At 40.6% G+C, this 71,208-nt stretch overlaps 3 protein-coding genes across 4 annotated transcripts in view; 1 reads left to right on the top strand and 2 right to left on the bottom strand.

Annotated features, from left to right (window-relative positions):
* Rbm15 (RNA binding motif protein 15) overlaps nt 1-3,828 on the top strand; it is an 8,898-nt gene extending 5,070 nt beyond the window's left edge. Inside the window, exon 2 of the mRNA XM_052732136.1 lies at nt 3,458-3,828. Coding sequence (XP_052588096.1) covers nt 3,458-3,480 — 23 coding nt within the window. The 3' untranslated portion in view covers nt 3,481-3,828. The remainder of the gene's footprint in view (nt 1-3,457) is intronic.
* A 9,411-nt stretch (nt 3,829-13,239) lies between these two features.
* Slc16a4 (solute carrier family 16 member 4) lies at nt 13,240-43,990 on the bottom strand. Of its 2 annotated transcripts, XM_052732138.1 has the most exons (9): nt 37,718-43,990; nt 36,499-36,593; nt 31,509-31,641; nt 30,181-30,324; nt 29,884-30,045; nt 27,689-28,204; nt 25,424-25,635; nt 24,673-24,766; nt 13,240-16,883 (listed from the first exon to the last, which is right to left on the bottom strand). In XM_052732138.1, exons 2-9 carry the CDS (start codon nt 36,583-36,585, stop codon nt 16,732-16,734), a joined length of 1,500 nt encoding a protein of 499 aa, XP_052588098.1. In that variant the 5' UTR covers nt 36,586-36,593; nt 37,718-43,990; the 3' UTR covers nt 13,240-16,731. The 2 variants fall into 2 exon arrangements, with proteins under 2 accessions (XP_052588098.1, XP_052588097.1); XM_052732137.1 differs by having other exon boundaries at nt 36,499-43,990.
* Nucleotides 43,991-44,115: 125 nt separating this feature from the next.
* Nucleotides 44,116-51,274, bottom strand: Lamtor5 (late endosomal/lysosomal adaptor, MAPK and MTOR activator 5). Its single transcript, XM_052732221.1, has 6 exons — nt 51,167-51,274; nt 50,502-50,563; nt 50,075-50,383; nt 49,200-49,261; nt 46,513-46,630; nt 44,116-44,567 (listed from the first exon to the last, which is right to left on the bottom strand). Exons 1-6 carry the CDS (start codon nt 51,272-51,274, stop codon nt 44,507-44,509), a joined length of 720 nt encoding a protein of 239 aa, XP_052588181.1. The 3' UTR covers nt 44,116-44,506.
* Between the last annotated feature and the right edge of the window lie 19,934 nt (nt 51,275-71,208).

Raw genomic sequence — 71,208 nt, 5'->3', positions numbered from 1 at the left:
TTTGAGTTTTGTATCCTGTGTTTGTAGCAGTAATTGGTAAAAATTGAGGCTTGGTTACAAACCATTTATATCTTAAGCTGGTCTGCAAGAAATGAGTAAGTGCTTTTAAAATGAGAATTTTTTGGTAAGGTGCACAGTGGTGTTTTTCTTGACTTTGAGAGGTGTAGCAAATACAGTTCTAATTGTGTATACTTCAAAAGCAAAAATGAAGTTTTTTGTATCCATTTAAGAAATTTCTGGTTTCAGTAATAGAAAGAAGAGTTGTCTGCAGGCTTGTATGTATTCCTTTTTTTTTCCCCTTAGACATTAATCAAACATCTAAATTACAGAATTTTTTTAAAGGCTACTGTAAAATGCCCTTGATATATTTAAAGAAAATTCCTTCAATTTTTATTTTCATATTCAAACAGGAGTAGTGGTATTACATTGTTGACAGTGTTTTGAATATCTTTGAAATTTAGTGTTTAATATTTTGACTGCTGTCTGGCTATAGAGGTTTGAAATGTCAGTGTTAGAAAAATCCTTTTTTATTTTGATTTCCCAGGTACCTGTAATTAAAATAATTTAACTTACCTGCACAGAACCTGCACCCCCTCACCCAAAATAAAAAGCTAAGGATGATATGACATCTGATCCTTAATAAGGGCTTTGGTTACTTTTATAGTGGTATTTTTTGTTTGCTTTATGTGCTCTTTTGCCACTACTTGTGATTTCTAAGGCCATTATTAAGTATGATTTTCTTCCTCAATATAAGTACTGAGGATTTCAAGTAGGGCCCAGTATTTAGTTATGATTAAGAACTTGAGTTTTTGGATCATGGTTGTTTTTCTATTCTGTGAAAGTGACTTATTCAAAGCCTTGCAGAGCTCAACTGTTTTCTTTCTGTTATCAAAGCTGGTAGATTTGAAATAGCATCAATAATAACCCAGAGAAATGTTACATAATTTTAATTTTTCATTGTGACAGGTGTGTAATTCATGTCAGTCCGAGAGCCACATCATCTACTACATCATACTTTTGTTTTTTCACTATGTATTTATAATTTTTATTTTAATCCGGAGGCTTTTGAGAAAAAGAATGTACTAGGCTTATGAGCACAAAGGTTCTTGGTATGCCTATAGGAAAAATACCTGAAATCTACAACTAAGACTTTGGGTGTCTTTTGTTTCCAAAAACAGTAGTTGGCATGAACTAGACATCTAGTCAGAAGCTGATGCAAGTGTAGTTTGTGTACATGGGGTTTAAGTAAAGTTTTTAGTTAGGTAGATAGATTTTTCCAGTTTAAATAATTTTATAGCCATTAATCTTTTAGGTTTTTTTGTAAGATAGTTGGGCAAGTGATTTTGCTGTTAGAGAGTGAAGTCTGTGACATCTAATTTTACTATTAATCAAATGTGGTGTGATGGTTTTCCTTTTTTAAGAACATTGTTGTTAACATCTTATTGAAGAGTACTGATTTTTGCTCCATGTTTGAACCCTTAACTGACACTGCTACCTTTTGTTAGATCTGATCATTTAGTACTTCAGTGTTTTTTAAACAATGGCTTGATGCCATTTCCAAATCTGTGTATTATGTAAATTAGTTTGGTGCTTACCTACAAAGTGCCATCATATTTGTGTTGCCCACTCTTACGCAGGTTCATATTATCTGTCAATTAACCACTTAAACCTTCAGAATTTGATTGAAAGCAGTCTAAAACTGTTTCTAAATATCATTAGCTGTATCAGAATCCCATACTGGATATTCTTTAAAAATTTTTAAAACATTTTATACATATGGGTGTTTTGCCTGCATGTATGTCTGTGTACCACATGCAGGCTGCTCTTCCAGAGGACTCAGGTTAGGTTCCCAGCACCTAGTCCCAGGGGGACCCAACACCCTCTTTTGGCCTCTCTGGATACTCATTTTAACAGCCCATTTCCCCTCCCCTTTTTTTTTCTTTAATAACTTTAGTACTTTAACTTTTTTTCTTCCAGAAACTAAAATGAATGGAAAGAAAATTTCTTAAGTATGCTATTTATGTATTAAATATACTGGTAAAAATAAGATTAAGACTTTATGATCACAGCTTCAAAGTTTATGGAAAGTTAAGCAATCACTCAGCTTCTAGCAAATGGTTCTACTTAATTGTGGAGTAGTATTTTGCTGGTTGTAATAGGGATTCCTCCTGTAAAGAATTTTTCATACAGAAACCTAAATTTTTTTTTTTTTTTTTTGAAACCTAAATTTTTAATGTGTACTTATACACTATCAAACTGAAGATAATTTTCCTTTTAGAATTAACCTCTTAAAATGTACATCCTCTGGCTTACATAAGCTTTTGTTATATTTTGAAGGTTATATTCTTTCTTTGTGACTGACTCACTTAGATCATTTGCTACAAAGCAGTAAAAGGTTTTTCAGAGTCAGACATTTCCAGATTTATTTAAAAACTATGTTCACTGACTACTTTTTCCTTTTTTTTTCAATTAAGGGTTTTTTGTTTTGTTTTTTTTTTTTTGGCTGGTAAAATTGCTCATTTTGCAGGCACAGCTTGAACTGTAGTTTGTGTTCATATAAGAACCATTTACTAAAACTTCAGTAGTAACAGAATTATGAGATCTATGGAAGAGGGCCTTAATGACTTATGTCAGGGGAAAAAAATGGAGACAATTTCTGGACTTTTTTTTTTCCCCCGTGTTTGTCACAAAGTCTGATTTTTGAAATAAGAGAAAGGTATGAGAACAAAAACCAGATTAAGCCCTGTTAACTTTCTAGTTAGAATGATATCCTTAACGGTGGGAAATGATTTCAGGTAACTACAGTAAAATGTTAAGTTTGATGAAGAGTTCTTATGTGTATAATTTGAATAGAAATGAAAAGTATGAGTACTGAAGTTTTCTGACTGTTTAGCACATTGGATGTGTGTGTTCTTAACAGAAAGTAACACCTGTCTTTGGTGACATAGATAAAGGTGGTTTGTAAATGGCTTTGTAGCTTTGACCCCTTTCTACAGCCATGGAGTCTTTGTCTCCATATAAATTGCAAAATAAGCATAGAGGGATTGAAAGTTTGTCTAAATTCCATCTTTCTATTGTTACACTTTTTTAGTTATATTTAGGAGATGTTGGTTAATTATAAGTTGGTCATAAATTTGCTTTTTCCTGAACATTTGGCCATGCATTTAGTCAGTTTTTTGAGGATAAAGGATATTTTCAGTCCTATAATCCTTGATGACAGTCTTAAAAAAATACAAATCAGATTCTATTGTTCTACTTGTTGTTTGTGTATTCATGTAGTGAATTCATTTCAAGGATTGTGCCAGTGGATATTATTGGTGCTTTTTGAAGTTAAAGTGGACTATCCAGGAAGGTCTTGTTAATACTATGTTCATCTATAATGGCATAGGGGAAATATATATATTTTTAATACTGTAAACGTTTGTACTGAATAACCTTTTTTTCCCCCTCCCGCAAGCAAAACTGGTGAACAGCGGATGAAGATACGGAATTCAAAGCTCTAATGGACCTTTTTGAAGAGAAGTTGTGGCTTATGTGGAGTTTACATGGGCCTCTGATGGAAGAAAGCTAATCTGTTTAGTATTTTGTGCATTTTACTAAAATGGCAGCTTAACATTGTGTATCTGCTATTGTGATGCCAATGCCGGTGTTTTAAGTGGAAAAATGACCTCTTTGCTTTGTGCTGTGTACACAAGATTTCTGGAAAAGTAAAGGAAAACCCTTTTTATGGCTCACACAGCTTAAAAGTAGCTGTCACTCAAACATGGGCTCACAGTTGAGCTGCTTTTGTTTTATTCTAAATAAATTGTTTCTTTTGAGGAAAATGTTTTTCTGCCTGGAAGTGAATTGACGGCAAACCTTGACCCCTTTGTTTGCAGCGGAGGGGGTACTTGCTGCTGCTCAGATCTTGTATGTTTTGAGCAAGAAGCAGGGAGACCATCAATTTCATTTTGACTATCACGGTGTGTCAATTCTGAAGGATCATAGTGTTACAGTGACCCCCTTTGTTTGCAGTGAAGGGGATCCTTTGCTTCTCGGTCCTCAACACGATGAGGGTGCTGTTTGCTGGCGTGCAAGAAGCCGGGGCAAGCACCCTAAGTCTCACCACAGTGCACGAGTCGGGGGCTTTGCTGGTTTGAAGAGCCGGAGTTCCTGAAATTTAAGTTTTGATTTATTTTGTTCACCCATCACGTTTGGCTTTAGTTTCATTTTTTAATTTGAAGAAAAGTTTGAAATTGCATTATCTTGCACTTTTAACATTTGCACCAAATTGCCAAAAGAAGGAGAAATGCTCCGGTTGCTTTTTAAATATTAATGATGATGTTAATAAAGCCTTTCCTGACACATTTGAGGAGCTCCTCCGTCTCCAGGGGCTTCTTACCAAAGTTATGCAGTGATGGGTTTAGTTCTGAATGGATGAAGAGTTCCTGAGAGCTAGCGTTTGTAATTAGAACCGTTACTTGGTATCTGTGCCTTATTTGACCTGTGGTTCCACATGCCTTGGATGTGCATGCATCGTGACGGTTTCATAGGTACGAACGCACACTCAGGCCCAGTCACTTCGGTTGGTAGTACAGATTGTGAGGAAAAAAAATGGAGGCATCCTTAAGGAGGAGAAAGTGTTTGCCTTTAGTTCCTGCATTATCCTGTACAGGGGCTCTTGAGCTTTGGAAGCCTGTTCCCAGTACAGGAGAAAAACTCCAGTTTGCAGCAGAATACTTCAGTGCACAGTGACAACGCTGGAGTTCAAGAGGAAGCCAGCAATTCTGCACCTTTGGCTTCAGATACCATGGTTGTTTGCCAGTTTTAAACTTAACTAGTTGCAGACGAAGACCACCTTGACATGCAGGCTTGTTTGGGCTTGTTTTGAATTTTAACCTCGGATGGAAGAGCCCTAGTGCTGTCTTGTCTCCATGCGGGATGATGATTGCTAGGCAACAGGTGATTATCAACCAAGGATGCCACGGTTATACTCTGCAAGGTGGTGTTCCAGTGGTAAACAGCTGTATAAACTTGTAAACAGGTAAGAGGGTTTTTAGAAGTCAAAAATACAATTCTTAGGGTGAGGGCATTTAATGCTTTGGTTATGTTTCTCTGCTTGGAAGTCTCTAGATACTGTTGCTGTTAACAAGCATCTTCCCCTCACTTAGGTGTTTGCAAAATACTGCAACTTTGTTCTTGATAATTATTTTGTATTTTATTTTTGAGTCTGTTTTATCATCTGAAAAATATTTTAATGTGGGAGCCAAAGTGTTAACATTTTGAATATGCACTTGAGCCTTGGTGTCTTTTAAATTTTTGGCATTTGCCATTAACCTTGGTGTTCACCTTTTATTGTGATTAATGGTGCAAGAGGACTTATGGCTATCAAAACACTCAAGGATTTTTTTTTAAATTGGGAATTACAGATACTTTATCCAAATGGTTTTGTATTTTTTTTTTTCTTGTCCCTCAAAGAGATTATGAAATTGAGGCAACCGTACCTTGAGGGAAATGAATAGGCAGTGTTAAAAAGTCTTAGCCATTTTCATTGTCCAGTTATCCTAGTAGCCTGAGGGTCCTCTGTGCACATTAATCAAATGTGGGCAAGCACAGCTTTCTTTGTATGTCATACAACTTCCTCACTTTGCTTTAAATGAGATCAGAAATTTTGAATAGAATTGTTCATAACTTTTCCCATAAGATTTAGGGACTGGTAACTATAGTAGCTTGTCTGTACTGGCTTATTTTCCCCAATAGGTTGGTTTGGGCTCCATGGATGGTTTAGCTGCACAGCTTAAATACTGGATTTAAAAAAACAAAAACAAAAAACTGCTTAAAACACTGAAACAGTGAGAAGGACAAAAATGAAGAAAACCAGGCCTTTTCAGGTTCTTGGTGTATTATTTAGAAGTGTTTTTAACCCAAGTTTGCTTGTGAGGTGCTTTACTTTAGGCTTTGCTAATTGAGCTCGCCTTGCATATCTAAACAGTTTATACTTGTTGGAATGCCATTTTTCGTTGTATTTTCTTTTGCTAGTCTTTTAAGTAGTTTATCAATCAGTAGTCAAATATTTTAAATAACTGTGGCTATTTAGGAAGATTATATTGCATTGCTTATGCATTTATACGTTTAACTTTCTGAAGTCTCAGACTTCATCTCAAGAATGAGGGAAAAGTGTTTCAAGTCAGCATTTAATGTATTATATAAAACCATATGCAAAATGGGAACATAACACTGTTTTGAAACTATGGTATTCATGAAATTATTCTTATCTACACTGAAGGACAATTAACTGATGGAATGTTCTGATTTTAAAATGTAGAAACTGCTCTTTGAATTTATTTGTGTGGTTTCCCAGTATCTTTAGAATAATTTAGATGTAGCATATTGTTCTGAGAAATCTCTGAATTAGTTTGAGTTCATTATTAAAAGCTCAGCAATGATGATTAAAATTGAAAATAAGTATTGCCTTAAGTAAAACAACCTAGATTTTATAAATTGCTATTTCCATAGCTTAAATCGGTTGGTTACAAGCTTTGTGTTTACTTGGGCCTTTTTGAGATAGTCTTCTTGCTTGTGAAGCCCAGACTGGTCTAAACTCAAGGTCTTCCTGCCTCTGCTCCTCTAGTGTTAAGATTACAGGCACATGACACCATATCTGGCTTCACAGCATCTAATTAATAACTTGGATCTAGTTTAAATTCTTTTTTTAATTCCTTTTTATTTTATGTCCCTTGGTGTTTTTGCCTGCATGTATGTCTGTGTTAGGGTGTTGGGTCCCCTAGAACTAAAGTTATGGACAGTTGTGAGCTGCCGTGGGGGCACTGGGAATTGAAACGCAGTCCTCTGGAAGAGGTCAGTGCTCTTAACAGCCTCCTACTTTTAAATTCTTAACAGAAATGTATTGAATGACAGTATCTTCAAACCTCAGACAAGCTCAATCTTGGCAGGAGAAAAAGGTTCTGAACTTAAAGTACTTACTATGCTTCAGCTCAAGTGACTATAATCATTTTCCAGCTGAAGTTTTTTAATAGTTTGAATATTGGCTATATATTAGGAACCAAGATTCTGAGAGTAGGGAATGAGAAAGTATCAGGTAGTTTCTACCACTGTAACAGTTTATTCACTAATTAAGGAATGAGGTATAAAGAGATAAATAGTCAACCATCAGGGAAAAGTTTAGTAGTGTTTAAGATAACAGGAAAGATGTAACAGATCAGTTGCTAAGGATTTTTTTTTTTTTGCAGGTGGTAATGGATATGACAGTATGAATAGGTTTCTGAAGTTGGGGTGGTTAAGAAAAGCTTAACAAAGAGTTAAAAGAGGATGTAGAATGGTAGAGGGAGTTTGTGATGGACAGGTCAGGCAGACACACATGAATAAGAATACAGGAAAAGTAGTATGATGATTGGGTCAACAGAAATAGGAAATCCCAGAGAGCAAACAAATTTGAGGAGGTGGGAGTGGAGATGGATCTTCAGTTGTAGCTTATTGACAGCAGCCAATTACTAAATATAAATACTTCACACCAAGCATTCTGCAGAGTGCTGTGTACACATTGCCTCATTTAAGTTTTCTATCTACATTCTATCTAATTTGATACTGTGGACCCAGGGTTCTAACCAGGTCTTTGTCCTTATAGGGTTCTCAAGATAATTAATTTTGCCTTGCTACTTTTTTTCCCCTAGAGGCCATGGATAGGATTAAAGCTGAAATTTGAGAAAATGTGTGGGCAATTAATTACAAATGATACTCTACTAATATTTGCATTGTCTGTGAAATAGACTCTTTGCGTCTCCTCTATTCTTTCTACTTTGAGATTTGTTGGGACCAGCATGGTCTGGAAGTTTGTTCCTTTACATGTTTCTCAGATAATTCTGCTATGTTTTGTTCTCTGGTCAATGGGCTGTGTGTCGAATAACACTGTACTGAGAGTGTAGAGTGCTGAGGTATAAACCAAGGGTTATATGTTTGATGAATGAGAAAAGAAGATGGTACTTGAAAAGAAGTATAGGTAGGAGATTAAAAAAATGTTCTGTTTCAGAGTGGAGAAGAGGAGCTTCCAGAAGATAAGCAATTGTTGGAATAAACAAAACAGAACTAAATACTCCAACTTAAAGTTACTACCTAAGTCCTAAATACTATGGCACATGCCTCTAATCTCAGCTCTTGGGAGGCAGGATAGAGTTCAAGGCCTTTCTGCAATATTGCATGGCAGAACCCTGTTTCAAAATGAAACAGCAGGAGAAAATTATCATAAAGTAGCAGTTTATAATCTCTTATTTCTTCAAGGTACTCATTCTTGCTTAGTATTTAATTTTGCCTCATCAACAAGGATTGGGGATGTAGTCCAGTGGCTGAGCACTTGCCATAGAGTGCATAAGGCCCTGGGTTTGGTCCCCAGACACTAAACCCAACACACACACACGCACACGCACACGCACGGGAAGAAATGCTAAAGTGACACCAGAAAAGTTATATGTCTTGGCTAAGTGAAACATAACAAACTTATTGAGGGATCCTTGAGTTACAGGTATTAATATGAAAGTAATACGACTGAAGTCTAAGAATTGAAAGCAGTTCTGTGTGTGTGGGCCTGCGCGCATGTGCCCGCATGAAAAGGGAAATTAGCATTTCAGATTCTCTATAAAGATTATGATTACATTCTTTTTGGGTTTGTTTACTTTTTTTTTTTTTTTTGGTTGTTTGTTTGTTTTTTGTTTTTAAAATTGGGAAAGCTCAATGGTTAAGAGCACTGGTTGATCTTCTAGAGGACACAGCTTCCATTCCCAGCACCCACGTAGCTCACAGCTATCTGTAACTCCAGTTCCAGGGGATCTGCTGCCCTCTTCTGGCCTCTTGTACAAGGCACAGACATAAGCACAGAACATCCATCACATAAAAATGTGTGTGTGTGTGTGTATAGTATGTGTGTGTAGACATACATGTGAAGGTGAGAGGACAATTTTGTGGAGTTGTTTTTCTTTGTCTACCTTCATGTGGAATCTTATGACTGAACTCAGGTTGCTGGACTTTCATAGCAAGTGCCTTTATTTTGTGGAAATCGGACCAAGGCTTCTCCCATGCTTAAGTATGTGCTACCATTGAAGTTTCACTTAATTTTCTTTATAGTCATACAGGTTTTCTTCCTTTTTTTTTTTTTTTTTTTTTTTTTTTTTTTTTTTTTTTTTAAGGTTTTATTTCTTATGGCTTTTAACTGCCGACCACCCTGTGCTTTTAGAATGGTTTTCCCCCTGGTGCAACATCATCATTTGCTGCTTGATAGTGTTTCTGTTTTATTAAATTGTCATCGCAATTTTCATTGTATTTATACATAGTTTCTGAAATATGCTTTCTGTATTTCATAACTTGCAATTTTTTAATGGTATCAAACTAAATTTTCATCCTAAAATTTAAAGGGTCTAGTTGGAATGGTAGTACACACCTTTAGTCCTTGCACTCCAGAGGCAGAGGCAGGTGGATCTCTAAGTTTGGTGCCAGCCTGGTCTACGTAGCAAGTTCCAGGCCTTCCAGGAATATGTAATGAGACTATCTCTAAAACAAAAAAGAAAAAAAAACCTCAGAGTCTTTCTATTAAATGGGTGTCATCTATGCAAAACAGATTTTTTAATTGTATAAATTGTGTAAATCTATTGTATGATTTCTCAGGTAACCAGTGAATTTTCTTTTTACCCAGGAAAAGGACTTAATGATTTTTTTTTTTATAGATGAGCCTGTTAGTGCACCTATGTTAAATTTTGCTTATGATAGTTCTATTGTTAACAATGAGGTGCTATGTATTTTTATTACATATTTTAGTGCATATTGAAAAATCAGTATCCCATATAATTGCATTTTAATATGTAGAAATTGAATACTAATAGTTTTACTTGTCTCCCAAAATGAGTATCTTATAGTTCAGTGTAAAATTATTTGTTTGTTTTAGGCAATGTCCCTTGTAGCCCAGGCTGGCCTGGAACTCTCCATGTAGCCAAGGGTGACTTGGAACTTCTCTCTTCATGTCTTTACCTCCCAAGTGCTGGGATATGCCATCATATCTTTGTTTATAGAAACACACCAGTAAGCTGTACCCCTTAATTTTTTTAAATTTTTTTTTTTTCTGTATCCTGTAGCAGAGTTCTTTACCCTGATTATATGTAAGAACCCCTCAGGAACTTTGGGAATTTTAATTCCAACAGCTAAGGTTCTTTCTCAGATTGATTTGAATTGGGGTAGATAGAATGACTCTGCAAAGCCTCCTTTTAAGTGTGTGGGTGATTTTACTGTGCTGCCAGCATTGAGAGCCACTGCTCTAGAGACAAAGTTTATACATACTCAGAAATACAAACTTTTTAAGAATTGTTAGAAAACAAAAATAAAAAAATTCAGTATAACTATGGTTCAGTACAGTATGTATATTGTTTAACTTTTAGGCTCTCTAACTGCCAAAAGTGTGGTCACAGCCCAATAGCATTACATTAGTGTCCCTTGGAAGAGTGTTAGAAATATAGAATTGTAACGCCTCACCTCAGACCTGGTAGATGGGGTGGAGATCTGCAGGTAACTCATGAGTACATTAAAATTTGGCTGATGCTTGCCTAGCATGTGGGAGGCACTGGGTTTGAGCCCTGACACCATGTACAAACACGTAAAAGTTTAAGAAACTACTTTTGATCTAGATAGATTTATGGTATTATAGGTTGATTTAGTCTTAGAGATTGGTTTTTAGTGGAGAATTAAATGGATCAGGGATTTTGTTGTAGGTTGTTTGTTGTTTTGAGATACCCTTGTTTTGTTTGTTTTTCTTTAGGGATGACTGAAGTGCATACATACATAAACTTTTTTAAACAATGTTGAATCCCTCTCCTTACTTTTTTAGTTGCCAAGTTTAAAGGTAGCCTTAAAAGTACAGTAATTGGTTAAACATCTTTTTTTTTTCCTCCTGGGTTTCTTTTTAGGAACTACTGACAAAACCTATAGCTGACTTTTGGATATGGCTTTATTACTCAGCAACTAAAAGATGAGTTCTAATTGCCAGACTTCTGGCACTGGCATTGTCCTCCTGTTTCTATAGAAACTGGGTTGAAAGTCAGAGCTGCACAGAGGGAAAGGGTAAGTTTCTTTTAATTCCATATTATAAACCCATATCTTACCAACTATGGCCTGGTATCAGTTTCCACATAAGAGTGAATGGTAAAGTATTCTCAAATAGGAACTACTAATTTTCACTTGAAAGGAAACTGACATCAAGTCATTAAACATAATGAGGGTTTAAATATGGATTTATTTTTCTAGTGACTCTGACTTCACATTTCTTAAAGGAATGAACTCAGTAGAATTATCACTGTCAGTTTTTACTCAAGGGGAGTCACAATATTGATTTTTTTTTTAATCCTATTCTGTTAACACCTTTCTGGTAAGTGAAAAGTGAAATATAGAATATGTATGGGGGCATTGTAAAAATGTGCATGGATTATGTCTCTTTGTAGAGGTCCAGTTCTTTTTTTTTTTTTTTTTTTTTTTTTTTTTTTTTTTTTTTTTTGGTTTTTCGAGACAGGGTTTCTCTGTGTAGCTTTGCGCCTTTCCTGGAACTCACTTGGTAGTCCAGGCTGGCCTCGAACTCACAGAGATCCGCCTGGCTCTGCCTCCCGAGTGCTGGGATTAAAGGCGTGCGCCACCACCGCCCGGCCTCTTTTTTCCATTGTAAAACAAGTTCTGTTCTCCTGACCAGTTCTTAGCCTCTTTTTCTCTTTTAGCTAAAGGATGAGTTCCTCTCTTGGGACATACGCATATGTTCTCATCCAGGCTCGGACGTATTGTTTGTAGATTTTAAGACACCTGCCAATTGGTGAGTCATCATCCTATTGCTGTAGCTTCGGAGGACTTTACTAGACAGCTGTAGAATTTAGTCATGAAGTTGGTATACTTGATAATGCAGACTCCTATGATTTACAGCTTGGTGTGTTTAAATAACATTAACATCTGACTAGCTTTGAGATGGAAAGAAAGACATTGTGAGCTTTCACTTTTAAAAATGATATTAAAGGATATATTATTACACACCATTAGAGGAAAAGACTGACCTTTCCCCACTAAAGAACATGTGTTAGTTGTGCAGAACCAAGAGGAGCACGCTTTGGCTTTGTTTCTGTCTAGATTGTAGATTTGTCAGCTGTAAAAATAGTATGCTGTAAAAGTTGGTCAAGTATGGTGGCATGTGACTATAATTCCAACTCTTGGAGGATAAGGTTGGAGGATTATGAGATTCAAGCCAGCTTGGACTACATAGTGAGATTCTGTCTGGAAAAAGAAGTTTGTCAGTGGGAAAAATAAACTCTTATTAAATGTGTCCTTAGTTCATGCCTGAAATTGGGTTATTTTTAAAAATATTATATGACTCATTAGTTTTTATTATGCTAGCTGGGGCTTGTATAAGGTAGAAACAACTGAAGCTGTGATTTTTTTTTTTTTAGGGAGAAGCTAGAGCAGGAAGATGGCTAGAAAGTTTGTTGTACTGCTTGCTGTCAAGCATCCAGGTGCATCTATTCCTTAAGAATAGTCAGTTTGTCCTGGTTTTAAAATGAAAAATCCAAGATCTCATCAGGCTGGAGAGATGGTTCAGTAGTTAAGAATATTTGCTGTTCTTTCAAAGGATCCAAGTTCCATTCTCAACACCCACATGGCAGCTCACAACCCAGTCCCAAGGGATCCGTTGCCCTCTTCTGGCCTCCATGGGCACTGCGTACACATGGTGAACAGACATATGTAGGTAGGACACTCATAGACATGAAAATAAATAAATCTTTAAAAATCTAGGGAACCCCCTTCTGAGCAGCCCAGACAGTCACTCTGATCCTAGTTCACTCTCGACATCCATCCCTAAAGAGTTCTCACTAAAGTTTAGGGTTTTGTAGTGTAGTCTTGGGCCTTTGTTTTGTTTTCTAGACAAGGTCTTGCTATAAAATCAAGGCTAGTCTCAAGCGATTAACAGTCCCGCCTCGTCCTTCTGAATGCGGAGGTTGTAGGCACTGTATCACCACACCCTGCTACTAAGTTCTCACTTCTGACTGTTTTGTACCGAAAGATTTTATAGGACAATGTAGATGTAACCAATGGTCTTATTAAATAAGAAACACAGAGCCGATTCAGAGAAAAAAGCCAAGAGGTCAGAGCTAAGAGCCTCACCCTTCCTGCTTCAGGGATCCTCTCCAGCCAAGAGAGCTCTCCGAAAAAAGGGGCCTACTTCCTGTGTGTATGTCTTTATGTAGTCTAGCTGTTCTGCCTTCTCATTGGTTGTAAACCCAAACATGTGACTGCCTCGTCACTGCCTGAATGTACCGCCCTCCAGGTCCTTAAAAGGCGTGCGCCACCGCCGTCACGCACTTGCTATGGCTCTAATAGCTCTGACCCCCAGACAACTTTATTTATTAACATACAATTAAAATCACATTTCAGTACAAATAAAATACCACCACAGGACAATAACTTCTGCTGGAGTGGATCAGTGTACGGGAGTCTCAGGCTGGCCTGGAACTCAGGATGATCCTCCTAGGTCAGCGTATAGGAATTTCAGGTACTACCATAGGTTTGTCCTTCTGTTTTGTTTTTAATATGTTTTCTAGGGATTCGTGTCTGGCTTTGTTTGTTTGTTTGTTTGTTTGTTTTTGCTGTTGTTGTTTTTTGTCTTCATTTATTTCTGTTTACCACATGTGTGTCTGATGCCTAAGGAAGCCAGAAAGATGAATCAGATTTCCTGCGACTGGAGTTACAAATAGATGGTTATAAACTTCCATGTGGGTGCTGGGAATTGAACTTCAGTCCTCTGAAAGAGCAGCCAGAGGTCTTAACCTCCAGCCCTGAGAGGTTCATCTTTTAAAAAAATGACTTGTCCTGTATTCCTTAGTGATTCTAGGCAATGCTAGTTTTTCCCCTAGTAATAAAACATTAAACATTCTAAAAGCTGAGTCCATGTAACTTGGTAATTTTTCGTTGTTGTTTTTAAGAACACAAGTGTTAAATGTGAGTCAACATGAGTGAATATTTGTGACAAAATGGATTTAGCCTATGGCTCAAGGGAATTTGCCACTGGGAGACTAGAAAATTATTAAAGCTATTCATTTATTCACTTGTCATCTTCTGGAAGCTGCATTGTTGTTACACTGTAGCAGGTAATCTCTGATAATGGTTGTGGTTTTAATTTTAGGAAGTGGGTTTACTCTTAGTATAGTTTTAGGTCATCGTTGAGCTAAAACAAATTTATAGCTATTTCAGTGAAGTTGGTTTTTATATTTTGTTGGTACTTGTCAAGAAGTAAAGGTAATATAAAGGAAGAATGGGGAGGTTTTGTGTTGATTGTTTGAGCTGTGACTTCACTGTTTACTGAATATTGGGTTTCTTTGATTTTTAATACTCATTTGGAAAATGGGCACTACAGATAAAGCTCCAAAAGGTTGTATGAAGATTAAGATTAGATTAGGCTAGGCAGCTGGGCCTTTAATCCCAGCAGGTGGATCTCTGAGTTCAAGGTCAGCCTGGTCTATAGAGTAAGTTCCAGGATAGCCAGGGCTGTGCAGAGAAACCCTGTCCTCTCCCCCATCCTAGCCCACCTCCCTAAAAAATATTAGGCCAGGCATGGTGGCACATGCCTGTAGTCCCAGCACCAGGGAGATAGAAGTAGGAGGTTCAGAAGTTCAGGATCATCCTTAGCTACTAGTGTTTCAGGCTAGCCTGAGCTATACATGAGATCCTGTCACAAAAGACCATATAAATAAATATATGAAATTAGATACTTTATACAAAAAGTGCCAGCTAGCTGAAAACTGGTGTGTGTGTCTGTAATTCAAGCTACTCAGGAGGCTGAGGCAAAATTGAGGGCTGCATGGGCTACGTACAGAATTAAAATTCCGTAAATTCATGATATTGACCAAGATGGGCAATTTCCTGAGAACCTGTCTGAAAATTTAAAAGAAAAAATTAAGTACACATTGTGTTGACAGTTACATTATTAGATGTTGACATACTGAGTTTTTCCTGTACCCATACACACAATTATTTATGTATTTTTTGTCCCATAGGACTCTATTGAGGAAAAGGGGAAATATTCAATGAATATTGTGCTTTTCTTAAACTTCGTATGTATTTGGGGTGGTAGTCCTATGTTATAGATTCCTGGAAAGTAGTTATGTAACATATTGTCAGTTGATCTTTCAAACTAGAGAAAATTGAAATGTGAGTTCCTAGAGTGCTCAGTTTAAAACTAGACAGGGAGTTGGAGAAGTAGCTTAGTGGTAGTGTGATTGCCTATGCTGCCAAGGGCTCAGTCTCCAGCACTGTAAAGGAAGTTAGATGAAATTCCTTCCACAAGTTGGGAAAGTTGTTCCATTGAATATTGATTTAGTCAGATTGTAAATGGTAAGTAGACCTGGTCACAGAAGGCACACTGCTGGAATTATAGCAGATAGCAAAATTTGCACAAAGGCTTATTTGGAAAGTATCAAGGTGTGCATCTTGGAACCAAATTTAAGCTTTCAGTTTAGGGTTTTTCTTTATTAAGGAGTCAGTAGATGTTTGAAAGTAGAGAAGAGTAAAGGGTAGAATAATAATAGTTGGAACATTCTGAAGGATTTTAAGGGAGGTTATATTGGAGAAAATGGTTTTTATTTTGGACACAGTTCATACTGTGTAGCCCACACTAAACTCCAAACTAAAGATGTTCTTGCTTTATAGTCTTCTGACTGCTGGGACTTCTGGTATATGCCGCCATTCCCTACTTAGAAAACCCTTTTTATCCTCTTAAAGATCACCCAAACAGCCAAGAAAAGTTCATTATTCACAGGCAAATGCTTAGTGCAAGAACCATTATTTATTAACCATAAATGGCACCCACCTTTTGATTTAAACATATTTCCTCCTAAAACCACTTCAACTTCCATATGGAACTTACAGCTCTGAAGAGTCATCTTGATGCTTAATAAAAATATTTTAGATAATTAAATGTAGTGAAAAGATAATATTGTTTAAGTGGACAGTAATACCATTCAAATGATCATCAAATAAAGATTTTATCAGCTGGGCGGTGGTGGCGGCGGCGGCGCACGCCTTTAATCCCAGCACTTGGGAGGCAGAGCCAGGTGTATCTTTGTGAGTTCGAGGCCAGCCTGGTCTACAGAGGGAGATCTAGGAAAGGCGCAAAGCTACACAGAGAAACCCTGTCTCGAAAAACCAAAAAAAAAAAAAGAAAGAAAAAAAAGTTATAACGATTTTATCAAGTTTTATTTTTGTTAGCAGTTCACTAGAAATTTAAGAGACCAAATAATTGAAGATTACTTATAGTCCATAAACAACAATAAACTTGTTTTGGAGGGGATATACCATTCTTGTCACTAAGTAAGGCTTTATTCAGATTTTAGAGCTCTAGTCAACCAATTACTATATTTAAATAAAAAATAGTTTACAGTTGTCATATATTACCATAGCACAAATGAAAGTTTGGATTTATTTATTATAGTACATTCTGATTTTCATTCAATAGGTAAGGTAGCTGCTTCAACTGATTCAATTTTTAGCTTGTTTGATTAAGTACCAACAATTTAAGTTGCTATTGCTCTTTCCACCAATTGGACATTCCTGACAGTGCTTATAAAGCAAGAAGGAATCTTAATTATGTGGTTTACTTTCTCATTTTTACAAAGACTTTTCTTCTAAGCTTTTGTTTCTAGCAGCTTGTTTAGATTTTCTTTTGTTAAGCTCTTACTTGATTGTAGTCCGTTGATGGTCAGACTGTTTGCTTTTCCATCTTTCAGCCAGTGGCACAAAGAACAGGGAGACTGAAGAGAGGAGATAGCAGGTGCCAGAGAAGTAGAAAGAGCCTGTGTATGTCTGTGTATAGTCATATATCCAGCCTAGGAGGAAGGAATGATTTCTGTGAATGAAGTGAACCTTTCTGTTTGTAATTCTCAGGCAAGTCTTCAACTTTAAAGGAAGGTGTCTGTATTGTGAGCCACTAGAACTAATAACAGCTTCTCACCTGTCTTACCTGAAACTGAATCATTTTCATCTGAGTAGAAACTCGCATCATTAAAAAAGTTATTGTGGACTCAGAAACATGTCTTAGAGTGGAGATTGGAGAAAATTAGCACTTCATTTCATGATATCTTACAAGAAGACTACTGTTTCCTTACGAGGAAAGTAATCATAACTTTTTTTCAAAGAAAAAGGAGACTGAACCTTCTTGCATTTACTGAGCTAACATTTGAGCATTTACCATGTTTCTGAAAATAATGCTATGTGTCCAGAATAGTGCTGAGACAAATAAACATGGTCCCTGCCCTCATAAAGTTTACAGTTTAGTGGAAAATAGATATTAACCATTTAAATTACGTATTTGGTAAATTCTATGAAGGGAAAGCTTGGGGCTATGAGATTACATGAGAAGGAACTGTTTCATAAATGGTTTAAAAGAATTCTTCTGAAATCTAAATAGTGGGTGTGTGAGCACACACACGTGCAGACTTGGATCAAGGACCTGATGCAGTGGTAGTCAAGCCCTCTGCCATTGAGCTGCATTCCTAACTGAAAGATCTTTAAAATAAGAATGGAGGGGCTTTGCAGTCTTCTAATAATCAATGGCATATACTAGAGCTTGAGTAAACATCTACTTAAAAATGTTTGTTTCATTGTGTGATAGCAAGAAGTCAATGTTTTATAATGTCCATATAAAAGTCTATACTATAATGGCAGTGGTGGCACACACCTTTTTAATCCCAGCACTCAGAAGGTGGAGGTAGGCAGATCTTTGTAAGTTGGAGGCCAGCCTGCCCTACAGAGTTGAGTTCCAGGACAGCCAGGGCTACAGAGAAACCCTGTTTTAAAATACAAAAAAAAAAAAAAAAGTCTGTACTCTGGAAACATCTTTGTGTTATATGCCTATATGGTTATGGGTTTGGAGATGATAAATTGATGAAGAGAGAGGTAGGAATACTCTGTGCTTAGTTTTTTTGGTTTTTCTACCTACCCCCAGCTCATTTGGTATAATGTTTATTGCTTTTTCTTCATTCTCTTATTTTAGCTCTGACTTCCAGGGTTTGGGGTTTTTGTTATTTGGTTCTGGGGATTGAACCCAAGGCTTCATGTACATACATACTAAACATGTGCTCTACTGCTGAGCTACACTCTCAGCCCCTTTTGTTTTGATAATTTTATGTTTCCTATTTTTAATGTAATGCATGAATGGAATGTTTTATATTCTTTTAAGTTCAGCTGACTTTAAGGAATTTGTTTGTTGATTCCTTGCTTGATTAGTGACTCTCAGTCAAATGTTTCTTGGGGGTAAGTTGAGGGAGTGGAGTGAGGTCAGCTAGGATGAGTCTTTGTATTCTGTGGATGTGACTGACCTAACACTTTCTAAAAAATAAGTGAGTATTCTGAGCTATGAAATTTTCTAGAAAGGAGGAAAAATGGAACAGCAACCCCTCTTATGTGTATATGTATATGTACTGTGAATCTGAATGGGTATCAAATGTTAGTATTATAGGAAAAGACGGGGTTCTTGATAGTGATGTAGATTGTACTAGGAAATATCAGGAGGGTACAGGTGAAAATGAGTTCAAGAGAAAATTGTTTATAACCTTTTTGTTTTACACACACACACCTTTTAAAGAGAATGTTATATCTATAACATTAAGGATTAAAATATTTAACATTTTTAACAAAGAAGGGGGGATCATTTGGCATATTTCAAGTTGGATGAAATAATTTGTTTTGAATGTTCTACCTATTTATACTTGGTAATTGAGATACCAGTATCTTTAAAATTCTAATTGAGATCCAGAGCTAAATTATATAATCTTTAATTTTTTAATGGTGGACAAAGGTTTACTACTCCAAGTAGATGTTTTAATACCAATCAAGCTTGAATTTTTAACTTAACATAGAAGCCATTTAAATCTGAGCTTGTTTATTATGGCTAAAGGGTTGATCTTATCCAGGATACCTAGTATTAGAAGTATTTTAACATATGCATAATAAGGTATCTTAGGCCTGGGACCCAAGTGTAAACAGAAAATTCATTTGTTTTATGTATACTTTATATGTATAGCCTGAAGATAATTTTTAAAAATTTACTAGTTTTATTGATGTGTATTTTGTCTGCATGTATATATGTATGTATTTTGTACTGTGTATGTGCTTGGTGCCTTAGAGGTCAGAAAAGGACATTGGATCCCATGGAACTGAGTTATGGATGGTTGTGAACCACCATATGGATGCTGGGAACTGAACCTTGGCCTTAACTGCTGAGCTGTGTCTCTATCCCTCTGAAGATAATTTTATATAATACTTTTACTATTTTTATACATGAAACAAACTTAGGGTAAGAAATTTTACCATTGTGACATCATGTCACTACTGTCAAAGATTTATTATTTTGAGTTTAAAGATGCTTAACCAAAACACTATGTATATGATTTTATGAGTTATGGAAAAGGGAATTTATTGTGCTAAGAAATATTACTATATGTTTCAGAATTTGTTGTTGAGCTGAATTAAGAATCCTATTAAGTGTTCGAAGCCAGCCCGGTCTACAAAGCAAGTTCCCAGACAGCCAGGACTTAACACAGAGAAACCCTGTCTTAAAAAAAGAAAGAAAGAAAGAAAGAAAAAATCCTATTAGGGGACTGCTGAGATGGCTTAGTAGGTTAATGAAATGGTTCTTGGTGCAAAGCCTGGCAGCCTGAATTCCATCCCTGGAACTCATGATGGAAGAAGAGAATTGACTCGCACAGGTTGTTCTCTGCCCTCCACATATACATTGTGGCATGTGCATGTCCATATACATAAAGTCATACAGTAAATAAATGTTAAAAAAGAAAGAAAAAAGTATCTATAGGTTTGCTATTATGTTTCCATTTATCATCATGTTAGAACATGAAGTATACCCAGGAAGTCCTTGATCCCAATGTTCCTTGATAGTACTTTCATCTATGAGGTGATAATTCTGAGACTGGCCTGTTTAATGAGAACTTCCTCTGTTGGGTAGAAGGTTTAGTGACAAACTTCAAGGTGTATAGACACATTGATTTTATTTCTTTATGTTGAGATGTGGGTCTCACCAGCTAGCCGTGATTGGCCTAGACTGGCTGTGTAGACCAAGGTGCCCTTAGACTCACTGAGATCTATGCTTCTGCCTTTCAAGTGCTGGAATGAAAGGTGTGTGCCACCATGCCTGGTTAGACCCTGATCTTTTTGCTTCTCAGGGCCACTGGTTGGGTACTGCAGTTTTATGTCTTACCTTGGTTATGTTGTAAAAATATTTATGTGCTCCATATGTGCCATAATATGAATAAATCTTGGGAAACATGGTTTAGCAAATTAAAATCTTGGGGCCTTTTAAGATGGGAACTCACCAAAGGCCCCAGGATAGAAATTTACAGTAAGATTTACTAGGAGCACTTAAGCATTGGTTCTGTGCTCTGTTTTATTAGAGGATTAGCATTTGGACACTCAGTCTTAGCCTTTACAAAAGCAGAATGATAATCTCCACCTCTTAAACCACAGTAGAGATATTTGAATTTATTTCTGATGTTTTCATCGATACTCATCAATCTTAGGAACGTTGAGTCAGAGTAAAGCTGGGTGGGGGTTGGTTTTGACTAATTAACCACCTGATGATGAACAGTTTGCGTGCTGTCTTCAGTGTTATTTATACAGACAGAGAACTTTGCTGTTTTCTCACTTGTCTCCCACTTACCCTAATCTTCACAGAAGACCTGTAACAGACCAAAAGATTGAGCTATTTTGTTTTCTTCTAATAAATTCTTAGGCCACAGAGAGATTCTTCATTAATAAGCCTGCATAACTGATAAAACTTTAAAGGTTAATTTGGTAAATGGTGGAGCAAGAATCAGATAGAAGTTTTGTCCATTATTTTTGAACTGATAGAGTGGAAATAGGGAATGACCTGTCAGCTGATGACATAGCTTATTTGTTAGAGCAACAGATCTCCTTGGATGAATGACTTTACATTTTATCCATTATCTTTTCCTGTAATACACAGAGCTAGAAAAGATAGGGGGCTGAAGAGATGGCTCAGTGGTTAAGAGCACTGGCTGCTCTTCCAGAGGACCCAGGTTCAATTCCCAGCACCTACATGACAGCTCACAACTGTCAATAACTCCAGTTCCAGGGGATCTGACACTTTCACACCAATGCACATAAAATAAAGTTTTAAAAAAAAAAAGAAAGAAAAGATAATCAGTTGCCCTGTTATTTCTGACTTACAAGGTTGAAATACCCGAGAGGGGACAGGGAGAGAGGAAGGGAGGGAAAGGATATGTAAGTGTTTGGATACTTACGGAAATTTCCTTTAGAACTTTAACCTCTTCTGGACCACAGCCAATTTACATCCATTTATGATTAGAACTTTTTTTTAGCAGGGCATGGTGCACATGCCTGTAATCTCAGCACTTGAAAGGCAGGAGAATCTTAAGTTCAAGGTTACCCTGTACTACATAGAAAGTTCTAGGCAGCCTGCACTATAGAGTGAGACCCTGTCTTAGAAAATCAGAAAAGTTGATAAAAATTTTTGAAGTTTTCTTAAAGGGCCTTGAGAGAGTGAAGATTCTTGTGTAGCGAGTTGCAGCAAGCTAAAGTTGCTTGGTGGTTATTGCGTGAATAGAGAGATAAAATCAAACTAATTTAAAAAGTTAGGAAAGCTTTCAAGATATTTGTGCTTGATTTATGTATGTGCATAATGTATTTGTTTATTGGGAATGGGGAGAAGTGGGATAAGGGAGAAATATATTCAGTTTTATTATTTTGTAGGTAGCTAGTATGGGCCTTCTAATTTGAAATGAAATAGCCGTTTTATTTTGAGCTCATGTCAAATGCCTTGAAGTCAAGATGAGGAATTTTATGTAATGTGGTTTATGTCTGAATTGTATAATGGAGAATATGATTATATTTTTCTGTCCAAGTTATCATCTATAATATTGATATGCATCTTGTATGTTTTTTAGCAAGGGTCTGCTAGAAATTTAACAAACTTTCAAATATTAATTCTTCTATTTCCCCACAATCTTTCAAAGCTACAATCTTGGTGCTAAGATGGAATTCTGGAGGCTATCTACCAGCAAAAACCTGGAAGGTTTGGGTAGTCAGTGACATTTAACGTACACTTAGTTTCCTAACCACCCTCAGCCAGGGAACTGAGTGTGATTTGGGCCATATTCTTAAGTAAAATTGGGTTTGTTACTAGTTCCTGGAAAAGGATAGAAGGAACCTGGCTGGAGTATGCAGCAGTGGTATTCCATGGAGGAGTACAGGAGAGGAGGGTTTTGGCTTTTTGTCCTATGTTAAGGAATCGTGTTGCTGTTATATTTTTAGTCATATTTATGATGATAAAGGTATATAAATGATTTTATTTCCCATGTGCTCTATTTATATATTTTCAATTGTGTATTTTTTTAATTAATGGTTTCTATAGGCTTCCTATGTTTTTTTTCTTTCCTAGAGTTATTAAAGTGTTGTATAGAACTAACTTTTCTTTTCTTTTTCATTCCCATACAGGAAGGAGAAGTATATTGTTTATATATTCACTGTTACCATTTTAAACAAACAGTTTGACTGAGGATATACTGTTTGCCAGATTCCTACTTAAACATGCCTATACTCTTTTATAGGAATTTCAGCTTTTCATTTGGTAATAGATATGGGTAAGTAAAAAATGAGAATCTCTTACAGCTCTGAAGATTACCAGTAAACATTTAGAGTTAAAGGTAAATATAATCATGTAATGTCCCATACCTCTTAATAAAATACTGTTTTTATTTTGGTTTTCAAGTACTAGTAATTGAACCTAGGGCCGGACACATGTTAGGCAAGTGGTCCACCACTGAGCTACAGCTCCATTCCAAAGAATTGAGTTAATCTGAAAACCAATAATTTGTAGTGTTTTTGGTAGTTGCTGCTGAAGTCAGAACTTGGGAAGAGATCTAATGGTCTTTATAAAGTCCTCTATCGTTTTATAGAGGAATGACTTGCAGAAACAAAGGCTTCCTTGAAACCTCTCCCTTTAACAAGATGCTTAGCCATGTAACATCACTGTCAATGAGATGTCCTTAGTTTAGTGTCTTATCTTAATCTTACTTGAGATACTGTGAGCAACTAACAAGAGGAAAAAAATCCATGTGAGCTTTTAGCAGTAGCTTTATTACTACCCTTGACTTGTTAGAACATTTTTGACTGCCCAATTCTTAGGATTAGTGGATACAAGTATCTATCAGGAGCTCTAAGTATTCTACATTTTGGGTAAGAAAAAACTCTAAACATTTTTTTCTGATTGATTGAAAACAAATTTTATAATGCATTAGATATGTGCATGAAATAAAAGTTTCACAATAAAGTGATTCTATTTTCTAATTTGCTCTGTTGTAGTCTGTTCTTTTTCATTTAAAAAAAAAAATTAGTGGGCTGGAGAGATGGCTCAGCAGTTAATAGCACTGACTGCTCTTCCAGAGGACCCAGGTTCAATTCCCAGCATCCACATGACAGCTAATAACTGTCTATAACTCCAAGATCTGACACCCTCACACATACATGCAGGCAAAACACCAATGCAAATATAATAAAAGTAAATTTAAAAAAAAATAAAAAATTAAATAGAAGCCAAGAATGGTGACACATGCCTGTAGTTCCTGCACTTGGGAGATGGAGGCAGGAGGGAGGATTAAGAGTTCAAAGCCAGCAAGCACCCTCGAGGTAGTGAGTTTAAGATCAGTCTGAGCTACATGAGACCCTGCCTCAAAAATAATATTAAAAAAAAAAAAGTACAAACTTAACACCATTACAAATGGTTTTTTTTTTTTTTTTTTTTTTTTTTTGGTTTTTCGAGACAGGGTTTCTCTGTGTAGCTTTGCGCCTTTCCTGGAACTCACTTGGTAGCCCAGGCTGGCCTCGAACTCACAGAGATCCGCCTGGCTCTGCCTCCCGAGTGCTGGGATTAAAGGCGTGCGCCACCGCCACCCGACCCGTTTTTGTTTTTTAATGATAGGGCAGAATCACTGTTTCAGTTATGGTCTAAAAGTAGCAAAAGTGAGGGCTGGCTCAGTTGACAGACTGTTTGTCTAGCATGGATGCCCTGAGTTTGATTTCATTTCCCATCTCTGCATAACCCAAGTAATTGATTTCACACTTGTAATCACAGGTGGGGACAGGAGGATCGGGAACTTCTTAAGGTTTCCTGGGTGCATGGGGAGTATGAAGCCTGCTTCAGCAAATGAGACCTTGTCTCAAAAACAAAACAAACCATTTAAAAATAGCAGAGTGAATTTTAAGGTAAGTTCCTTTTTGTGGACAGTGCAAATATAGTAGCAGTCAGTAAGATCAAATATATTGAACCTTTGGTCTGTGAGAATCTGACATTTAAGCCTGTTCGCTAGGAATATTTTTTTTTTTGTGCAAGTAGTCAATTTTTTAATTAAATCAGAAAGCAGAAAATACCATTTAGGTTAAACTGGTTATTTCTAGTAAAGTAAAATAGCACATCTACAAAATTAACTCAGATTTTCCTGTATTGGTGATCAGGGTAGAGGAAACATGGGAAAGTCAAATACAGCACTTATACCTGGTACTATTGCCATAATCCTAGACTATTTTCTTCATTGAAATTTGCTTAGAGTGTGGCTCAGTTGTTACCTGCTATCGGTGGTCCAGAAAGGACAGCCATTCCAGCAAAGAAACTGGCATATCCCAAAAACTTGTGTACTCTAGAATTCTTAGATAGATCAACCTGCAATTAGAAATCAGTGTTAGCCATTTTAAGGATTACCTTCTCCAGTATCTTATGTTTACTAAGGGGTGACACCATTTTTTTTTTTTTTAATCTTAATGAATTGACTCCTGGGATGATTTGGGTGGTCCTTTGCCCCCAGTGTTAGGAAAGCAAATAGAAGTCAACTAGGAAACAGTGGTTTTCAGCCTTAGGAACCTGGAATTTTGCCTAAGCCTCAGACACTGTCCTATAAAACTTAAAAAACAGTTCAGTTCCATTTGAATTCAGGATTTAAGTCACTTTGCAATAAAAACAGAGAACTTGTCAAAACAATGTTCTTAAAGTACACAGAAGCCATATGTAAGAAGACCTACATGCCTGTGTTCTAGCAAGAGACAGAGTCCCCTAGAGCCTGAAGGAAAGAAGTGAATAGAAGATAGTTGGAATCTTGCTGCTGATCTGTTCCTCCTTTTCCTGTTCTATGTGGGTAGTCCTCTCAGCTTTTCTTCTTCACACGGTAAGATAAATAATGACAGGATATAGCTAGCTATAGGAATTCTGAGTTCTCATGTCGTTTTTAAATCAAAAATAATATGAAATTTGAATTCGCTCTTGGGAAAGCTGTTACTGATCTTTGTATTGAGTGGTTTAACTTTAATGAATGAGTCTACTCACCAGTACTGGGAGTATTAGTGCCAGGTAGCCACCGGCAAAAATGGCAAAAAAGATGGTGTAGGCCATAAGGAGTGGGAATGTGGTGGCCAAAGGAGCAAGCAGGTTAGTCACACCACACAGGATGAGGTAAAGCTTGTGGTATTGATACTTCTTGATCCAGTTTTGATCAGCAATCCATCCAGAAATGAGCTGACTGACGGTCTCAGTGATACCTAGAACAGCGAATACAAAGTTAGGCAATCTGTGTGTTTCCTAACACCTTTTGTAAAAACGTCAGTGTATATAAGCTCATCTTTCCCCAAGTAGTAGGACTCCATTTTGTTGTCAGAATACATGAAAGAAAAATGATTTCGTGCCGGGCGGTGGTGGCGCACGCCTTTAATCCCAGCACTCGGGAGGCAGAGCCAGGCGGATCTCTGTGAGTTCGAGGCCAGCCTGGGCTACCAAGTGAGTTCCAGGAGAGGCACAAAGCTACACAGAGAAACCCTGTCTCGAAAAACCAAAAAAAAAATGATTTCGTACCAAAATAGGATATATAAGTTACTTTTCTTTTCTAAACACATTAATAAAATAGCAAAATGCTGCCTCCAGCAGAACATGAAACCATCAAGTTGCCATGTGTGTTTTCTAATTGTGTGTGGAATCCTTGCTAAAAAGACCATGGGTTGAAGAGGTCTTACAGTCTCTTAAAAGGTCCTGCAAGTGAAGATATGAAACTTAAGTGTCCTGAGGAGTCATAAGGTAAAACATGAGACAAAAATTTAAAATCTTACATTAAAAAACATAGACACTGGGACTTGTAGCTGGAGTTTTCTCCAGTCCTGCCCAGCCCCACAGACCCCACAACCGCTTGTAGCTACGGTCGGTTGGGCCTGCTCGGCCGGAGCTGGGGAGCTGGTGGCCGCCAAGCCACCACAACCGGCTATATGTATCTCAGGTCTAAGCGGGAGCCCGAAAGGCCACAGGCAAGCGACTGCACGTACCACGAACGTTGGGTGCCAGGGACTTATATTTGTTTATGAAGCTTTGGAATTTAAGACCTCCAAAGGTTGTTATAGTTAATTTGGAAATACGTAAGAAGTCTAAAAATGTCATTTGGGACATAGGTGGTATGGTGTAATCAGTAAAATTTAAGAACACGTTTTTTCACTCGGCATTCTTACTGTTTATCCTGTTACAAGACATAGCAGTTAAAAATACCAAAAGCCGTTGTCATCAAGAATAACATGGAGCCTGTGGCACATGCCTTTAGAATGTGTGTGTGTATGCAGATCTCTGAGTTCAAGGCTAGCCTAGTCTACATAGTGTAACAGCATTTTTTCACTGAAGCACAGCATCTTTGCAGTGAGAACATTTGAAACTAGGTGTCTTATGCTTTGCAAGGGCTTGGTAGGTAAGAGATATGTAGAAGAAAAGGTAAGTTGACTACTGAGAATTGCTGGCTTAGAGCAAAACGGATTCAATCTTACCCATTTTCATTTGTTTCACTTTTTGTTTTGTCAGGTGAGAGAATCTGCAACTTAAGCATTTGATCTTACAATATTTTATAATTACAGAAAAGAACATTCTAATTTATTTTAAACATGAACCTGTGGATTAGTGACTAATCCAAGGGTCATGTTTATCTCACAATTATTTCAAGAAGAAATATATTTAGCATCAAATACCAGTAGAACATTATGCTAACTGTGGGCCTGGCACTAAACTGACTTACACACATTACATTCATAATAGAGCTGTGAGGTAAAGCATTGTGCTATGCATATCCTATAGATAGGACAGGAAATCCTGACACAGAGGAGGATGCCTTGCCCAAGGTCATACAGCAAGGAAATTCAGAGCAAGAGCCTGACCTGAGAAGTTAAGCTTCAGAATCAATCTTTCCACTTACTACACTATGTTTTCTGGCTGAGATTTCCTTCTTCCCAGACTTGTTATTGACACTTAGCACCAGCTTTCTGAAATTAAGCTACCCAAGGAGTAATTGATGTCTACTGTGTTAGACACCTGAAAATGAATAAGGTAAGTTGGGTCCATTTGAATCTGCAAGATAGCAGTTTACAGATCTGCATTAGGAAATGCAAGGTATTCTGCTTAGCCTCAGAAAATGTGCTTTCCCTAGCCTTCCACAGCCCACTCATGATCACTCTTGCTTTTTCCCTCCTTTTTCTACTTGCTTCAGTTTTAAAGTAAAATTTAATAAACTTTTAACAAGCAAAGTTCATTTTTCCTTCTAGGTAGGAAGCTTGAAATAGGTTTTCTTACCAGCTACAGACACAAGGTAGGAGGCATCCATTACGTCAATTCCAAGTGTTTTGGCTCTGGCTACTAGGTGAAAAGTAGGAATGAAATATGCTAATTGACTGAGGAGAAAAGACCAGGTAAATATATAGAAGAAAGGATTTCTAAAGAGAGAAATATCTAAAAGATTTTTACAGTTCCATGAAAAAAACTTTTTCTGGTAACTTTTGTCATTGCTCGTAAGTAACAGTCTGTTCTTGTGAGGCCTGTTGCTGAACTCTTCACTTTGATTTTCTACGACAGTTAAATTTTTAGTAGATGGTCCAGATTTCTTCATAGAAATGCCTTGGATGGAAGACTCTTGTGTCTCATTGCAGTATGATGTTTCTGTCCTGTCTGATACCTCTGGTCCAGTTGGAGACAAACTGCTCCCTTTGCTTTTAATATCAGAATTGTTCTCTATTTGGATGTGGATGGGTCTTAAGAGCATGCTGGAAGGCACCAAATTCAATGTAATAGCTCCAAATAATATAAGAGCACCTAAGTAGAAGAGAGAAATTGAGAAGATAAGAATACTCTTTGGTTCATGGTACTTTCTATTTATAGACTCAGAAAAGGCCAATCTACTTAGTCCAATAATTCTTGAAAACACTACTTTGCCTCCATGTTTACTTAAAAGTCTATTTTATGCGTATGTATGTGTCTCCATGTGCATGCATTATGTGCTCATGTTCATGCATGTGTGTGGCCCACTGAAGCCAGAAGAGAGAATGAGATCCCCTGGAGCTGAAATTCTAGGCAGTTATGAGATGTCTGATGTAGGTGCTGGGAATGGAATTCTAGTCATCTGGAAGAATAACAAAATGGCTTTTAACTGCTGAGCCATCTCTCCTTTCTTGCCTCCCAAATTCAACTGAAAGCATTTAAATCTATTGACAATATACATGCTACAGAAAAATGGAATACTTTGGAGATAGAAAACCAGGAAGTTGGACCAAGAAGACATATGAAAAGGGGTTATTTTTGCTAAAGGAAAGGGGGGGAGGCAAGTTGCTAATCTGAATGGCACAAAGTTATAATACATTTTAATGAGTTTTGTTTTTCCAGGCAGGGTTTCTCTGTATAATAGCCCTGGTTGTCCTGGAACTCGCTCTGTAGACCAGGCTGGCCTTGAACTCTCAGCTCTGCTTGCCTGTGCCTCCCAAGTGAGTGCTGAGATTAAAGTTGTGCACCTCCACATACTGGCTTATGGGTATTTTAAATATATCGCAGTGACTGGATTTTGTAGGAAATACAGAATTAGTTGACAGGAATCATGGGGAATTAGAAAAGGGAACAGCCTTTCAGCCTGATACTTTTTTAATTCCCTTGAAAGAAGACATGCTAGTCTTGCCTTTGATACTGAGTACTTGGTTTCAGTGTGTCCTGAACAAAGCTATGACTTGTGTTTCTGGAGAGAACAAACTATGTAGGCTTTCTTAAAGATTGTCAGCTGGAGATTACCATTCACCATGAGACTACATAGGAAAGAATTAATGAAACCACTATAAAGAAAGAAATAGACATAAACATTTTAACTAAAGTATTTCAGAAAACTGAAATGGTTTTATGAAATTTCTAGTTGATTTTATATATATATATAAACACACACACATAGACATATATATGTCCAATAGGAACATAATCTTTTTACAAATACTTTTTCCATTTAATCTATTTTAGTTACAATTTTTAATGACGGTTTGGAGGAAAAAGAGAAGAGCATTGTTTTTCTAAGGGTGTTACTGTACACTGTTTCCAGTTGGATCTCGTGCGTTGAATTCCAAAGAGAATTTTGAGTGGGCTAGCAAAGCCCCTAGGTCATGGAAGAACTTTTTTTCTTATTTTCTAGTTGTGCTTCTATTAAGTATCATCCTTATTTCCCCTGTCATATTCAGTACTAGGGATTAAACCCCAAACCTTGTGCATATTATAGCAATACATTCTACAAGTGTTTGCACTTAAGTGTTCTGGTGCTTCATTCCTATAATCCCAGCATCACCACAAGTTTGAGGCCAGCTTGGTCTACATAGCAAGATTCGGAGTCACTACGGTCTCACAGTGACCTTGGATCGAGGAAGAGGAATTTATTAGTCTTGAAGCTTCACCTGTAGTCATCAAAGGGAGGGCTAAACATTAACCTTTTGGAGTTGATAGTTTAGAAACTTAGACTGACTCACCTGTCCAGTCATAAAGATCTATCAGGAATTTTGTAAAGGGTGCCAATAGAAACGTTAGTCCCATTCCAGAACGGGCAATTGCTGTTGAAAGACCCAATCGTTTTTTGAAATATTTGGTAATTACCACAGCAGCTACTTGGTACAAGAAAGCAGACCCCAATCCTAAAAGAAAAACAAGTTTGAAATTCCTTTCTTATTAGGTTATTAGTTAACCAGATCAGATCATCTATTTAGGAGCCTTGGGCAATAGGAAGGTTTCCTGTTTCATCTTTTATAGTCTATTTACAGTAGACTCACCTGGTAACAGTCCCATAGTCACACAAAGAAAGGGAATGCCTGTGGCCCAATTGCTGACCAGATAGCCACCAGAAACAAGGAAAGTCCCAAGAATGGAAGTAGTTTTTTCTCCAAGTATGTCACAAATAATAGCAGCCAGGGGACCTTGAGAGAAGAAAGAGAAAGTGCTAAGTTAATGTGCTCTGGCATCCATCAATCCCTATGTGTGATTTGAATGAATGATTAGAAGAAAGCAAGATGACTACTTTAAAATATTGTATATTCAAGAAAATAAAATTGTATTTGTACTAGTGACCTTTGTTTTGTGCAAAGTTGAATCACTAATCTCCATATTACCGTATTACTAAGCACTAACTAGAACCAGAGGAGAAATTGGTTTAATGTTTGTTTTGAATATGGTCACATAATTAAAACTGAAAGGTTTCACTTTCAGTCTTGGCTCACTGGACTGAAAGCCTTACCAGACTAGAAAGAAACAAGGCATGAAAAATTCCAGTCATGAATTAAATAGTTGGATTCTTAATTCCTTTCTAACCCTCATTTTCCCAACTTAATTATCAAGTTAAGTAGTGCCTTTTTCTTTTTTTTCCTTTTTATTAAAATAGAAAAGGGAGCCGGGCGGTGGTGGCGCACGCCTTTAATCCCAGCACTCGGGAGGCAGAGCCAGGCGGATCTCTGTGAGTTCGAGGCCAGCCTGGGCTACCAAGTGAGTTCCAGGAGAGGCGCAAAGCTACACAGAGAAACCCTGTCTCGAAAAACCAAAAAAAAAAAAAAAAAAGAAAAGGGGAAATGTGGTGGTATTTTACTTGTACTGAAATGTGATTTTAATTGTATGTTAATAAATAAAGTTGTCTGGGGGTCAGAGCTATTAGAGCCATAGCAAGTGCATGGCGGCGGTGGCACACGCCTTTTAAGGACCTGGAGGGCGGTACATTCAGGCAGTGACGAGGCAGTCACATGTTTGGGTTTATAACCAATGAGAAGGCAGAACAGCTAGACTATATAAAGACACACACAGGAAGTAGGTCCCTTTTTTCGGAGAGCTCTCTTGGCTGAACAGGATCGCTGAAGCAGGAAGGGTGAGGCTCTTAGCTCTGACCTCTTGGCTTTCTTCTCTGAATCGGCTCTGTGTTTCTTATTTAATAAGACGGTTGAATACATCTACATTAAACACTATGATGTCTCTTTCAGTATTGCATATTGATATTAATGCATATTAATAAGTAAACTTGAATGTAACAGTACTTCAACCTTAAAGTCATGACAGTGTTGTCAAAGACCTTTATGGTCTTTCTCCATAGACAGTAAGCTTGTTGCCAGTTTCATACCTGCACAAAAACGGAGTGATGACATGATGGATCCAATCCAACCAATTTGCTCTGAAGTGCCTTCAAACTCTTCTTGAAAGACCACAAAGAAAATTGCAAATGTCTTGGTCATCCCCATCACAAACACATTTACCTAAACCAAAGCATATCAGGGTCCTCGTTAGGTGAGAAGTAGGCTAGTCCTCTTTAAAGTGGTGAGACATAGTCATGAAAATATAGACTTGAAATCCCCATTTCAAGTCTTATGAAAAGGATGTGTCACTATTGATTCGTAGGTGAGAAGCTGAAGTTTAGAGAGAAAAAAATGCCAATGATGGTACAGGCAGTGAAGTTTATATCCTAGACTGACTCCAGACTCACCACTATTTTGTTTCCTTATTGCATAGCATTTCAGGAGGTTGTTTATTCCACGTGCTTTGGGGGAGTGGGAGGAACACAACTATTTCTGTTTGGATACCACCATTCCTCAACTCCTAAAGAATCATGACCAACACCCACCCTTCTTTAATCAGCATTTCTAGTCTTTTTTCAGAATAGTATTTCTTATCTGGAGGCAAGAGACCAAGAATTGGCAGTGTATAGGAGGCTCCCAAAGTTCAGGAAGGAGTCCTAAACAGTTTTCTCATTCTGATTTGAAAGTACAAAACAAAACTTGGGACTAGAAAGATGGCCTAGCAGTTAAGAGCACTTATTGCGCTTCCAGAGGGCCCAGGTTCAGTCTCTAGCACCCACTATCTGTTAATCTATTATAATTTTTCTCCAAAAAAAAAAAAATCAAACTAGCAAATTGTGTAAATATCAATGCACTAGACCTGTCTCAGTTTAAAATGAGCAGTCCTTATGAGCAAGGACCACCAATGTGAAGTGTCATTCTGTAAGCCTTTTTCCTTTATGTATGAACTATGTGGTGGTGTCCACAATGCTTACCTGGTTTTTGTTTTTTGTTTTTTTTTGTTTTTTTTTTTTTTTTTTTTTGAGAAAGTCTCAAAAGTTTTGGCTGTCCTAGAACTGTGTAGACCAGGTTGATCTTGAACTCACAAAGATCCTCCTGTCTCTGCCTCCCAAAACTGGGATTAAATACATGTGCCACCACTCCTGGCTTACCTCTGTTATTAATCATCTGAATGTGGCTAGCTATTGGTCTTAAGTAAGAACTTTTCTTCTTTGTTCAGGTGTTTCTTATTCCTTCTAACTCTAATGTCTAGGTATGACAGCCATGAATTGAGTGTGACCTGCCCAATAACAGGCTGTGTTGTGTATTCACTGAGTATCAGGAAAGGAAAGGCAGAGCTCTTGGATTTACCCAGCCAGCTCTCTTTAACTTTGAACTTCCTAATTCATTTCTATTTGGACTCAAAAAAGATTCTAAAGACTTCTCCCAATGTATTTTCCCTTCATTAACCAAGCAGATGACTATATTAGTCTTGATCCCATGCCTTGAATCAAGTTTGGTAGGTTTCAGTCCTGCTTCAGAGTTTTCATCAGCCATTGTAATAGTTTCACCTTCAAATCAAGCAAAATCCTAGGAATGGTTCAACCCCTAATTTCCAACTTAAAAGCAGTTTTTTGTTGTTTTGGTTTTGGTTTTTCAAGACAAGAGTTTCTTCTTTGTGTATCCCTGGCTGTCCTTGAACTCTCCTGAGTGCAGGGATTAAAGGCGGGGGCAAACACCTCCTGGCAAAAGCAGTTAGTTGTATTGGACCCATAAGAATAAATGGGCTAAGGCTGGGCGGTGGTGGCGCATGCCTTTAATTCCAGCACTTGGGAGGCAGAGCCAAGCGGATCTTTGTGAGTTTGAGGCCAGACTGGGCTACAGAGGGAGTTCCAGGACAGGAACCAAAACTACACAGAGAAACCCTGTCTTGAAAACAAGCAAACAAAAAGAAATACTAAGTGGGCCTTACTGTGTGTGTGTGTGTGTGTGTGTGTGGCCTTGATTTATTTTGAAATCAGTGCCAGTTGTTAGGGTCACTTTTATTTAATGGCAGCGTCTTTCCCAGGCCCTTCTGTAGTATTATCCATGCTTGTCCTGACCTCCACAGACAAGTTTTTTCAAAGTCTATTGTGTCTACTTTCTCTTATCATAATATTCCACTGAAAACTGAAGTTCACTAGCTTAGTGCCCATCATGTAAGGGCTCTGACCAAGGTTATAACTTGCTTGTTGCTAAGTCAGGAGATTGTTGCTATTTCTATTATGTGACCTCAGCAGTGTCCACACATCGTTTTTTTCCCTGATAATTTCTAGACATCTTCCTACTTCTTCACTTTTTTACCCTCTCTGAATGATTCCATTCGTCCCCACATTGGTTACCCTCAAGATTTGTCTTATTCCTCTTTTCTCTGGTGATTTTATCCACTTTGCCTTAAAGTTCAAACAGTATATATTAGAGACACAGGTTGCTCCAGGTACATGTAGACTATACAAACACATTCTTGGTTACAAGTCCCTTGGACTCTGTACAAGATTAAGCCATTCAAACTGTTCATAGTGTTTCTTCCTATTCCTAACTCTAGTGAGCATTCATCACCCACCAAAATTCTTCAGCTAACAACTCTGGACTCTATATTCCCTGCTGGGCAGGTTCCTGTCCACATCTTAGTCTGCCCTCTCAATATGATCAGATCTGTATTTTCAGTTATTCCTGGTATCTTCCTTAAATTTGGGACCTTACTGTTTTCTTGCCTGTATTGCAGCTTGTCCAATGAATACTCTATGTCTAGGTACAATCCTCACTAGTCCATTATTGGCATAGCAACCACAGATGTAATTCTAAAATACTTTCCCGATTAATTTGCCTCATTAAAACTTTATAACCTCAGAGCAACCAATATTCCTGGTCAATCTGTTATTTTTCTGACATTATCTCACTGTGCTGCCCAGGCTAGCTTTGGACCCATGTTCCTCTTGCCACTGCCTAATAGTGCGGACATTACAGGTGTGCACCACCACACCTGGCTTTTAACGTGTTTTCTGTAGCCTCTCTGCACCTCTGACTTCATCTGTCCTCTTGTTAATTATAAATATGTCTTGTCTATCAGATATTTCATCCCCCATGAGCAGGTATTTAATTAGTGGCTACTGTGTTTCAGGCTGTATATTCAGAGTAGGCATATATGTCTGGTAAGACATACTAAACACAGAAACAGTTATATATTAAAGTATGGTAAGTTACAATGTAACCTCTCTGCCTTTGTAGGGGAGCTTACAAAGTACACTGAGAATTTTTTCCACTTTTTCAGGAGTTTAAATCTTAAAGAAAAGCATGCTTGTAATTCACACAGAAATAAATGCATTGCCCTAAGGATGCACATTATTACTATGAGCAGTGACTTAGCTTGAGTTCATTGTTAATAGTTCGGTATATTTTTTTGTGCTTCAGTAAGCATCATCATATTACCCAAGTAAGACATTACTACCCTGATTATGAGGTACTTTGTCTTAGCAGTAACTAGTCAAATGACTTGCCAGCCATTAAGAAAAATGTAGAAAAAGTGGGAGACCCAGACTATCCAACAATACCAACACCATACACCATTATTTGAGAGGAGGCCCAACCAGGCAGGGCTCTCAGAAACTAAAGGCATCTTTACTTTCCCTATTAGTAATGTTTCTATGGAAGGAGAGACGAAATTCTATTCTTTGGTAATGAAGACAGAATTTAGCAAATTGTGCTTTATTAAGTTTTATAATACACAAATCTTAGCTGAGAAGCTCTGCCTTCTCCTTTTCTGTCATTATGGAGGGGTAATGCGTTATGTTTTCCCACCTCCAATTTCATACAGATGTCTGTTACTCGCCAGGACTTGTGTTCCCATCGTGTGGCCTCTTATTGTAAATCTAAGCAGGGGAGGAGTGTCAAGAAAAAGGTGTTTTTATGAGTGTGTCTCCAAGTTTATAGACACGCAGGGTTATTTGAGGCACAGCCATGATGGGATCCATCAGTGTTTAGAATGGGCATCCTGACAATGCACATCACCACTTTTTTTTACAAAGCAACCCCAACAGTTCTTGGAGGTGAGGGCAAGAAGTCTTAGTTTTACATGTGAGATCTACAATGTTTAATTCTAGTTTAAGTTATGGGGAAGCGGGGATGTGGACAGCAGGCTGAAATGTTCCCAACCCTATCAGTGAAGGAGGCTGTCTCACTTGGCTTTCTATTGATATGATAAAATTCTTGGGGGGGAAAAAGGTTTATTTCAGCTTACAGTTTATAGACTATCATGAAGTCAGGGCAGGAACTGAAGCAGAAACTATGGAGGAATACTGCTTCCTATCTTGTTTTCCAGGCTTGCTCAGTTTGTTTTCCTAAACAACACAGGACCACCTGTCCAGAGGAGGCAGTGAGCTGGGCTCTCCCACATCAATCATTAATCAAGAAAATTCCCCCCCCCCAGACTTGCCTGCAGGCCAGTCTGATGGAAGCAATTGCTCAATTGCTGTTCCTTCTTTCCAGACGTGTAGGTTGGTGTCAAGTAGACAAACACCAGCACAGGGACTACTGTCAGTACTGTGTACATGTTAGACTGAGTGGGCAGTTATTTTGAGATAGGGTCTTGCCATGTATGACTGTCTGGCCTTGAACATTCAGCAGTCATCTTGCCTTGGCCTCTGAGTGCTGGAATTACAAGAATAGTCTCACCTGACAGGGCTTGAGTACTTTCAGAAATGCCCAATGCTATCCCTAGTATAGTAAATGCAATGTCCTCAAATCCCAATTGCCATGCTGCCAAAGTAGAACTGCCAATCAAGCCTTGAGCATTCTCTGATTAAGAGATCAGAGAGGCAGAGGAGAGGACTGGATAATGTTTCTTTCTCTGAAGGGAAACAGCTCAGCTGGGTTTAGCTGGGTTGGCCTCTGATCTTAGCAGTTTGGGGAAGTTCCTGGCTGCCTGTCTATTCAAATCCCGTTATTTCTGAAGTGATTTTATTAGGTTGTTTCAAGCTTTTCTCCAGACAGTTTAGCAGTCTGAAAGGGGAGAAAACTTACCAGGAAGAAATGCAACACGATCATCCATCCCCATCCTCCATCCAGGGTTTTAGTGTAAGGGGGGGCCTTTTCTTCCCTCTTCATCATGAGACTTCCTGTATGTTACATACAGAAGATCACTGTGACAGAGCCAAAACATAGTTGCTTCAGTAGCCAAGGAAGTGATTGAAACTTATGTGGGGTTTGTTTGGTTTGTGTGTGTGTGTTTGTTTTTAAGACCTGGTCATGCTATGTAGCTCTGGCTAGCTTAGAACTCAAGGCAGTCCTGCCTTCTGAAAGCTGGCATTATAGGTGTGCATGGCTAAATTTTTAAATTTCATTTTTTTCTCCATGGTATAAAAGCAATTGTTCTGTGATTTTACTTTTTCCTTCTCACTTAGTTACATATGAAGTCTGCCTGATGTAAAGAAGGGCTCAGCCTCACTCCCTTGACAGGAATGGCCACTCCACTTGTGCTCAGAATCTCCACCACCTATAGCCAATTCTAGAGGAAGCCATGTGTTCCCTTTCCAGTTCTGGGAACCAGCCCTTCACTCTAAAGAAAAATAAATGGGAGGGGGACCTTGGGTTTACACAGCCCCTTTATATGGCATTTAGGTTTTTTAAAGAACTAGATACCCCAACCAAGTACATTATCTCTTTCTTAACTGGATACTACATCAGAAAAAGAAATTGGGAAGCCCAATTGGGAAATATGAATGAACTGAAATAGAGGGTACTGTATAGAAGTTAAATATTTTGCATGTGATAGTGGAATTATGATTCTGCAGGAGACTAGTCTCCACCTTATGAGAGATGCTAGGTATTCAAGATTGGAATGTCATACTGTGCTACCTTCAAACAGTTGAGTAAGTAAATACCTATATATTGGTAAAGAGAAAATGTATGTGTTCTGAGGAATGGGTGTTACCCTCATTTCCAATTGTTAAAGCAGGCTGGTGTGTGTGTGTGTGTGTGTGTGTGTGTGTGTGTGTGTGTGTGTGTGTGTGTGTGTGTGTGCGTGTGTATGCGTGCGCGTGCGCGCCCGCACTCTCGCTCACTCCCACTCCCACTTGTGTGTAACATGTTAGACAATTAGGCTGGACAGAAAGATGCCAGGGATGTGTGTGTATCGTACATGTGCCTGACATCTGTTAGATGATTAGGCTGGACAGAGATTCCAGTTATTCCAAGGCCCCTGAGAAGACCAACCCAAGGCCCAGTTCCATTTCCACCTTACCTTTAAGGATGTGTTCAGCAAATGAATCCTCTGTAGACAAGGAAATTTGGAGGAAAAATAGTTACTTTTCCTAAAATGTTACTTTTTTTCCCTAAGGAATTTCATTCCGCTGCTTGGTGAAAACAAGCAGGCATTGTAGTCCAGCAGCAGGGCAGAGTGGTTTAGACACTCCTGCCAGTGGACTTTACTTCCTGAGGGAGGAGGAAGAGGCTGTAACTTGAGAACAGCTCAGGCCAGCCTTCCAGCCAGCCCACACAGATTTTTCCACCTAGGTCAAAAGCAGTTGGAGTAAACCAAGGAGAAAATCCTCCTAGTGACATCTCAAGCCTGAGGGGTTGGGGGTGGGGATGGGACTTCAGATTTTTGAAACACTTGTCCAAAGTTCACCAGGGAGTATCAAGACTGGTTTCTAAAGGAACAAATTCCAGACGTGGGAGAGTTTCTTATTGGGCCACAGATGGTAGTGTTGGAGCTGGAGATGTTGCTCTCTGAAAAGAGTGCATGCTTAGCTTGGATACCTGGGTTTGGTCCCTAGTAGCAAACACACAAAAACCTTCAGTAAATTTAGCCCGCTGTGTGCTCTATTGTACTCACTAAGTATGATTACTAATTTGGGATTTCAGGTCCCATTTTAATTGCTTTTTTGAACCTGATTAATTTCAGATACTTCCCATGAAAAATGTATACTTATAGTAATTTTAATGAAACTTTTTTTTTCTTACTGCATTTTGGAAATGATTAAGGCTGAGTCCTAGAAAATTACCTGACTAATTCAACATTTCAGTCCAATTTCCTTCCTTTGCTTCACCTTCCACAAAAAAAAAAGTAAGTCACCAAGAAAGTGCCTTTGATCTCCTTACACCAACATTCCAGATTTTTAAACCAGAGTGTATTTTAAGCCAAAGTATGAGTTGTTTGATCTGGAAATCTGTACTTTTTGTTTGTTTTTTAACCAAGGGGTTTCTCATCCTCTTAAAGCCCAGCTCAAAGACTTTTTTTTATTAAAGTGCTTGGAGTAGGATGGCTTAATTTGGGAGGATGCTCAGTAAATGCAACCATGGAAAGATGATGCATTTATGTGGTGTTGGTGGTAAAGATCAAATAAACATACAGAAGGCAAAACCCAGAGGAAGAGGAATAATTTTCAAGGAGCTCTGTGATAATTATGTACCCAAGAAAATGTTTTTAGTGACCATCCACGGAACTGGTTTCAAGGTCTGTGGTGGCATGCTAGCTACTCTTTTAAAGCAAAGCTATGATTTAGTCACAAGAGGTGAAGTTGAGCTTGATACTGATAGCTCTGTCTGGAGCCCTGGGACCAGATTTGAAATGGAGTGGGACAGTCATCTATAGACCAAGAGGACTTTGAAGTCCTCAGAGATGAGCCCCTTCAGACATACCTTTTATATAAACACCTTAGTAGAAACCGTTGAGGGACAGTGAGACAGTGAGTTATGCTGGTCTGCTTAGAATCTCAACTCTGCATTGTAAGTCCTGAAATTCTGAGCAAGTTAACCTCTTTGAATTTGTTTCTGAAACTATAAAATGTGGCTAATGCTGTTTTGCAAGATTATTGTTAAGGATCTCAGATGCTGAAGCAAGGGGACTGCTGTGAATTTGAACAAATCTAGGTTAAAGTCAGACCCTGCCTCCCTGCACCAAAGAAAGAAAAACAAAATAAAAACTCATGAATCATTCTTGTTAATTAGAAGAAAGAATTGTTAAGGTATCTTGGATATTAGTTAACATGTCAACACCCATACCCATGGACTTAATTAAGCTTACAGAGTCTTTAAACATATGATTAATTTCTCAGCTTTTAACCTTTTAACTCTTGGCGATCAAGCTATTTGGTAAGAATTTACCATAATTCCTAATTACTGTTGTCAGGTAACTTATGAGTAGTGTTCAGTCCTTGGGACTTAGTTTAGTACAATATTACCAAATTAAGAAAATGATCCAGCTGAACATTCCCTTGTCCTTGTTCAGTCCTTGCCTTTAAAAAGTTGGCTGACAAAGCCAGACATAGTGGCTGATGCTATTGCTCATAGCACTCAGGAGGCAGAGGCAGGCAGATCTCTGATTCCTAGGCCAATCTGGTCTACAGAACGAGTTCCAGGACAACCAGGGCTATGCAGAGAAACCCTGTCTTAAAAAAAAAAAATTAAAAGAAAAAAATTAAGTTGGCTTACAGAACTGGCCTCTGGCTAGCATTTGGGAACTTAGGATTTCAGGAGAATACCTACTATTTCATAAATCATGAGTGGATCACTGTTCCCATAGGGAACAATCAAGATTTATGCTTCACTCCTGGGAACCGGGAAGTTTGACATTTGTTAGTAGAAAATGCTCTTGTGATCAGCCTCCTCTGGGCACTGTCTAGTGAACTTCTCTGGCTGAAGATGTTTCATAAATATTATCACACTCCATGCTGTAGAAATTAAGTTCATTCTATATGACTTGACTAAAGGAGAATTCTTAGTGTGCCTTGTTTCTTTTTCATTTTCTCCCAAATACCATTTTCTTTTGTAAATTCTCCTTTTACTATAATAAACATGATTACAGGGAAATGTTGAATCCTTTGAGTCCTAGTTAATCATCAGAACTAAGTGTCTTAGTTAGGATTTCTTTTTTTTTTTTTTTTTTTTGGTTTTTTCGAGACAGGGTTTCTCTGTGTAGCTTTGCGCCTTTCCTGGAACTCGCTTTGGAGACCAGGCTGGCCTTGAACTCACAGAGATCCGCCTGGCTCTGCCTCCCAAGTGCTGGGATTAACGGCGTGCGCCACCACCGCCCGTCCTTAGTTAGGATTTCTATTACTGTAATGAAACACCATGACCAAAAAGCAAGTTAGGGAACAAGTTAGGGTTTATTTGACTTACACTTCCATATCACTGTTTATCATCAAAGGAAGTCAGGACAGGAACTCAAACAGGGCAGGAACCTGGAGGCAGGAGCTGATGCAAAAGCCATGGAGGGTGCTGCTTACTAATTTGCTCCCCATGGCTTACTCAGCCTGCTTTCTTATAGAACCCAGGACCACCTTAGGGATAATACCACCCACAATGGGCTGGGCCCTCCCCCTCAATCACTAATCAAGAAACACCTTATAGGTCTGCCTACAACCTGGTCTTATGAAGTCATTTTCTTAATTGAGGTTCCCTCCTCTCAGTTGACCCCAGTTTGTGCCAAGTTGACATAACACTATCCAGCTCACTGAGGAATTGCATTTGCCTGGCATCTCCCAAGAAATTATGTTGTCCAGAGCCAGAAACAGTTGGCAATAGAAGTGGGACCAGTAAGGTTTACTATAAGTAATTAGTTCGCATAACTATAGAGACTAAGAAGCCCAGCATCTATACTCAGCAAACAGTGTGGCAGGATTCCATTCCAAACAAGGATAACAGAACTAAGGTGTAAGTTCCAGGCACAGTCTGGGGATGGAGGGCCAGTGCCCCAAGTCAAAGAATCAAATGGAGAGAAAGGATGGAAGATTTTTAGTCTGTTCAGGGCTTCGCTGGGTTACAGGAGACCCACAAACACATATTCAAATGGCCTTATCCAGACACACTTAACTCAAGTATCTTGAATATCATAGTCCAGTCAAGTTTTAATTCACAAAATTAACCATCATAGAGGATGGGCTTGGGAAACCCCATGCAACCATACTTCGGCTTTAGTTCTGAACAGACTAGAAAATTACCTATCTCCAGTGTGATGGTTTGAATGAGAATGGATGACCTCACAGGCTCATAAATTTGTGGCTCCCAGTCAGTGGAGCTGTTTGCAAAGGATTAGGAGGCCTAGCTTGCCTGAAGATGTGCTCTGAGAATGGTCCTGACATTTGAAGACTCCTGGCATTCCTAGTGTGCCTTTCTTGGCCTCCTGTTTTGGATCAAGATGTGATCTTTCAGGTGTTCCTACTACCATGCCTTTGCTCTACCATCATGGACTCTTTTTAATGATCTGAAACTGTAAACTTAATTAAAGGCTTTCTTTTCTAAGTTGCTTTGGTCATGGTGTTTTGTCACAGCAATAGAAAAGTAACAAGACATCTAGCCTTCAGGTCTTCCCAGCACAAGTTTTGCTTTATTAATAAATTGGATATACTTTTTCCTACCTCAAATGGTTACTGAGTAAATGAGAAAATGCTTGCTTCACAGACACTGCTAAAGAAAGGAGTTATGAGATAAGCAGGTGTAGCATGATACATGGCATAAGCCATGAGCAGGAGCTAGATTTTGCAGGCCATGTTATCAACTTTGAATTTTGTTCAAAATGCAGTGGATGGGAGGTACTTACATTGTTACTGAGCATTATCATCACCAGGGTGCCCTGTCAAATTCAATGTGGCTAAAATTGAAATCAGTCATCTTCTGTTCTATGATGTTGACTAGAAAATTAAATCCTTGTTCCTATTCTGTTTGCTCTGTTGCCCCCACCCCTTTATTTAGTACCACATTGATTATTTTACAGAACCCATTCTTTTCTAAACTGGGATAATACAGAAGATTAAATGAACTAAATGTATATAAATTGCTCAGTTTATGTCTAGCATGAAAAAACCTCATTAAAGACTGAACTGTAAAAGCCAGGCATCGTGGCACACACCTATAATCCCAGCCCTTTGGAAGTGATGCAGGAAGATCAGAAATTCAGGGTCATCTTTGTCCTAATAGTGTTTAAGGCTAGCCTGAGATACAAGACCCTGGTGTGTGTTGTGTTTTAATGGCTCATTATATTTAGGCTAGAATTGGAGATTAATGAGAACAGTTTTTCTCATTGGAAACAAATGAACTTGGAACCCCCAGGATTTTTCTTCTCTCTCTCTCTTTTTTTTTTTTGAGACAGGCTAGTCTGGAACCATGTAGCCCAGACTAACCTTAAACTCAGAGCAATCATGTCTTTGCCTCCCATGTCTGCTAGGTCTAGGATTGTGTTTTGGTTTTTTGTTTTGTTGTTTGTTTGTTTGAGACAGGGTTTCCCTATGTATCCCTGGCTGTCCTGGATCTCATTCTGTAGACCAAGCTGGCCTTGAACTCAGAGATCTGCCTGCTAAGTGCTGGGATTACAGGTGTGAGCCACCACCACCCAGATAGGTCTAGGATTCTTAGGGCATTTTCTTAAGTTAGCTGCCTTCTAGATTTTTTACCTCCTGCCTAACAGACTAAAGCATTTGCTGTTATCTAAGTATTCCTTCTGGTTTGCCTCTTACTACTTTCCTCTTGATAGAAACCCTTACTCATTACATCCATTCTGTTCTTGGAGGCCCAGTTTATACCACAAAACCGTATAGTCATGTATTCAGCAAGAGCTTATTTAGTGCCTACTGTGCACTAAGAACTGTTCTAGGTGATTAGAATGTAAGACAAAGGTCATGTTCTCACAACAGATTTGGCAGTGGTGCAGATAAACATATAGATTGTATGCCTAAGATAGGACATTACATACATGTTACATACATAATTATATACCTTCTACTTAAGTACACAAGGGCTATGAGTGTCTTACCCAAAATCCTTATTCTGTAAACAGCACTTTAATACTCTAGAATTTTTTTATACTGGGAAATATTAAATTGCCAAATAGTAGTAGGAACTATTTAAATAAATAAACAAACTGGGGCATGTAGTGGGTAGCTGTTCCAGCTTTGACCTGGAAGTACTACCCCCATTGAGGCTTCCAGTAACTGTCACGCCTACCTATGGCCTGCCCCTGAGGCGGGGAGGAGATGGGAGCCCTTAAGACCCGAGATCCGGATGTGCAGGCTCTCTTGGTTCCTGGTAATCCTGATGTTGGATGGTAGACCAAGCAGAGTTCTCCAGAGAACACCCCCGCAAAAGAATGTAGGCCCTTGTTCAGTGACTATGCTAATCCCTCAGCTTTAGTTACATAAACATAAAACAGGGCACATTACATGTAGGACAGTGTTATCAGGAAACCCATTTTTGTGTTCACTAAAAGATGAATTAAAACAAAGAGTGTAAGAGTACCTACTGTACTGTATAATGAGTAGTTTCTTATCTCATTAAGGACATATTACCTATGTCACTTAGGTTAAGGGAAATGTTTGGTCCATGCACCCTTGTATAAAAACAGACATTTCGCCGGGCGGTGGTGGCGCACGCCTTTAATCCCAGCACTCGGGAGGCAGAGCCAGGCGGATCTCTGTGAGTTCGAGGCCAGCCTGGGCTACCAAGTGAGTCCCAGGAAAGGCGCAAAGCTACACAGAGAAACCCTGTCTCGAAAAACCAAAAAAAAAAAAACAAAAAAAACAGACATTTCAAGGAACTTCTGAAAAAGGTAGTTTGGGATAACGATCTTTTTGGAAAAAAAAAAATCACAATTCAATAACTGAAAAAAAATGAGCATTAAGCGCTTAAAGAACCAGAAAAGAAAACTTTCCTCTAAATAGATTTATTGACCACACCAAAGTTCTATATACAAAATGACCTGGACCTTGGTGACAAATGCCTATACAGGATGCAGGAGTTGGAAGCAGGAAGACCATGAGTTTGAGATCAGCCTGGGCTACACAGTTCTAGGCAATGATGGGCTGCAATACTGGACTGCAGTGACTGTCTCCAAAGAGCAAAATGACAAAAGCCCAAACAAAACACCTACAATCCTTTCCAACTAACATCTTGTAACTGGCTGTCACATAAATAACAAAGTCCACAGTGGACATTAGGTGAATGGCCTAACTTCTGGAACTTCCATAGTTTCACAAGTGAACTGACACAGGGAGGACTGAATCCCTACGGCAGGCTGCTGGAGAACTGACGAGAGACGTCAAGAGGCCATTTTGTGCACTGCCACTGTGATGCCATCATGTTTCTGGATCATAATGTTCCTGAAAAGCAAAAGGAAAATAATCAGCAAATTCCTAATAGATGGGACTTAAGATATTTGGTTTAAGATGTAAAACAATAGCATATATATATATATATATAAAATCTAAAAGCAAGTATGAATGGCTGCTGTTGAGAAATGCCAGCCACAAACCCCTACTTCCATAACCTCTGCCATGCTTTTCCCATCCATAAAGAGGACTACACTCTCATACTATGAGACAAATCTTCCTGTAATCAAAAAAAGAAAATAAATAAAAAAGCATATATGGGCATGAAACAATCGAGAATTACGGGTAAGTCTGTAACATAAAAATGAAATTAATCCTTATCCTTACTATACAACATGGTTCTGATTTTTTTTCTTGAGGTTTTTGTTGGTATTGTTGGAGTTAGAATCCAGGGCCTTGAATCATTAGCCTAGCCTCCTGGTTCTATTTTTAGATTAAAAACAATTCTATTTATGTGTGTGTCTGTGTGTGCCATATGTGCATGGGTGCCTGAGAAGGCCAGAAAAGAGGTATCGGATCCTCTGGAGTTACAAGTAGTTGTGAGCTGCCAAATGTGGGTGGTGGAAACTGATGCAGGTCCTTTGGAAGAGCAGTATATGCTCTTCATCAGCCCTAATTTTTATTATTATGTTACTTATTTTTTGGTGTATGTATGTGTGCCACTGCTTGCATATGGAGGTCAGAGGCCAACTTTAGGGAATCTGTTCTCCTTTGACCATGTGGGTTGCAGGGAGTGAACTCAGGTCATCAGGCTGTTTACAAGCTCCTCTGCTTGCTGAGCCATCTTGCTGGCTCCTAGTTCTAATTTTAACCTGGTTATGTATTATATATACATATACAATATATTAATATTATATATATATATATATATATTATATTAATATCCTCTTCATTCCCATCCCCCAAACTGATTAGAGTATGCATTTTTAAAAATGATTTATTTAGCCGGGCGGTGGTGGCGCATGCCTTTAATCCCAGCACTCGGGAGGCAGAGCCAGGCGGATCTCTGTGAGTTCGAGGCCAGCCTGGGTTACCAAGTGAGTTCCAGGAGAGGCGCAAAGCTACACAGAGAAACCCTGTCTCGAAAAACCAAAAAAAAAAAAAAAAAGATTTATTTATTTGCATTGGTGCATCTGTGTAAGGGTGTTGGATTCCCTGGAACTGGAATTTTAGCCAGTTGTGAGCTGCCATGTGGGTGCCGGGAATTGAATCCATCCAGGTCCTCTAGAAGAGCAGCCAGTACTCCTAACCACTGAGCCATCTCTCCAGCCATAGTATGCATTTTTTAAGGTTAATTTTATCTGTGTCTGTGTGAGTGTGCACATACCTATATACATGCATGGAGGTCAAAAGGTGTTGGTTGTCCTCTATCGCCATGTACCTAGTCCTTTGATGCAGGGTCTTGTCCCTAAACCTGGGACTCCTTTTCTCTGCTAGCCTGGAAGTCAGTAAGCCCCAGCAATTTTCCTGTCTCTGCCCCTCCATCTCTCAACTGGAGCTGAGGTTAAGGTATTTGTGGGGATGCCCAGCTTGCTACATGGTGCTGAGGTGCTAGAATTTAAACTCAGGACTGTGGATCAAGCACTCATCTTAAACACTGACATCTCTCTAGCCCATATCGTTTTAGATTCTTAACTTTCTTCATTTAACATTTTTATAAAGACCTTTATCTTGGAATATCTTTAACATTTATATTATTTTAGAGAATTCTATTCAACTAATAATTTTTTGTGTTTTTACCGTTTCCCAATTTGTTTTTGGCAAATTGGCAGTTCTTGACAATTCTTATCGCTCATTTTAATGAAGGCCTGTCATGGGGCCTGAATGCCCACTGGCCCTGCGATACACTGATTAAGGAACTACTGATGGACATGGGGAAAGCCCAGTCAAGTTTTTCTAAACAAAAAGAAAGGGATGTGCTGTGATATATACTCACCCATTATCTGATTCTAAACAGACCACAGGAATATCAGTGGGGTCAGAGGTTAGCTTAGCTGCTTGCTGGGCTAGAACAGATATCACTCCAGCATGCTCATCTGACAGGGTACCACGACCTAGAAAACAGAGATGAAATTGTTACCTAAGTGTCTAAAAATGAATATAAATCTATAGTGTAGTATTTCCTACTGAATTATTCAGGAAAAAGAAACTTAGCTCATGGCCTTTTAGGTTAGGTACAGCCATGAAATGATTTTCCCCACCTGGTATTCAGCTGATCACATCAGTGAGGAAGTCTGGCAATTGTTCTTAAATCAGTAAAGATGTAAATGGCATGCAGTTTTCATTTATTCCTATCACCATACTATCTCTAAACACCTCAAGCATATAAGGAAGCTGGAATTCAAATCAAATCATAAATTTATTTTATAGGAATTATGCTGAAACCAAGAAATTTAAAGGTGAGAGTGTCTCAATGTGGATAAGGGACTTGTTGAAACTAATTCCTTATGGGAAATCTGATTTTCTCAGCTCAACCTCAAAGAACAAGTTGTTACTCAGAAAGTTCTGCTGTAAGATCACCTTGCCAGCATATGTGAAGATCTGTAAGCATTATTTCTGCCAGCATAAGCTAGCTGGGCTATTTTCAAATGTCTCAAGGATTCTTTACTATTGCTTTGGCTTGTGTTATTAACTAAATCATGTCCTAGATACTAAATGTAACCACCAAGCTTACAACAGATCCCTGAAATAAAAGCAACAGGAACTTGCTTACATCTGAAACTAAGGTAGTAGACAGTATACCATCCTGGCAGAAAATCTGGATTCACTATTATTACATAAAAAATCCACAGGTCAAAGTGAAGCCTGAAGGTCTACAGCAAATAGTAACCTCATACTTTGAAGGTTTTACTTGCTCAGTTTTAGATTTTCCACACGTGAATTTAAAAATTTTCCATTAGTGACCTGGCAAATGCTTCAAAAAATTTACCTTTGTTCCAAATGACTGGTTTTTGTAGATGACATAACCTTATTACCTCTGTTTGTTACTGTACCAGCAAAAGTCCAGAGCTCTAAAAAGGCCTGCATTAGTTATAATAATTCCTAGGTTTACTAGTTTCTGATATTAATTAACTTCAGTCTTTAGCTATTTGTGGTGATATTTTATTTGTGCTTTAATGGATATAGCTTGCCTGGAGATCAGAGGAAAAAGGCCATTATAAGTAAAGAAGTCAGGCAGCAGTAGCACACGCCCTTAATCCTGTCACTTGGCAGGCAGGATCTCTGTGTGTTCAAGGCCACACTGGAAACAGAGCCAGGTGTGGTGGCACACGCCTTAAATTCCAAAACTAGTTATCCATGGAGGTCTTGAGGACTGTACAGACAGACAGGAAGTGACAGAGCTGGGCAGAAAGAGGAAATGTTGTAGCTGGGTGGAGAGAGCAAACCAGATGGCAGAACAGCAAGGCATATAGGTGTGGGTAAACAGGAAGTCAACGCATTTGGAAGATGCAGAGTTGGTGAGGTAAGGTTGGCTGGTGGCTTTCCCTATTTCCCTGATCTCTTCCAGGCTTTCACCCATATATCTGGCTTCATGTTTTTTATTTAATAAGACCATTTAGAAATTCATCTACAGCTCTTCATTTTTTTTTTTTTTTTTTTTTTTGCTTTTCAAGACGTCCTAGGATTCGCTTTGTAGACCAGGCTGGCCTCAAACTCACAGAGCTCCACCTGCCTCTCAAGTGCTGAGATTAAAGGCATGCGCCACCCCCGCCTGGTACTATTTACCTTTCTGGACTTAGTTTCTTATCTGTAATTGCTACAGATTATTGAACATCACATCTTGGTTCTATACTGAGTGTTTTAAGCTTTGGAGGCAGCTAAGAAATCCTATCTCAACCATGCATTAGTTGTAAAACCTTGGGCAAAGTACTTAATTAAGCTCTATATTTTAATTTCTCTATCACAAAGGGCTTTACTGAGGAATATTCATGTTTGTACAATGTAAAATACTAAGAACTGTGTCTAGCCAGGTGTGGTGGTGCACACTTTTATTCCTAGCACCTCAGGGGGCAGAGGCAGAAGGATCGTTGTGAGTTATAGGCCAGTCTGGTCTATATAGTGAGTTCCGGGACAGCCAGGGCCAAGTAGAGTAAGAAAAAAGAATGGTGTCTGATACTTAAGAGCCCAACACATGGAATTCTTCATTTGTTGCATCATCAAATAACCCAATAAAGAAATTGAAGCGCCCCCCCCAGGAGGGGGGAGACTTTCTGTTCTGGGCTCATGTTGCTAGCAGACAGAATAGGAGAATGGGGTTAAAGTCAGATGTCTAACTGTGAAGTCCCTACTTTACTGACACTAAGTTAAGAGTGGCTGTATTAACAGCTAGCCTCATCCATTTTTCAGTTGAAGCAATTAAGGAAATAATATGGTCCGACAGACAGTCCCTGCATATGGAATGCATTAAGTAACGATTACTCTTATCTAAACCACTTTAGTAGGGACAGTTGTAGAACTGGGAGGAACATTTCTGCCTTTTAAAAACAACCAAAAGGCTTCAATTATCTAGTCTTACTTGGAGATATTCTCTATGCTCAAAAGGTAACAGGAATAAAGCTAGAAAATAGTAGCAAAGTAAAACTCCCAGTGAACCTCAAAGGGAGGCTGGTATGAGACACTTACAGCCCAGATTAAGTCCTTGTGAATCTGTGCACAGGACTCCAACAATGGATGGATTCTTCATTCTAATTTTAGGAGCACAAGAAAGACGAGCCAGATGATGTGAAGAAATACTTAAATTATTGTAGTACAAATAAGCTTTCTATGCATTAAGTATTAAGCGCCTCAAATCAGACTTTTTCTTTTAAAACTATCGCCCCCTTCCAAAAGGAAAACTGAATTGTTAAGAAACCATTTTCTCACAACGAACTGTGCCAGGTACCTCTGGGCTTCAGAGTGCCACAAACACTGCAGTTATCTATAGGGTTTTGTCCTTGGTGTAGAAGCATGCTCTAGGATAGCAACTCATTTCAAACAACTGTTAAAAATTTTAAGTAACAGGAATTGCTCCTGGAGGGGATTATGAAGCTAAAGGGGGAGGTGTCTTCTTGTAAGCCACTTTACACTTCCCAATTTTAAATGTTACAGAGATAGCCGAAAAACTTAACGGATGTCTTTACTTCATAAGCGCTGAGTAATTGATGGGTTACCCACGCGGGAAGATATGCGTGTGCATTTGCATTACAGGGCTCAATTTAGCACATCTGGTACATCCTTCCCCAAACTTCTGAAGAGCTACTCGGACCCTACGAACGTTTCGAGGCGACAGGTGATTCGGGCCTCTCTCGCTTGGGCCGGCAAGACTCTTGCTCCATAAGGAAGCGTACAGAGCCTGCGAAACTTTATTTGGAGTCACCCGCGGCCCGGACGTCTGCAGAAGTCACCCGCTGGCCGCCCCGAGCGCCCCAAACGTTTCCGCGGACACTCGCAGTCCGTGCCGCGGGTCCCGCTCCAGCTCCCCGGTCCGGAGCGCAGGACCAGCCGCACGCACTACTCACGTGTCCTCCAAATGTTGCTCCAAAGTCGCTTCCATCCCGCCCGCTATCGGCCCCAATCCTAGACCCCGCAGCAAAACGCTTCCTGCTTCACCGAAAGATTCGGTCACGTGATTTGAACGAGGCGGGCGCCCGGACGGCGTCTCCAGAGGGACCAAATTCAGCGCGGTGCTGCGTCCGCGCTCTTTACCGAAAGACAAAGCTGCTGCGACGTGACCCACGCGGTGGCTGGCGTTCGGCTCGCGGTCCCGGGCTTTCAGATTATTCTCCACCCTCAGGGAGGTCTTCAGTCGGGGCTCAGGGCCTCTGTTCCTGTCCTAGCACTGGGTCTTAGTGATTTTTAACCTTTGGATTTCAGTTCGAAGGACTCCCAGCCCTAGCCAAAGTTGGACTTTTTAAAAGTAACCCCGCAGGTTTGACAGGGTCTCACCTGGGCAGTAAGGCAATCACCAAGAAGACACAGGACCCTTGGGAAGGGGTGCACACGCGGCTCTAAAGGAAGAGATGGCACAGGTTGAAACCCAAAGTGGATGCTGGGGAAGTGTCAGAATCTTAACATGTTAAGACGTTGGTAGCTTTTTTGCTCACCTGGGCTGGCCTGGAATTCTGAGTCCTCGAATTTACTGCCGTGCTCCACTACACTTAGTTTGCGTTGATACTTCTACTAACTAGGGCTTAGAAAGTTTAAGGAGAAAGTAGATTTCAGTTTTAGGTGATAATGAAGAAACAAGTATTATTACTTTAAAGTAACTTTAATTTTTAAAATTTATATTTCCTTTTTGTTGTTTTGGAGACAGCATCTCATATAGCCCCATTGCCTTCAAATTTGCAATGTATCTGAGGCTGGCCTTGAACTATTGATCCCTGTGCCTTCAGCTCTCAAATACTGGGATTACGCCAACATGCCTGGTTTAAAAACTCTACTGTCCAAAGATGGCAGTTCCGTAAGGATATTTTGGAGAATATCTTTTCCATATGACTGTCTTTGCAAATGTATTATTTCTAATATTTTTTAAAAGCAAAATCAGCATACATACTGTATATACAATTCTGAATTCTGTAGCAGGGCTTCTTCACAGAATTTATTATAAATACCTTTTCATGACAGTATTCATTTACTTTGTTTGCAATAGTTGTTATTATAGCTACACCTAAAGTGAATTTACTCTTCATTTGTGACCAGTTCAGTTGCTCTGGGGTCATCGTTGTGTCCCCCACCCCCATTCCACCCCGGCAGCGCCATTGCAGTGATGGTTGAGTATTCTTATATCCAGATATTGTGCCTTTACATGTTTTCCTTACGGTTAGTTACTGGAAATAGAATTATTGGGTCAAAAGGTATGGTCATTTTAAAGAATATGTATGCATATTATTCCCCAGAAAAATAATGCAGATTTACACTCAGAAGCTTTGATGAATATGAGAGTGTATCCATGGCTCCCCACTCTCTGTTCATCTCTACCTCCTTCTGTGCAGTATGCCTTGCACTAAGTGTCCTCCAGAAATCTGACCTCGGGCATTTACTCAGTCGTTTTTCTAATCTGGTACCCATAATAGAAGCCCAACTTATTCTATTTAAAGAAGAAGAAAAACAAAACAAAACACTGCAGGTCAGGCTTACCTCTAACATGTGATTCTTCTGCCTCTGCCTTCCTGATGCTATAATGCTGTTATGCAGGTGTGAACCACCATGTTTGGATATGCTTCCAGAATTATGTGTTTGTATGTATGCTCCTGTGTGTCCTGATGCATGTGTATGTTTGGGATCAATGTGTTTACAGCTATGTAGTGTGTGCCTGTGCAGGCAGAGGTCAGAGGTCAGCCTCAAGTCTTGTTCCTCAGGTGCCATTAACCTTGTGTTTTGAGACAGTGTCTATCACTAGTCTGGGACTTTGATTAGGCTAGCCTAGCTGGCCAGGTAGCCCCAGGGATCTTCTGGTGTCTACCTGGCTCATTACAAGTGTGTGCCACCATGCCCAGGAGGTTATCCATGAGCTCTGGAAACTAAATCCAGGTCTTCATGTTTGCAAGGTAAGAATGCTGATGGAGCCTTCTCCCCAGCTCCTGGTTCTAGAATTTTAACTTTCTTAGGATTCCAATTTGTATGTTGTAATTTGGGCTTTGGGGGTGCATACTTTGGAGAAATTACCTGAGTTACGGGGTAATACAATGTGGGGTATCCAAATTTTAGAACAGCAGTTTAAAGATACCCTTAAAAGATAGTGTTAGAGTTGCATACCATAGGGTATGCCAGAAAGCCCAGCGCTTGCGAGGCTGAGGCAGGAAGGGTATATGTTCCAGGCTCACCTGAGATTTACATTAAGACTTTGTGTTTGAAAACGTAAGTATTACCGGGAGGTGGTGACGCACAACTTTAATCCCAGCACTCAGGAGGCAGAGGCAGGTAGATCTCTTTGAGTTTGAGGCCAGCCTGGGCTACAGAGTGAGTTCCAGGACAGCCAGGGCTGTTACACAGAGAAACCCTGTCTCAAAAAGCCAACCAACCAAACAACAACAACAAAACCAAAAAGGTAAGTGATACGATTCTAAGCAAAGTTTGCCCTGGTCATCTGAGATAACCTGCTCCTTGCCAACTCTATGCTTGTGGAAACAGTATCAGTTCTGCCTCCCTGCGGTCCCAAGGGGTTAAAGATGTTACTGGGTTGAGACTCCTCAGCTTGGCCTTTCTGTTTTGTTTTGTGGTGCTGAGAAGCCTACCCAAGACCTTGATGATGTTAGGGTAATTATTCTACCGCTGAGCTCTACCCTGGGCCCAGTTCTGGCCTTCTAAACCTCCACATCACTATCCAAACACATATAATGTGAGTAGTTTTAAATAGCCTGGAATCCACATAAAGAAAACAGAAGAAATTAATTTTGACACAGTTTTGTGTATCTAAAAAAGTAATTTCAACATCTAATTGATTTTTAAAAAAAGATATAACTTTTTTCCTGTCTTAAATCTTTAAGATATGAAGTGTATTTTGCACTTTGCCACACTGCAGTTCAGACTGACCACATTTCAAGTAGTCAGTAGCCTTGAGTGAACACTGGCTCCAGTATTGGTGAATATATCTCCAGGGTATCTCAGATGATCTCAAAGACAGATAAATGATTAACGGATTTTCAGAAAGGCTACAGATTAAGCCACTTCTTAAGGTTTTAGGTAGGCCTTTCAGGGGGAAAGAAGAAAACAGGAAGAGGAGGGTCTTTGGTATGTGGGAGGTGACAAGGACAGGCTCTAGTCCCCTCTGTTTTGCTTCCCTTTTGCCCTGCGCAGGTGGGTGGAGGAAAAGAAAAGCTGTGGGGTGAGGCGAGGGGCTGGGAACTGGGGTGGTGCTTGTAGAGGGTGTCTGTGGATTGCTGTCTACTTTCTGTAGCATTCAGGGTGCTTGATGACTTTTCTCAGTTTTGAATGCTGAAAGCCATTTCTAGAATGATGGGAAAATTCCCAAATACCCATATCAGAGCCCTGGCCTCACTGGGTTGGAGTTTTTCATGTGTTTACTTCGCAGAAGTGGAAAGAATGCCTTCTCCATCTTTGCACACACGGCTCACAGAGAGACAGAAGCTGGCTAATCGCCTCCTGGGGAGACCCCCCCTCCCCGACCCCTCCAGGGTTTCTCTGTGTAGCAGCCCTGGCTGTGCTAGAATTCATTTTGTAGACCAGACTGGTCTCGAACTCACAGAGATCCATCTGCCTCTGCCTCCAGAGTGCTGGGATTAAAGGCGTGCGCCACCACAGCCACCTGGCGTGACTTTTTATTTTTAATGTCTATGTTTGCACACAGCAACAGGTTTCCTTGTGGCATTGTTACAACACTCTCTCCCCATCTCCCTGCTCTGACTTTTTGTACCATTCCACCCTCAATATGCCCGAGTCTACTCTTATGTCATATGTGGCTATCACCCTCCCTGTAGTTGTTCCTTCAAACGTATTCCCTCCATCCCCATGATCTCCTTGTTAGAGGAGATTCTAGATGGCATCCTTTGGGGAAGAGAACTATATATATATATATATATATATATATATATATATATATATATATATATATATATATATATATATATATATATAAACATTAAGTCCTTAACTTCAGTTTCTTTGATGTCTTCCCTCCCCCCAAAACAAGCTCTGAGAAATGAAAGTTCCTGGTGGGTACAGCAGAGAATGCCACTGAAGCCCACATATCCCAACTGAGAATGGGAAGGAGGTACTGGAGTGGAACCCCAGATGTGACATAACATCTTGGTGCCGTTTCCTCTGCCTTGACCCCTGCGGAGTCTCCCTGAGGGACTGACTGAGGTACAGTGTTGGTGGGCCGTGGTGGCACTCCGCTGTAAAGCACTCGGGGTTTCAGTGAATTTGAGGCCTACCGAGACTGCCTAGTAAGTTTCAAGACAGCCTGAATTACACAAAAAGATCTTTAATGGTGGATCTGGCTGTCCTCTGGGAGCAGAGAGATGTGCTCTCCCAGGGCCACCCACATTGGCCTTTGGACCACTGAAGCGCTTAGTCACAGGCCCTCGGTGCAGTGAGCTGTAATGAGCCACTAGGGGGCACCAAGACCACAGAAAAACTGCACAATGAAGAGCCTAAGCGTGAGTGAGTGTGTGTGTGTGTGTGTGTGTGTGTGTGTGTGTGTGTGTGTGTGTGTGTAGGGAGGTGAGGGGTGGGAAGAGAATGTATAAGCCTCCTGAGTTGGTAGAGAGTGGTAAGGAGAGTGTCAAGTATCAAATGTGGTGGGTGGCCTTGGAGTCAATGGTGTACATTGAATCCTAGCCAGGGCGTTGCTGCCCATGGGATCTCTGAGCCTCTGAGGGCCTTTGTCCTGGGAGACACTGTCTTCTGCCTCATCAAGGTGTAGGGAGGATTACATGGGTTACTTTATGAAAGAGGGGCTGGTGCATTATGAGATTCGATGTGAATAAGAAAATCTGCTTCCTCAGGTTGATTATGATCCAGATGATGCCACACATGAGAAAATAACATTGCCAAATGGTAACTGTAGACATCAGTCTGTATCCATGGGGGACACTGAATCTACATAGCTTCATTATAAAGCTCTGCCAAGCGAGATAGTCTTATCCATTTTATTATTAGATTTTTCTATCTAGAGCTATACATTTTATGTAAAATTATAAAATACAGTGAGAAAAAAAAGTCAGCTGATGCTCTAGCCCTAACTCCAAGGACTTTAATAAAGAGTGAAGTAGAACAGGACAGGAAGTGGGAAAGGGGAGGGGGAAGGCATGTCACAAGGATCGCCAAAGTCTTGCTAGGTCAATCGTCTCACTCTGAACTGCAGCAGAGGGCCCTGATGGGAGCTGGGGGCTAGGGGACAGGGTGTCCTGCTGGCTGACAGTGGCCACCACTGAGACCTGAGACTCAGTATAAAACTTGTCTCCTGAACATGGTATTAATGCCATTAGTGGTTTGTGTGTAGGAGCCGGCAACTATGTGCTAAGTGGCTCATCCTTAATACCCACATTCTCTTTCTTTCTTTTTTTTAAATGGTAGCTAATATTGCTATCTCCTTCCTACAGTTAAAAACACAAAGCTCAGAAGACAGTGCAGTGTGTGAGCTGGGTGTGGTCTCACACAGTTATACTCCCAGAAGTCTGGAGGCACAGGCCACCCGTTTGAAGCCAGTCAGTTCTAGATAGAGTTCTAAGCCAGCCAGAGCTACACAAAGAAACTTGTCAAAACCATAATGAAACTGGCCAGTTCAGTGTCATCCTGCTTGAAGATGATGGTGCCGAAGTGTTACCTTCCCTCCTACATAGCCCCACGCTGCCTAGAACCCATCCTAGAACTCAGGGGCAGAGGGAGTGGGAACCCAGTCCACATCTTGTACTCAAGACAAGAAATATGAGAGTCAGAGAGGAGAGGTGTCTAATGTACAACTTAAACCTCATTTTGCCTAGGAGCTCCAGTATTCCACTCCTAGCATGCTGCCCGATGCTATGGAGCCATAGTTAAACCTGCTTCAGAGAAATGCACTGTTGAACATTTATCTCCCCCAAATTCATAGTGAGGATTCTAATCCTCAAGCACCTTAGAATGCACCCTTGTTTGGAGACAGAGCCTTTAGAGAGGGCAATCAAGTTCAAAGGAAGCCGTTAGGGCAGATCTTAACCTTATGCAATTGACATCCTTATCTAAAGAGACATGTACAGGGGAAAGACAGGCTCTGGCTATAAGGTGTCTATAAGCCAAGGAGAGAAGCTCTGAGCATAGCTCTTTCTCACAGTCCTCAGAAGGAAACTACTCTATTTTCAAAACCTTGATTTGAGGCTTCTGTCTTCCAGATTCGTGGGTAAACCACCCAGTTTGTGGTTCATTATAATGGCATCCCTGGGAAATGAGTACATTCATATATCCAGGAGTTGCTTAGTGACTTTTTGTTAACAGAGGGACTAGTTGGAAGATCGCCCTCCCAGAGACCAAAGAAGAGAGCAGATGAACTTCTTAGCTTGCTCATTGGAATAGTCTTTGGCTAAGATAGTTTTCTTCCACTGGACATTGGCCAACAGTGGTGACATGACCTATTTAACTCAGGCTTTGAATCTTCTTTTAAATTTTTATAGACATATGTGCTTATGTGTGTGTAGGTGTGTGTGTGTGGTGTGGTGTGGTGTCATCCTCAGGAACCTTGTCTACATCCTTTGAGACAGCATCCTTTGTTGGCTTGGAGCTCACCAACTAGGCTAGACTGGCTGGATTCTCCTGTCTCTGTCTCTCATTGCAAGCATGTACCACCATGACCAGCAGTTTTACATGGGGATGGGGGTTGAACTCAGGACCTCATGCTTGCAAGGCTTTACCAGTGAGCCATTTCCCCATCTCTTTGAACCTGTTTTTTATCTGAGCCTCAGCTAAAGAAGGTACTCAATACATGTGTATTGGGGAAAATAGGCTGATGACTGCTCTTCTCCAAGCTTCTTCAAGCCATGGAGTGGGCAGGGAGTAGGGTATGGGGCTGTCAGTGAATGAAGGATAAAGTTGGGCACTGTATCCTAAAGCTGAGCTGAGTCCCGATTCTAGAAGACACAGTGAAATACATTTTAGATGAGTCAAGGTGGGCTAAGAACATTTCAGGACAGGAAGTTATCTTCCCATTGCTTTATTAATTTTGCTCCCAAGGATAAATGAGATACAGACTTCTATATCCAAGCCTTCATTAGATGCCCAGTTAATGCAACCATGAAAGATGGGAATGAAGCCCTTATGAATAAAAAGATGATCAACACCAGCATAAAAAAATTGCAGACCAGAGAAAAGACAGTTTAGAGGAGCTGATAAAATACCCTGGCCTTAATTAGACTGTCTGCATCACACATCAAATCAGACTTAATGTTAAGATTTATTGGCCTGGAATTGGGTAAGTGAAATGAGTTCTTGAAAATAAATGGAAAAGAAATTACCTGTATTAAATGTATTTTCAGGGCAGCCCTGTGCACTGTGCAAAAGCAGGCTTATGTTTGCTTTGGCTATGTGTCACTCTGCCCAGGGACATGCCTCTTGTGGGTCCAAGGTGGGTTTCAGAGATTCTATTTGTGGGGTCACAATGGGTACCATTGTCACCTAGCCCTGCTGTTGCCCTAGCAGAATCCTTGATGGACAGAGAGATATCTCCATGTCTTTATCTCACCACCTACACTTTCAGTAAGGAAGAGGAAATAGGAATTCTTACCTCAGAGAGGGAGATGCTGTAGAACACTGGTTCTCAACCTGTGGGTTGCAACCCCTCTGACAAACCTCTATCTCCAAAAGTATTTACAATATGATTCATTACAGTCACGAAGTAGCAATAGAAATAATTTTATGGTTGGGGTTCACTACAACATGGGGAAGAAAGTTTCTTCATTAGAGGGGTTGAGAACCACTACTGTACCGACAGATGACCTGTTCAGTTCCACCCACTCCACCATGGAGCAAAGTATGTTTTCTTCCTGGCTGCCACAGTCTACCCTACCGTCCACATTTTGCTTCAAGGCATTATCTATCATCACAGCATCTCACTATCCTCCTGTGAGTCCTTGGGTGAGTCCTGCAGAACCTTGATAGCACAGATGTGTTTCCACTCTAAGTGAAGATAATGAATAGTACCACCTCATGGTGCCCTAGAATTCCAAGACAGAACACATACAGAGGTACAGTTTCAGGCACTTTACAAATTCAGAATAGATGAAAGCTGTTTTTGTTGTTAGGATCTCAAGAAATACTAGCAGAGATCTCCATGCCTTTCACTGAATCAGGCTAGGTTGCAAGCAATAAGAGCCAACCCTGGATTACAGAATAGGATTACTAAAATGATGCTGGTAGCCTAGGCAATATGGGGAGTGCTAAAGAGCTCAGCCTGAGCTGTTACTCACAAAACTCCAAACCACACATGAAGAACATGCCCTCCCTGCAGACATGGAGATGCTCACACCTGCCTACAGCATTGGAAACACTTCTGCAGCCAAGACATAACCCACCCTATGTCCACTGCTGCTGCCCTTGCCAGCAAAGCAGAATGAACCAGACCCCCTGAGCTGAGGCCTGTGGAAGTAAACGGGCTGTGGTTGTAAAGGAGATGGTGAAAACCTTTTTGTAAGTGTTTTGAAAGGGCTCTGGACATAGACCAGGCTGTTTGCATGGTCCTGTAAGTGCGGTGGTTTAAATGAGAATAGCTTCCATAGGCTCATATTTTAATGGTTAGTCGCCAGAGTGTGGAACTGTTTGGGAAGGACTGGGAAGTGTCCTTGTTGAAGGAAGTGTGTCAGTGGGTGTGGGCTCTGAGGTTTCAAAAGCTCATGCCAGGTTCGGTCTCTCTCTGTCTCTCTCTCTCTCTCTCTGCTTGCTGTCTGTGGATCAGGATGCAAGGCTCTTACCTACTGCTCCAGCACCACAGCCCATCCACTACTTGGGGGGGCAACTTTATTGGGCGGCATTTCACAGCTGGCAGAGGGGAGAGAGGACTCCCTCCCCTCTCTGCTGGGGAAAGCCGGTTGACCAGGAAGTTCAGTAGGGCTGGTCATTTTGAGTGGTGTGCGCAGCATCAGGAGCCAGCCCATGCAATGGGCTCACTGCAGATGCGATTACTTTATGAATCTTTTGCCCCGAGTTTGCCAAGTACTGTGCTGGGGAACAGGAGAGCAGGCAAGGCTCTCTTCCTCAAGGAGCTTGTGTTCTATATGGTAAATGTGTTAGGGCTAGGTGATAGCTGAGTCACTAAAGTGCTTAGCAGGAGGACCTGAGTTCAGCCCCCGGAACCTACACAAAGCCGGGAGCGGTGGTGCACACTTGCAACCGCAGTGCTGGGGAGGCAGAGACAAGCAGGCCCCTAGGGCTCAAGCCCAGCTTGCTTGTTGAGCTCCAGATCTTTTGTTGGAAAACAAGATGCACAGCTTCTGAGGGCCAACACCAAGGAGGTCAGCTGGCCTCTATGTGTGTGCACACTCATATGTGCCTGCACACTGGCCTGCACACATGAACATGCTGCACATGTGCGTGTGCACATGAAAAACACACACACACACACACACACACACACACACACACACACACACACACACATGAGAATGAAAACAAATCCCACACTGAGTGTTAAGTAAGCACCCTTGCAGAAAATTGATACAAGTAACAGGCTCTGTGTCTGTTCCTTCCAAAGCCTGGGTCCCTACTGCTGTTTCCAGGTACCAGATTCTAAGGAGAAGACTTGATGGGCAGGCCTCTGCCTCCAAACCTTTCAGTGACAGAACTGCTTCTGGGAAGGAAACGTGATGATTGGAAGGGGAAAGAAAAGAGAAGAGCTATCTTGGCCAAGACCTTTTCTGAACTGAAGTGTACTGTCTACTCTCTGGGATGGTTAATCTTCCCTGTCATCCTGACAGGATTTAAAGGCAACCTAGGAGACAAACCTCCAGGCATGCCTGTGAGGGATAGATTTAACTGAGGCAGGAAGGGCCTGCCTTGAATGTGGGTAGCAGCACCATTCCATGAGCTAAGGTCTCAGGCCGAATGAAAAGGGGGAGGGGCCGGGCGATGGTGGCGCACGCCTTTAATCCCAGCACTCGGGAGGCAGAGCCAGGCGGATCTCTGTGAGTTCGAGGCCAGCCTGGGCTACCAAGTGAGTTCCAGGAAAGGCGCAAAGCTACACAGAGAAATCCTGTCTCGAAAAACCAAAAAAAAAAAAAAAAAAAGAAGAAAGAAAGAAAAGGGGGAGGGGCTGAGCACGAGCATCTGTCTCCGTCCTGACTGAGGATGTAGTGTGAGCTGCTGCTTCCTTCTTTTGCTTTCTCTCCGACAGACTGCCTTCAAACTGTGAGCCAAAGTAAGCCCTTCCTTCCTTCCTTTTTTTTTTTTTTAAAGATTTATTTATTTACTATGTCTACAGTGTTCTGTCTGCATATACACCTGCAGGTCAGAAGAGGGCACCTGATCTCTTTATGGATGGTTGTGAGCCACCATGTGGTTGCTGGGAATTGAACTCATGACCTCTGGAAGAACAGCCAGTGCTCTTAACCTCTGAGCCATCTCTCTAGCCTCTACTTCCTTGCTTTCGTAAGCCACCTTTCTCCGAGATTTTGTTCCAACAATGAGAAAAATAGCTAACATGCCCTGTATGCCACTTAGACAAACTCCTAACTCACACAAGGAACTCAGTACATTCCTGGTCTTTCCTCCAAGCTTTCAGGGACCAAGAGAAACAGGAAAGCCGCCACAAGGGTCAAGAGCAGAGAAGGCGGCAAATGTTCTTTCTTTTGTTTTATTTTATTTTTGAGGTAGGGCCTTACTCATGTAGCCCTGGTTGACCTGATTGAACTAGGGCTTTTGACTGTCCTCCTACTTCTGCCTCCCAAGTGTTGGATTACAGGAGGGTGCCACCACACCCAGCAAGGCAGACACTCTTTCTAAAATGCTTAGCTGCTACAGATTCCCACTCTCAGATCTCAGTCTTAGTATCTGTGAACTTGACAGTCACTCTTGTATTGAGAGATGAAAGCCAAGTTTTGCAAACCTCTTATCTCATTTTAAGCCCACAGTCATCCCAGGAGAGAGTTCCACTTCCATGTTGTGGATAAAGTAGCTGAGGGATGGCAAGGTTAACTCACTTGTCAAGGACATAGAACGTGAAAGTGTTCAGGCTGTAGGGCTCCCCAGGCTGGGGCCATCTACCATTCAGGATGTTGATTCCAAGTGAGTCAGCCTCTCTGAAACTCTGTCTGCTCAGCTAGCTTCCATATCACAGGCTAGTGAGTCAGTCCCACAAAGTGGCCAAGGACTGACTGCCTTCTCATTTCCCTGCCCAGGAACCCAAGGATTTGAGCAGGTGCCTTCAAACACCATACAGTAAATCAATTGCCACATTCATTCTGGGCCATTGGCATTCTACTTTGGGAGAAAGTCTGAAGCAAGGAGACTGATGTCTCATTGGTATTTCAGTTGCCAGAGGAGAAGTGAGACGAGTGTAACCCCATCCGTCAAGGTGGAGAGGGCTGATCTGAAAACAGTGCAGATCACTTTAAGGAAAGTTTTTCATTCTCTGGACAAGAGAATATGGAATAAATCAATCCTTCCAGGGTTGCGCTTATCTCAATTTGTATACTGTATATGCAAGCACAGTTGTCCCTTGTTAAACACTTGCTTGACTGTCCCAACAGCACAGTCCAATGTCTTTTATCAGCTGGGGAAAGTCTTGATCGGAGACATACAGCAAGTTCTCTGGCCCTTTCTCCCATTGCTTCTTCCAGCATTGTGCTATTAGTTCTTTCTTCCTCTCCTTTCCTCCTTCCCTTCCTCTCACCCTCCTTCCTTCCAGCTGTGTGTGTGTGTGTGTGTGTGTGTGTGTGTGTGTGTGTGTGTGTGTGTGTTGTCTCAGTCTTCTGAGTGTTGGGATTACAGGCAGGAGCCACCACACCTGCTTGACATTTTTTTTGTGTGTGTGCATATACACATACAGATAGAAGAAAAACTACTCTGTTGTTGCACTAAAGGAATAGCTAACATTTGTTAAGTGTTGATTATTGCCAACCACCAAACACACACACACACACACACACACACACAAAGATGCTATTGTATGTGTGTAGAGATCTCAAGACAATCTGCAAAGGTCGGTTTACTCCTTCCGTCATCTGGCGCTCAGCAACTGAATAGAAGTTGTCAGTCTTGGTGGCAAAGGTCTTTACCTGCTGACCCATCTTGCCAGCACTGATATGGGCCCTTCTTTTTTTTTTTCACTTTTTTATTTATTTTTCTATTATCAGCTTGATACAGTATGAATTCTTATCCTAATTGTGAAATGTTCTTGAGCTGTGTTTGTTTGTGTCCTTGTTCAGTGAAGCAGGTCCTTCACAGCTTGTGGTACTCACTCTTGTTCCTCAGGCTCATAGCCAAGGTGCTGTGGGACATGCCTGACTGCTGAATGACTCCTATCGGCTCTCTCTCTTCTGTTGTCCTGAGTCACTTTTAATTTTGTCAGAACAAGGCCTCTTGCTGGCCACATTTGTGGTTCAGTATGTTTAAGGGCCAGGATGAACGAAACGAGGTGGGATTCATTCAAGTAAGAGAGAAAGTGATGTGACCAAAAGTGAGGTGGATTCCAAATGCATGAGGCTGCATAGTCAGGGCAGGAGGGACCCCCCCTCTGGAACCCCCCCCAACACCACATACCATCTTTATAAGTAAAAGGACGACACTCCAGGTTAATAAGAGAAAGTGTGGTGCAGTAGATTCGTAAGTTAACAACACGCTCATTCATCATCTTCACCAAGTCGTAAGAACTGCACAAAAGGTGTTTTTTATGATTGGCAACACAGCAGGCTGTTTTCACCAACATCACCACAGACACGGAGTATACCGTACTAAAATATTAAGATGACTGATGTCACTAGGTGATAGGAAATTTTCGGCAGCTGGTTGTCCAAGGTCAGCTAGTAAAGGGTAAAATCAGATGTAGACAGTAGACTGCAAGCCTGCCACTCCTCACCCACAGGACGTGCAAATGATGCATCTCCCGAAGTCGAGAGCCTTGTGTCTTCTTTCCACCCCACTCATTTGCCCTTGACCAGCTTTAGCCAGCCTCACTCAGGTCAAGGAGGAGGTACCCTTTCTTAGCTGTCAAGGCTGAGGCACAGGTGAGGGTCCTGGTCAGGGGTCTGGACAGCTAAAGCTCCAGTAGCAGTGAGTAAGCCGCAGGCCAAGGGCTTCAGCAGCTTGTAGGGTTCAGTGAGTTGAACTTCCTCCTTGTTGCTCCTGTAATGGATTTCTAGGGGAAGAGAAGAGACCATGGGCAGTGGGAAACTGAGCATCCAACATGTCTGGCCACAGTGAGTGTCCGACCACAGTGGCCTCTGAGAACCTCGGGAGATGCCCTGGCTGTGAGATTAAAAAGCTTAGGGGACTACAACATTGTGAATTAAAAAAATGTAAGCAATCTGCATACCTGATTTTCATACAAACTTTGGGGAGAAACAGCCTCCAGAGGAAAGAGCCTGGCTGGGGCCAAAGCCAAGCTCACTCCTGGACTGCAGGCCTCACTCATCCTCTTTCCTAATTAATGCAGCTTTGGATCTGACAGAGACGGCTGCTCTGTCTCATGCTTGTTTGCTGCTTATCCTGTGATTGATGTTGGTAACATTTAGAGTCTGTCAGGAAATATTTCACGGATGCTCTGTGTGGTGGGTGGAAACAGCCAGGAAATGTGATTCCCTGGTTAAAGCGGAATGGGAGCTAGAGGGAATTGTGATGGAAAGGCCTAGGCCCTTTAAGCTTGTGGGGTAGGGCAAGTGTGCCCTGGGAGCTGGGGGAGGGACTGGCAGCCCAGCAGAGAGGGAGCCATGGAGCTCTTTCCTGGGCTTTCTGGTGAAGGTGGGCTCATTTGTGTTAACTGTTAGCTCCCGTTGACTAAGACACAGGAGATATAGGATGGAAAATTTGTTTCCTGCCATTTCCAGCATCTGAAATATGGGCCCCACACCCTGCTTCTCCTTACTAGAGCCTACGAATTCACAAGGCTGTTCTCAAAGGAGACAAGCTTGTCAAATCTCCAACTCCCACAACACTGGAGAGTACTGATAAAGCCCAGGTATCGAGAGTTTAAAAAAACACATGGTTCTACAAATATAAAAAGGATGCATGCCAAGGACTTGGGGACTGATGAAGGCATCAGTAAGATCACAAAGATGATTCAAAGTGCATTTGGGGGAACTAGGTGTTTATAGACATTTACAAGGAAACGATAGAAACTAATTTCTAGCCTAAAAACAAAACTGGTTGATTATTTTTGGCAAGAATACCGAGATAATTCAGTGGCAAAGACAGTCTTTTCACTGTAGTGTTGGGAAGTTGTATATCCACGTGCAATGGACCAAGCTGGATCTGTTTACCGTATGTAAAACCAAACTCAAAATGAATCTAAGATTAACATACATATTAAACTATGGAACTCTTACAAAACAAAACAAAACAACTCAAGTTGAAAATGTCATGGCATTGGATCGCCTGAGCTAACGTGTGAGATCCAATGTGTAAGCAACAAAAGAGAAAATAGGTAAGTTGGGCCACATAAAAACTAAAAACACGGCCGGGCGGTGGTGGCGCACGCCTTTAATCCCAGCACTCGGGAGGCAGAGCCAGGCGGATCTCTGTGAGTTCGAGGCCAGCCTGGACTACCAAGTGAGTTCCAGGACAGGTGCAAAGCTACACAGAGAAACCCTGTCTCGAAAAACCAAAAAAAAAAAAAAAAAAAACTAAAAACACTTGAGTGCATCAAAGGGCATTGTCAACAGAGTGAAAAGGCAACCCAATAATAGGGGAAAGCATCTGCAAGCCATAAATCTAATAACAGCTTAATGTCCAGAATATCCAAAGAACCCCTGAAATTCAACAATGAAGATCATCTTTGTGATCTTACTGATGGCTTCATCAGTCCCCAGGTCCTTGGCATGCATACTCAATTTGAAACATGGACAGAAAGCTTGGATAGGGATTTCTTCCAAGAAGGTATACAAATAGCCAACAAATATGGGCAGATGTTCAACGTCATTCATCACTAGGGAATTGCAAATCAAGACCACAACCACCAGAATCATTACAGTACTATTAAAAAAATCAGAAAATAATTAAGTGTTGACAAAGAGGTGGAAAAAATTGTTGGTGAAATGCTAAGCCATCTTAGAGAATAATATAATGCTTCCTCAAAAAAAATCTAACATAGATTATTACTAAATGATTCTGTAATTCTGTTTCTGAATATGTGTACAAGGGACTTGAAAGCAGTTTTGCACACATACTTGTGTGTATCCATGTACATAGAATCATTATTTATAATAGCGCCCTAACTTGCTTTCTGTTGCTATGATAAGCACCATGACCAAAAGCAGCTTGGGGAGGAGAGGGTTTACTTCAACTTACAGTTTATAGTCCATCATTCACGAAAGTCAGGGCAAGAACTCAAGGCAGGAACCTGGAGTCAGGAACTGAAGCAGAGGCCTTGGAGGAGCATTGCTTACTGCCCTCTGTCCACCCCACTGGCTTGCTCCGCCTGCTTTCTTATACACCCAGGACCACCTGCCCAGGGATGGCGTGGCTCCAGTGGGATGAGTCTTCCCACATCAGTCATTAGTTTAAAGAATTGCCACATAGACTTGCCCATTGCTAATCCTATGGGGGCATTTTCTTAACCAAGATTTCCTCTTCCAAGATGACCCTAGCTTGTGTCGGTTGACAAAAATACTAATCAGAACACTAGTTAGAAGATAGAAACACTCCAAGTGTCTACCAGTGGATGAATGAAAAAGCAAAATTGATGAATAACATACATTGGAATGTATTTTAGCCTTTAAAATGGAGGAAAATTCTCACATATATTACAACATGGTAGACATTGGGCTATGTAAAATAAACTAGTAATATAGAACAAATACCATCTAGTTCCCCTTAATATGAGGTACCTAGAATAATCAGTAGTCAAATTCATGGAGACAGACTGCCAAGGGGATGGAATGGGACTATTCAGTGGATGGAGTCTCAATTTTGCAAGATGAAAATGCTCCATGAGGATTGGTTGTGATGCTTGCACGACATCTTGCACGACACCGTGAATGTACTTCATGCCACTGAACCGCACAGTGAAAAGTAGCTGCAGTGGGAGTGTCTATGTTATGTGCATTTTAGCACAATTAAAAATTTAAAAAGTGAAACAAAACTGAAGAATCAAAAAACATCATCTTTGGTGTTATCTGCTCTATTATTCTGGTCACAGCATAAGTTACATTTTTACTGGACAAGATCTACAAGGTAGCATACAGCTTCATAAAGAGGAGGCTTTGCAGCCTCACAGGGAGATAGAGTCCCCGAGGTCATTAAGCAGTCCTTGGGTAGGCTTGTGAAACAGTGCCCCAAATGAGGTTGGCAGCACACGCAGTCTCTCCCAGCCTCACTGCCAGGGCTTGGATTATTAGTATTATTTTTTAACATCACAGTCATTTATGCTCCATTTTCCCCACTAGTCTCTTGGGGCTGGCAACTGAGTCTTACGTTCATCTTTGTCTCTTCAACTCATAACGGGCTTGTTAAGTAGAAGAAGAAGCAGCAGGGCAGTGAGCCAGGAACAGCAGGCCTGTGTCCCCTTTGTTTGCATGACCTTGACCAGTCCTGTGAGCTACCAGTGCCCCTACTTTTCTCTGCATCAAATGACAAGCTTGCACCTAAGTCCCAATTGCCCTGGTAGGCTCTGGGCTCTGAGATCCATCTCTCTGGTTCCTTCCAGTTGTACGGTGCTTAGGTTCTGGTTTGGTTTAACCATCTGCACAAAAAGGGCATTAGTGAACACAAACACATAAACCAAACATAATGAACAGATGAGGAGCCTGTTTGAGACCCACAAATACCCGGAGGCATTTTTCTAGCTTTTCTTGAAAGAGACACCCTAGATACTACTTGAAGCCTGTGTCTGGCTCCTGGGCCAATGCAGGGGTGGGGTAGGGGTGAAGGCGTGTATTTCTGTTGCTTTGCTAGCCAAGGAACAGCTGTTTGTTGGTGGCAGGAAGTCTTTTCCCAGAAGCCTGGGGGCCCTGGGTCAGCAGGCCCCAGATGGCAAGAAGCAGGCATCCGAGTCTGCCCTTGAGAAAGCAAATTACTGTCTTATTACAAATTCATGAGCCTCTCACTGCTGTTTTCAATTAATTTCTTCACAAATTCTGCCTGTTCCTTTTCTTGTTTTTCTTAAGGACAGGAGGAGTCTGGGTGACACAGTTGGGAGCTCCAGGGAGCTCTTATTGAAATTAATTTGAGTGCTTTGGAGCGAGATTTAGACAGCAGAGTGGAGCCGGCTGGAACTGCTCCTCTGGCAGGCGCCTCTGGGGCACTGTGGATGTTGCCACCTCTTCTCCTACGCTGTGCAGTGTCCTTAAAGGCCTTTGGAGCCATGCACAGCTGCATCCCCACATGTCCCCCTGCCCCACGTCTTTTGTCCTGGTGCCTTGGAAGTCTAGCTACTTCACTTGGCCGTGGGTCTCACTGGTCTGCAGGCACATCCCACCTCCCCGCTCCTCTCAGCACAGCTTGGACTGGATCCCCCACCCCTCAACACTCTCTCTCTCTCTCTCTCTCTCTCTCTCTCTCTCTCTCTCTCTCTCTCTCTCTCAGAAGCACTCACAGGGGCCTCAGAACATGTCTGCTGTCTGCATATGGAGACAAGTTCCAGATTCCTGTGTTTTAGCTTACATTAGTCATAGCCACAGAAGGACCCGGTGTCTTTCTGCTGGACTGGCTTTTGTTTTCTGTTCCCTCGGCTGTTCTGATGGTGAGGGAGTGTCACCTAACTCCAGTCCCTGGTTCCCTGGGAATAGGTTCATTCTTCCCTAGACCTTCAGTCTCTGCAAAGGAAATTGAGACTCTCTTCTTAACACTATCCACCTTTGGTTGGCTGCTAAGAACCTCTGCTCTGGAAACAGCAAAATTGTAGGTCTGGCTTTTTGTTTTAAGCATGCAGTACTTAACTGATTTAAGGGAAGACTAAATTAAAGGTCTGGAAGAGTTAAATAATGTGTCTAAGAATGTCAGCTAATAAAGACCCCAAACATCAGACTCTGAGCTCAGGTCTAAATGACTCACATTCTGTTTTACATTTTATTTTCCCCTCCCTTTTATAATTATTTAAAATAAGATTTAATTGGTTTTAATGTGCTCAAACAGAAAACTGAGAAAATCAAAACAACCCAGTCATGGGCAATTTCACTGTGCTAAAACAGAAGATCCCTTTTTTCCTTTTCCTTTCAAGCCATCTCCCCTCTGTTCAGACCCGTGCGTGCATGCACACGCAGGCAAAACGGAGCCACGCAAGCTGTTTCCATACTTCCAAAAATGACCACCAGTGCTGTGTCTGTGAATTCTCCAAGGCAGGGTCTGCCCAACTTTCCCCCTATGTCCAGTCCCAGACCTAGCTTCTGGGCTGTGTTGTTAAACCTGAGAATCGGAAGAGAAAGACCAAATCCACGATTGCCCAATAGAGCAAGTTGTATTTTGGGGTGCACCTGGGACTGGTCAGTGGGCTGTCTCACCCTAAGTCGGAATTTGGGAGAGCAACCCCTACTGGCCTCTTGAGGTCCTTTTTATAAGAGAGCTAAGGCGTTCAAGGGGCGAAGGAGTTGGCTGATGTACATTGTTGGACAGAGCCAATGCAGGGGAAGGAACTGTGAGGCTATGACTGTAAGGGTTTACATCATGTGAAGGGGTCTAGGTTTAACGGAGGTTGAAAAACATGTTTTGCAGTCTACATCAGATCTAAGAGACAGGAACTTATTCTTAATTACAAATAGAAACCTTAACCTGCAAGGCATAGTTTTCTGTTTTAGTCTCCCACTGACTTGCATGGGATATTGTTCCTGTTTTGGTCTCACAGTGCCCCCAAAGACACTAACATTCTTTCAGTAGTTCTTATTTTCCATGACCCTTTAAAGTTTATTTAGCATGGCTTTGTTATCGTATTCAAAGTCTGTCAGAGAGAGAGAAAGAAAAAGAATGGATCCACACTGTGAGTGGTCTTCCCAGAAGGATGCTCCACAGTCAGAGTGTCCCTTCATGCCATGTCCACAGTGGATTCAGACCCAGTGAGGCATGCACATCCCTGTTAGGTTGGCTGGCTCCTCGCTGCCACTCTACTTACATTCCTAAAGGGAATTCTCCAGTGACCTCTGAGAAACAATTCTCAAAAGTGAACTTCTGTGGGCATGATGGGGAACCATTGACCTTGACCTGAAGCCACTAAATCTTGTTTTTCTCAGAGATGCAAAGAACCATGTTGAGAGAATGATTATTAACTTAGGAAAGAATCAAGACTATCTCCACATTGGGGAAAAATCTCTGATCCTACAGGAGTCATGTTGGGCCATGTGTCCAGGTCATATGACCTTTGTCCAAGGTGGCTAGAGTGTGGTGATGTTTCTAGAAGGGACTCATATTAAAAAAGATGGAATCACCACGCAGCCTTTAAAAAAATTCTTTTAAAAAGTATTATTGTTAATCTTCTCTCCCCCACCCCCTGCCTCTCATATGTTATGACGTGTGACTGTAGGCATGTGTGTGCCATGGCATATGTGTGGAGGTCCGAGAACAAGCTTTTGGGAACCAGTTCTTACCTTCCACCTTGTTGAGACAAGGTCTCTCTAGTCATTTCTTCCACTTCACTGTGTACACCAGGCTAGCTGGCCCTCAGCTCTTGGGCAGTTTTCCTTCCTGTCTCCACCTCCCATCTCCACCTCCCATCTCACCGCAGGAGTGCTGGGATCACAGATGTGTGCCATTGCATCCAGGCATTTTTTTTTAAAGCTCAGATTCAGATTACCAGGATTGCACACCAAGCAAGCACTTTTATCCTCTGAGTCATCTTCCCCTCATCAGCCCTTTTCCAGGGCCTACCTTTGGGTTCTTCGTCAAAAGACTTTTTAAAAAGGTTGGTCTTGTTGTTTCTGCTTGTTTTGAAACAGGTTTCCACCGTGTTTGTTTGTTTGAGGGTCTCACCATGTAGCTCTGGCTGACCTGTAGCTCACAGTGATCTTGTCTGCCTCTGATTCCTGAGCACTGGTATTTAAAGGCATGCATAGTAGGGCGCTGCTGTGTAGCCCAGGCTGGACTCAGACTTTCTACCTGCCTCGGTGCTCCAAGTGTTGGGGTTACAAGCATGCGCACCATACTCAGGCAGAAGTTAGCTTATTTTGTGAACCATTCAGGATGGAGAGGAAAGTGTTGATAATCTAATCTTCACATCATCAGTCCACAGGCAGCTCCCAAAGGAAGAAGTGTGATTCTGACCGAGAAACCTGAACTTGGGGGCTAACTCCATTGCTTGAATTGATTTCTGTGACCATAGGCAAAAATCTAACCTTGAGGCTCCCACTAGGAGTTGAAACTCCTTTGATCCTGGACCTATAGTTTCTATCTCATTAGATCCTGGACCTATAGTTTTTGTCTCATTAGATCCTGGACCTATGGTTTTTATCTCACTAATGTTTTTTAAGCCTAAATGGATAGCTTCTTTGTCGATTCCGTTGGTTAGGAAATACACTCACGGATGTCGACATTTTCCCACTGCCTCAGGCAGACACCAACAGTGAACACTGGCATCCTTCCCACTGAGCCTGGACGTGGCTCTCCAGACTCAGTCTCGAGGCACTTGTTGAGCAGCTGTTGTGACTCCCCCAGCACTGCCCTCGGGACTGAAACTCGGCTATTTCTGAATTCATTCCGATCACAGGATCAACTGCACATTAAGTTCTTGTTGGATAGAATCCTCAGAAGGCTTCAAGTTTGTTCACTTGCTTTCTCCTAGGATGAAAGGCGCAGGAACAGATGGCGGGAGCGGTGTTAAACAGAGGCAAGACTTCTTTTTCTTGCCTCATCGTTTTCTGATTTGAGTCAAGATGTACATCTTCTGGCATTGTCACAGACATCTTCCCTCCTGCCTGTTCCTAGTCCCTCCTAGTCCTTTCTTTACACAGGACATCTCAGCGTTGGAGCTAGGCACCCTCTCCTTCAGGGACAGCAAGTGACAGAGACCTGTCACTGGTACTACGCATGTGGCTCAGGTCTTCAGGCCACACAGTGAATGCAGACTATATGGAAAGCCTCCCCCTCCCCCATCTCA

The sequence above is a fragment of the Peromyscus californicus genome, unplaced genomic scaffold (assembly GCF_007827085.1).
Source record: "Peromyscus californicus insignis strain IS unplaced genomic scaffold, ASM782708v3 Scaffold_9__1_contigs__length_137607984, whole genome shotgun sequence".
Taxonomy (NCBI): domain Eukaryota; kingdom Metazoa; phylum Chordata; class Mammalia; order Rodentia; family Cricetidae; genus Peromyscus; species Peromyscus californicus.
This window is presented reverse-complemented; position numbering and strand designations above follow the sequence as displayed.

Excerpts from the sequence above, each read along its gene's own strand:
- Lamtor5 (XM_052732221.1), bottom strand. The coding sequence starts at position 51,274 with ATGACCCCAGAGCAACTGAACTGGTCACAAATGAAGAGTAAATTCACT. Across the intron at positions 50,384-50,501 it reads GTGATTGCCTTACTGCCCAG|GAACAGAGGCCCTGAGCCCC; the intron begins GTGAGACCCTGT and ends GTGCTAGGACAG. Across the intron at positions 49,262-50,074 it reads GAGCAACATTTGGAGGACAC|AATGAAGAATCCATCCATTG; the intron begins GTGAGTAGTGCG and ends TCCTAAAATTAG.
- Slc16a4 (XM_052732137.1), bottom strand. The coding sequence starts at position 36,585 with ATGATGAAGAGGGAAGAAAAGGCCCCCCCTTACACTAAAACCCTGGAT. Across the intron at positions 24,767-25,423 it reads CACTAATACTCCCAGTACTG|GTTGATCTATCTAAGAATTC; the intron begins GTGAGTAGACTC and ends TTCTAATTGCAG. Across the intron at positions 16,884-24,672 it reads TTCTGGACCACCGATAGCAG|GCTGGATATATGACTATACA; the intron begins GTAACAACTGAG and ends CCTTCCTCCTAG.